The 64,996-nt window shown below is 40.8% G+C and overlaps 1 protein-coding gene across 1 annotated transcript; it reads left to right on the top strand.

Annotated features, from left to right (window-relative positions):
- The first annotated feature begins 26,445 nt into the window (after window positions 1-26,445).
- Window positions 26,446-54,961, top strand: LOC114032342 (sulfotransferase family cytosolic 2B member 1-like). The gene is made up of 7 exons (XM_027847587.1): window positions 26,446-26,637; window positions 33,575-33,726; window positions 44,110-44,324; window positions 50,700-50,826; window positions 52,805-52,899; window positions 54,172-54,352; window positions 54,486-54,961. The coding sequence occupies exons 2-7, from the start codon at window positions 33,588-33,590 to the stop codon at window positions 54,599-54,601; spliced, it is 873 nt and encodes a 290-aa protein (XP_027703388.1). The 5' UTR covers window positions 26,446-26,637; window positions 33,575-33,587; the 3' UTR covers window positions 54,602-54,961.
- The last annotated feature ends 10,035 nt before the right edge of the window (window positions 54,962-64,996 follow it).

Consider the following 64,996-nt stretch of genomic DNA (forward strand, 5'->3'; position numbering starts at 1 on the left):
TCAAGAACAGGTCATGCTGTGAAGCGTACTTTTTTTTACTCTCCTTATTATTCTTGGTTTTTTTTTTTTTATCTGTGCTTTCTTTTGCAACATGGCTAATATGGAAATGCTTTGTCTGACTGTGCATGTATAACCTATTCAGGGGTAGGGAATATGTGACCTTGAGGTCACAGGTTTCCCACCCCTGAATCAAATTGCTTGACTTCTCAAGAAGGGAAGAAGAGAGAGAAAGGGAGAGAATATAGAAGTCAAAGAATGTTAAAAAAAATTTTGTTTGCATGTAATTGAGGAAAAAATCAAATAAAAATACAGTTTAAACTTAAGAGTATTTTTGATCACATTATTTTTTTCCCAGAGAGCCAATTATTAATCACTTGCCAGTATACCCCTGGGTATACATACTCACACACAGGATGTGGGGCATGAATAGTTAACTTTCAAGGCCCACTGAGGATTAAACAGATCAGAGAAGAATCAGGAGAGAACAAAATTAAGTAACTGGAAAGTTACCGTGATCAACAGTGTCATATGGGATAGAGAAGTGATGCTGATGAGGTCTAGAGGTTTAGGGGTGCTAGGACCCCAAAATCACAACATGCAAGTCCTGTCCAAAAGAATTCTACCCAAGCCAAAGACAAGGTTTATTAGAACATTAGTTATATTGGGCAGACTCTTAAGGAATCTGAACATTAGTGAGCTATTGGCTAGATTGCAAGAATCTGAGCATTTGACTAGATTATAAGAATCTGAGCACCTTAATAGACACAAGATGGACCTTACATATAGAAAGACTGTGGGAGGGATCTAGGAGTGGCCAAGTAGTCTGTGGGGACTATGAGGTAATAAATGCCAGGGATCTAGACCACTGTGGCCTAGCCTAGCTAGGATTAAGGGTGGAAAGTGGCCAGGGACCATAGAGAGGTAAGACAATGGAGGGCTAGGGTAGGTTAAGGGCAACAGAATTGGGAGATTGGGCATAGCCACAGTGAAAGGCCAGTTGATGGGATTACAGCCTCAGGGGACTGCCAGAGATTTGGCCATGTGGGAAAGTCCAGGGTTTTTCCTTTTTGGTGTCCAGATTCCATCCTCATCAATGCCACTGTGACATTGGTGACCTTGGAAAGAGCAGTTTCACTGAGTAATGGGTTCAGAGGCCAGGGGTAGAGTTTTTGCAAAGGATGGAGAAGTATGTAGGGGGTAAGGGAACAGAGGAAAGTATCACAGCCTGTTCTTTTTAGGAATTTAGCTGTGAACATGAGAGAAATAGGAAGATAACTTTAGGGGATGGTATGGATGAGAGTGATCTGGGCACATTTGCAGGCAACAGGAAAAGAGCCAGTTGATAAGTAAGAAATTCTAAGAGTGAGAAAGAGAGAGAGAGAGAGAGAGAGAGAGAGAATGACTGAAAAGATAAGCTCCCAGAAGAGGTGAGAGGGGATCAAGGCACAAGCAGAGAGGGCCACTGTCACAGGGAAAGGACAAAAGAGCAAATTGGAGGATGCCATTGAAGGGATTTCAGGTCTAGAATTGGGATGAAGAGAGAACCAGAGACAGATTGTTAGCTTTACCACGAATTCCACAAAGTCCTTGTTGAACCAGGAAGAAGCTTTATTAATGGCCTGGGAAAGGCCGGGCATCCCACATGTGAGAGCACATGTGTCAACAGATACACACCTTTCATTCCTCAATTTCCAATTCGAATTTCCCTCCCCTGTTTCCCCATGGGCTGGGTACTATAGAGGTTACAGTCTACCTGAAGAGCCGAATTTCCCCACTTGAGTCTCTGCTCCTGTTTACATCTCCCACTCCCTTACAATTCAGGGACTCCTGCCCTTATTTACTTTTGCCCTTGTTTACCCTTTTGCTTGGGATGCGGATATGTTCATCTCTACCTAACCTCAGAACTGCTTTGTCTGTTCACCCACCAGTTCTACTTTATGGCTTTCTTTGTTCAACTTCTACCAGGCACCTCGATTGCATCCCCTAATCTCCATGTGACTTTTGTGGAAATGAAAAAAAAAGCTAGCTATTCCTGACATTCCCTCCTGGTTTAACCTGACTCCAATGTTGTCACATAGGTGTTGACCCCATGATGAGTGATACACAGAAGCGGCATCCCCAGTCACATTTTCCACAAGATGGTCTCAATTGTTTTTTAGTTAAGTATGAAATGAAGTCCTGAGATGAGAAAAAAGGCTTAAACAGGCCTTGAGGGAAGTTAGTTAACCAGAATTTGTTAAGCACTTACTATGGGTCAGGCCCTAAGCAAAGTGGGGGGAGAGGAGATACAAAGAAAGGCCAAAATAGGACTTTTGCCCTCAAGGGGCTCAGATTCTCCTGGAGGAGACAGCATGCCCCAATCTTCATACATCCAAGCCTCTGTACATACACATTTATGTTAATATAGGCCATTAATAAATGAGTATAAATATGTTAAGTGTAAATGGCAGACAATCTCAGAGGGAAGAGAGAAAGGAAGGAGAGGAAGGGGACTGAGAAAGGCTTCCTACAGAAGGTGAGATGTGAGCCGGAGTCTCCAAGGAAGGTCTAGAGGTGAGAAGGGAGAGCATTACATGCCTTGGGCACAGACAATGTAAAGGCCTGGAGCGGGAGATCACGAGAAGAATGGCAAGTGGGCCAATGTAGCTAAATTGGAATGTATGGGGAGGGAAATAAAGGGTCAGAAAGAAGAGAAGGTTTGGAAGAAAAGCTAGGAGAAATGTAATATTGTCAATTAGGCAGAAACAAAAGGGTTATAGTGGCAGAGGAGGAATTCTGGAGGAGAAACAGGCCCTATCAAAAGGAATGGGAATTCTCTGTTCACAGCCCTGCTGCACCATCCCCCCAGATTTTCAGCTGTGGCTCAAGGTTGCCAGTGTGTTATCGTGACCTGAACCAATGAATAAATTAATAATTCACTAGGTACCTGCCAAGCTACAATACTGCCCTTCATTCACATTATAAACCTCAACACTTCCTCCAGGCTTTTCTTTATTATCCCTCTTTATTATCCCGTTATTATCCCTCTAAAAGTAGCCTCTAGGCAATCTGGCAGGCCTTGATTTGCTTTAAACGCTGAATGGGCATTGCCCCAGTTAAACTGAGACCTGGGAAAAAACCTTAAGTTAAAAAGGCCAAGGTCTCCCACTGCATCCAGGGCCATTTCCAGGGGTCCTGGTCCATATCTGGCCACTAGACCCAGATGGCTCTGGAGGAGAAAGTGAGGTTGGTGACTTTGCACAGCCCTGCCTCGCTTAAATCCAATTCACGTGCAAGTCATGGTGTCACCTTCTTGATGACATGGTCCTCTTTGAGAATGAAAGATAAACAACTGGAGGAATGTAATAGAGTCAATCAGGCAGAAACACAAGGGTTAAAGCAGTGAGGGCATAGTTGAGATCAGTCAGCTTAAATTTATGGTGGATACAGTCAGCAAGGTTGTATGTGAGTTAATTCAGTACCATGTAAGGAGGAGAAAAGGCAGATGGGAAGAATAATCCGGGTTTGTGATTTGGAAAGGATAAACAAGGAAGAGCAAAGCTGGATGGCAATAAGGATGAACTGGTTAAATTGAAGTACAAGGGAGGAAAGTAAGGTCAGAGTAAGGGTGATGGTAGCCTGGAAAATAAAACAGGGAAGGATAGAAAAACCCCTGGAGGTTGCTGAGAGGAGAGAGAATAGATTTATTAGGAGTGAGGCAGAGAGAGAGATGGGAGGATGGAGCTTGAGCCCAGACGGGGACTGCCTACCCCCCCGGATTCACACAATCTCCTCCCCACCCCACCATCCCCAGCTTTTCCTCCTCTTCCCTCCAATGAGTTCTTAATTCTATCACCAAAGCCACTCTTCACCACAGCTACTTGTGCCCAGAGTAAGTGACTCTGTTTTAAACTTTGTTTAGATTTTGAGACTGCAGGACATGGCATATTTACTGTGCACGTTTACTAATCCCATCTCTTTATGATTGTTTTTGTTTATCCCTCCTTTGTCCAAGAAGACCAATGACATCACGATGTTGGGGTCAGAGTACGGTGTCCTTGGCTGCTGATCAGTCCAATGTGAGTCTGGAAGGCTCTACCACAGGTCAGGCACAAATGGTCCATGTGAACATTTGGAATGGAAATGTCTCTTGCCATTCTACTTTGCTCATGGAGTACAGCGCCTTCTTTGATGGGGGTATGCCACGATGGGCCAGCATCTCCCAAATCTCACAATCAATTCCAAATTTTTTCAGAGAGACCTTGAGAGTGTCCTTGTATTTCTTCTTCTGAGAGTCCCTGTGAGGGCTTGCCTTGTGTGAGTTCTCTGTAAAATAGTCTTTTAGGCAAATGTCCTTTGGCATTCAAACAATATGGCCAGTCAATGGGAGTTGCCATCTCTGCAAAAGAGTTTGAATGCTTGGCAGTTCAGGCTTCCCAAACCTAGCGTGGTTGAGTCTGAATCTGTCTGTTTGGAGACACAACTGCCAAATCACAGTGTATGTCCTGAACTAATCACTCTCTCTCTTTGGGTATCATTGAGTCTCCACTATGAATGTAAACTCAATGAGGGCAGTCCCAGTTTCCATTTGGGGCCCAGTACACAATGGCATTTTATAAATGCTTCCAAGTACTCCTTCCCCCCTCCCCACACACCTTTCTATTTCCAGACTCTTCCCAGTCTTCCCTGTATCTCCAGCACTTAGACCAATACACTGCACATAGTAGGAACTTAAATGCTTACTCATTCGTTTAGTCATTCCTTCATTCCCTGCTCTGGGGGGAGTAAGTTGAGAATGCTTAGCAGGAGAGCCCTGACATGCAAACTGCTGCTCCTTACCCAGTTCCCACTTTGGGTCAGTCAGTCTGACTAATGACTTCCCTGAAAGACCCGAAGGTTTGAACAGAAGCTATCCAGCTAGATAAGTCTTTCTGGGGCAGGATTCCTTCATTTACTCTCAAGCCTGGAACGTCCAGGGTCCTCCTTTCCAATTTATCTCCCATAGGTATTCACTCTATGGCTGGGGAATCAGTGTCCTGCTGTAAATAAAGGGTCTTCAGTGCCTCATTTTTCCTTTACCCCTCTCTCATTAAAGACAGGCAGCTAGGTGGCACAGAGTACCAGACCTGGAGTCAGGAACACTCATTTTCCTGAGTCCAAATTTAGCCTCAGGCATTTACTAGCTGTGTGACCCTGGGCCAATCACTTAATCCTGTTTGTCTCAGTTTTCCCATCTGTCAAATGAACTGGAGAAGGAAATGGCAAACCACTCCAGTATCTCTGCCAAAAAAAAACAAAACCAGACAACAAATGGGTTTTGAAGAGAAAAAAAAATGTAATTCTTTAGGTTTCAAACACTATGTAAAAAATATAATGCAAAAATAAAGACCTGTTGAAAAGTTGTTTTTTTTTTTTTTTAAGCACGTCACTTAGCCCTGTTTGCCTCAGTTTCCTCATCTCAGATGAGCTGGAGAAGGAAATGGAAAACCCCTCCAGTATCTTTGCCAAGAAAATCCCAAATGGGGTCATGAAGAGTACGACTTGACTGAATAACATTAGAGACAAATTACACGCTTCATTTAGTCTGATTTGGGTTCTTTTGTTCTCTGAGTTAGCCCTGGAGGCAAAGGAAATTTTACCCAAAGCAGCTGTATCTTACTTAGAGCCGATGTCCTCACCACCCCACATCTGCCCTACCTCACATAGCTTAACAAAAAGATACTTTCAGAATAGGAGTTTCTATTTTTTTTAATGTTTAAATTTAATTTTTTTTAATTTTCAGTTCCAAATTCTCTCCTTCCTCCACCCCTTCCCCACCCAATGAGAAGACAAGAAATACAATACCCATTATTCGTATGAAGTCTTACAAAACGTATTTCCACATTACTTGTTGCCAAAAAAAAAGCAAGAAAAATATAGAAAATGAAAAAAAATCTGAGTGCTTCAATCTGCACTCAGAGTTCATCAGTTCTCTCACTGGAACTGGATAGCATTTTGCATCATGAGTTTTTCGGAACTATGAAGAATCATTGTAATGAAATATCTAAGTTTTTTATGGACAGCTAGGTGGCAAAATGGATAGAGCACTGGGTCTGGAGTCGAGAAGACTCTAGTTCAAATTTGGCCTCAGAGAATTACTAGATGTGTGACCTTGGGCAAGTCACTTAACTCTATTTGCCTCGGTTTCCTCATCTGTCAAATGAGCTGGAGAAAGAAATGGCAAACCCTTCCAGTATCTTTGCCAAGAAAATCCCAAATAGGGTCACGACAAGTCAGAATTTCCACTGAATAACAAAGTTAAGTCTTTCAGTTGATAATTGTTACAATATTGCATTGTACTATGTACAGTGTTCTGGTTCTGAAGCTCATAAAAGTCTTCCCAGGTTGTTCTGAAACTATTCATTTCATTATTTTCCACAGCAGAATAGTATTCCTTCACTATCTTACACCACAACTTGTTCAGCCGTTCCGAGAGGGGTTACTACCCTCCAACACCTCTCTTTGCCAGTACCTCTTTCCTCTGCTTTTCCTAAGCAGTCGGCTTCAATGATCCCATAATCCTATGCCCACTTCAGGGGCTCTCGGTCCTCTGCCCCAGATCTGAGTATATCCCCCTCATCCTCTCCACATCAACCTCTCATTAAATTATTGATGGGGACATCCATCTATTGAGTGAGCAAGAAATCCCACATTCAGTTCCTACTGCCCATGTGTTCCTTACTTCCAGTTAACTAGTTCCTACACCAGACTCAACTGCTTCTGCTGCCACTGTTGACCCAGTAGGCAGGGCTGGAAGCCTTGGAATCAATATCCTTTTGGGTTTATCCTCTTGCTCTTCCTCTCCCAAACAAAGCAGACAGGCAAGTCTTCTTCATCAACACTTGATGTAATGCAGGGGTGAGGAACCTGTGGCCTCAGGGCCACATGTGACCCTCTAGGTCCTCAGGTGCGACCCCTTGAGGCCACAGGTTCCCCACTCCTGAGCAATTCAAACCAACAAAGCACTAATTGAGTGCCTAGAGTCAAGTCCTAAAATAAATCAAAGCCATGAGTTGAGGAGTAAAGCATCTTTAATTGAGATAGCAGGGTATCAAACCTGCCACCCAGGGGGATGTCCCATGAGTGCAGAGCACAATGGATTTCCCAACTCCAAGGGCCAAGCAAAAGCACCTTACACCTTTAGGAGGAGAGAGGGAGGAAACAGCACGAGGTAGCAAGGCCTGGTCATGAGACCCCAGTCACCCTTGGGCAATCCGGGCAAGGCAAACCACTTCATTTTGGCTATTTTGTCCTTCATGCCATGAATCCCAATGGAAGGGGGAAAGGACATTAGAAGTTGAGATCCAACTGAGAGAAATGATTATTAATAACCAATATCTTGGGGAGGTTCAGAGTTCTCCCCCCCAGACCCCCCAACCCTGCCCCCAGCTTCTTGCAAAGTCCTAACTTTAAGTTCAGTTCTTAAGAACGCTGGGGATTATGGGATTGGACTCACTTTCTTGTTTAAGGCTTTCCTGGTGGAAACTATTGTGTTCTGCTCAGGCTTGAGTGGGATAGACATTCTTTGAATTGATAGCCTAAAGCTAAGGGTAGTCTGGTACAGAGATACTTTTCCTAAGAAATACTCAGCCCTTCATTTTTTAAAATTCTTTTTCGAGGTAATTGGGGTTAAGTGACTTGCCCAGGGTCACACAGCTAGTGTCAAGTGTCTGAGGCTGGATTTGAACTCAGCTCCTCCTGACTCCAGGGCCAGTGCTCCTAGCTGCCCCTCAGCCCTTTGTTTTAATATAGCCTGCTTCTGACTGAGTTAACCAATTAGACTTGATTGCTGTTTGATGGACCACCTACTGTTTTGAAGGATATATAAACAGAGTCCACTGCCCTGATTGTCTTTGGTCTAAGAGAGATGGCCAAATGACCGTCTTTTTATTAATAACCTGCTGGCCTTATTAATAAAATGATTAAATTACCTAGAAACTATGTCTCTTGAACCTTTTTAAACATCATACGGCTTAAGTTAGATTCCTTTACAAGGTAAAATCTCTAGGTATGGTTAAAATCGTAGGGGGTGGTTCAGCTCAACCTAACAAAAAAGAAATATCTTAAGAGCAGGAATATAAAGACATTACTAAAATTCTAAAATTGCCAGGATCATTAAGGGACTGGCAAGTAACATTTGGGATTAACACATTTCTGTCATCATCTGAACAATTTTCTGTCACTAGCACATGCAAGTATATGAGGTAGTATATATGAGGTAGAGTTGGCCAAAGTGTGGGAGATAAGAGTTGTAGCTTCGGGTTTCAAGAGAGGATAGATTAGTTCCAGGCTCTCTTCAGGGAAAGGTTCAAAGATTTCAGGGAAGGAACAGACATGGAGAGCAGCCTATGCCTTGACTTGTTCCTGGTTTTTAACTTGCCTCCCTACGAATGTGGTGGAATTTTGCCTTTCCTCTCCAGAAACTTGGGGGAATTTCCCCTTGCCTCCCTAGGAATGTGGTGGAATTTCACCTTGCCTTTCTAGGAACTTGGGAGAATCTCCTCTTGCCTCCCTAGGAATGCAAGGGAATTTCGCCTTGCCTCTCTAGAAACTTGGGGGAATTTCACCCCTGAGAGATGGGGAAATGCTCTCAACTGAACTGAGCTACCCCAGTGGGAAAGTTCTTTCACGCTGTGTGTTGCTTGGTATATTCCAATTTGCATAACTTCTCTGATTTCTATTTGGATAAATGGGTTTATGTGCTATTCAACGTATGTGATGGTCTTTGTGTAACTAGCATTTGGTGGGAAGGGAGTCCAGTCTTCAGAAGTAGCTTGAAGAGGCAGCTAGGTGACACAGTGGATGGAGCATCAGCCCTGGCATCGGGGGAGACTGAGTTCAAATCCAGCCTCAGACAAATTACACTTACTAGTTGTGTGAGCTTGGGCAAGTCACTTAACCCCATTGCCTAGCAAAAGAAAACAAAACAAAAAAAAAAGTAGCTTGGATTGCTTCTTCCCCTTTATAGAGTAGCTAACCAAGTATTAGCAATACCGTATTTCACTGCATGATCATCACAGATTTATGACAAAATTTTTGCAAAAAAGAGGGGTGCAACCGTTATTTGAAGCTTTCATAAAATTGTGCTGGTATTACTTAAAAATTATTCATTACTAAACTGTCTTTGGTGCAAGATCCGCTAGTCTTACACCAACTTTTCTTTTACTGAAAACTGTCTTTTCATAGCTCTGTTTCCACGCTGTTCAGTGAACACAATCACTTTCAGCTTGAAGCCCATGGAATAGTTTTTATATGATTATGCAATGAAAGGCTATAAACCAATTTTTAGACTGAAAAAACAGGGTGCGATGATTATGCAGTGAAATATGGTATTTAGAGGACCAGTATTTCTTCTTTGAGGAGAGTACAGCAGAGTAACTTTATGATACCAACCTCTAGCTTCCTTCCAGGCAAAAATTAAAAAGTCTCTTAGAGAGGTATGGGGGAGAATTCAGAGATTTCTATCCCCACCTCCCTGCAAATTACATTTAAAAGACCCCATGGGGACACACATACAACCAACATGGGCAATACACACACACACACACACGCACGCGCGCGCACATGCATGCACCCATCCCTTACCAATAATAGATAACATTTATGGAGAACATTTAAGTTTTGCAACATGCCTTATAATGCATTATTTCATTATCTTAGTCAGTAAACATTTATTAAGCACTTGCCATGTACCAAGCACTGTGCTAAACAGCAGGGATACAAAAAGAGACAAAAGACAGTGTTCTCCTCTCAAGGACCTCACAACCTACCTAAAGCATGTATTTTCCTCATGTTACATATGAGGAAACTGAGGCTTTCTGAGGTTAAGTGACTTGCCTAGGGTCACCTAGCTAATGTTGGAGGCCAAATCTAGGGCCTATTCTGCCTGATTCTGAGTTCAATACTCTATCTACTACTCCACACTTTCCCCATCAGATTTTTCTAAACTCTGGGACATTCTTTGGCATAAACACTCTGGGAGTCTTGAAAGATTTAATTTGATCAGAAACCTAAGAGCGCTGAGTACAAGTCACTTAGCCTCAGTTTGCCTTAATTTCCTCATCTGCGAAATAGGGATAATAATAGCACCTGCTTCCCAGGATTGTTGTGAGGATCAAATAAGATAATACTTATAAAGCACTTAGCACAGTTACTGGCACATAGTAGATGCTATATAAATGCTAGTTATTGTTATTATTATTATTATTATTTGTGGCACAGCATATTCTTTAACAAGGTGATAAAATCCCTTCCCCACCCCCCATAGGACCAAAGTACAAATGGGTTTCCCTCTATTATATAAGTTAATGATGTGTGGGTGTGTGTCCCAGAGTTTCCAGCTGAGGCCTGGGCCTAGTAGGAGCACAGTCTTGATATAGTTATGGTCCTAAGGCTGATAAAGTTCCATCAGCCTTTGAACCCATTTTCTGATGGATGCTTCATCAGTGATGGATGGGGCATAGAATCTTTGGTCATAGAATTTCAGAGCTGGAATGAAGCCTGAAGATCCCCTAGTCCAACTTCCTCATTTTACAGGGGATAAAATCAAGGACTAGAGAGGGAGAGGGCCAGAGTCATGAGTAGAACCCAGATCTCCTGATTCTGGGTCCAGGATTCTTCCCAGCATCCCAAACGATGGAAGAGGAGGCCAGCAATCCAAGGATAATCAACAGTCATCCTTGCCTGCTCAATCTCCCTCGCTCTCCACATCCAATCATTTGCCAGATCCACTCATTCTAAGTCCCTGTACTTCTATTCTACTCCTTTTCCACACTCACATGACCTCTCTCCTAATTCTGACCTCATTACCTCTCACCTGGATTATTGAAATAGCTTCCTAATTTGTCTTTCTCATTCCTGTCTTTGTCCCTCTCCAGGCTGCCCATACCATAGAAGCCTTTTCACCCTGGAAACTCCCTCTGCTCCTAGACCTCTCGTTACATTGGAAGTCCCCAACCTCCTGTTTTCCCTCCTGAAAAGAATGAAAGTCTACTTTGGACAAGAGTCAGGGGAGAAGAGGCTGGAAGTGTCTACTCTTCCCACCTTCGAGACAAACACAACAACAACGGTTCTCCCTGCCCAAGAGGAGCCTCACCACATACATGGGACCCACTCTCACTTTCATCACTTCATTACAAATATTAAAAAAAATTTAATTATCACTTCCAAGCTTGGCCTGAAATAAGAGTTATGAAAATCTATCTTTCATACTTCTTTGTAGAGGTGGGGGACTATAGATGTGGGGCATTACATATGTCAGAGTTGTATAGCGTATTGGTTAATTTAGCTGAACTTTTTCCCCTCTTTTTTATGCTTTGTTATAGTGAATGACTCTGAGCTGTCAGAGGGATATATCAGAAATGCCGGTGATGCAACATGACTAATATGGAAATATGTTTTGCTTGACTGCACATGTATAACCGGTACCAAATTGTTTTCCTTCTCAATGAGGGGGAAGGGGGAAGAAGGAAGGAAAGGGGAGAATTTGGAATTCAAAAATTAAAAAAAAGCAAATGTTAAAAATGGTTTTCACATGTAATTGGAGAAAAATAAAATAAAAAAAAAGAAATGCAGATGATGTAAAAATAAAAGATACCAATCAAAAAATAAATTAAACCTTTAGCTTCCTTCAAGACTCAATTCAGGTGTTGTTGTTGATTTCTCACTTCTCTAGTGGTTGATGCCTTCTCCTTCCTCAAATTGTTGTGGTCATTGTTCGGTCACATCAGACTCTTTGTGACCCCATTTGGGGTTTTCTTGGCAGGATTGCTAGAGTGGTTTGCCTTCCCTTCTCCAGCTTATTTGACAGATGAGAAAACAGAGGCAAATAGAGTTAAATTACTTGCCAAGGGTCACGCAGCTGGTAAGTGTCTGAGGTCAGATTTGAACTCAAGAAGATGAGTCTTCCTAGCTCCAGGCCCTAGCTCTATTCACTATGGTGCCACCTTGCTGACATTTTTCTCTATTCCTGGAAACTAGTCAGGATCAGTTTGCTTTTACCTGAGAAAGAGAACAATATACTCTCACTATCCTTCCCAGGGCTACCAGGACTCTCTTCATACTACCACATCATGATGGGTATAGACCAGAAAGAGCACTCCTTTCCAAGGGCATTGATGTACCCTACTACACTGATGATGTTATGTTGACCAGGCCAGATGAGACCATGGTGCCAATGGTTCTAGATCAGAGGGCAGCACTATGAGGGACAAGCAGTGGGGAATTGACCCTAAGAGAACTCAGGGTCCAGCCTACTCAGTCAAGTTTGGGAGAATACAATTTGAGGGGATACCTCTGGATAAGGAAAACCCAGAGGATTCCAAGAATAGTCCAGAATAAGCTACTGATACTTCCTCGTGCTCTAAGAAGGAAGTCTAGAGACTTATGGAACTCTTCAGGTTTTGGAGAATCCCCATTCCCCACCTGGGTATCCTGATGTCTCCCATTTACCAATTCACCTGCAAGTCTACCCCTTCCAAGTGAAGTTAAAAACAGGCTAGAGCTCTGAAAAATGTAAAGGATGCCATCTAGAGGTTTCTCCCCTTGGGCCCTTAGGACCCTGCATGGTACATGTTTTTGTAATTCTCTGTCTATAAAGTGTGGACTGAATAAAGCCTTTGGTGGGCACTAGGAGGTAGCCTGAATCAGTGACTGTTAGCCTTCTGAAGATCCAATTTCCCCAGAGCAGTCACTCACTCGGCCTCCTTGAAAAAGGAGGCGCTTGAGGGGGACCCAAGATGGTGGAATGGTAGGAAATAAGATGATGAGCTCTCCTCCACAAACTTCTACAAAGAGATCTAGAAAATGCACCAGATCTAACCCTCATAGGGAAATCTAGAAAAAGTCACAATGAGCCATTTGTCCAGTACAGGTTGGCATAGAGAGAAAGTCAGAGAGGTCTGCAGTTACAGAGGATGGGGTCGGGCCAGAAGCACCCACATGGAGCACTCCAGTGACCAAGTAGAAAAGAGAAGGTCCCAGATCCATACCAGGGCTCTACTAGACCCATACTGGGACACTACAATGGGGAGAGGTGCTGACTGGCAGCTTTGTTCCCAGTTCCAGATCACAGGCCTGAGGTGGATTGAGAAGGGGACTTGTACACTGGGAGGGTAATACAGGGTAAGGAGGCTCTGGGTGGTGTACAGAGAAAGGAAAAAGTTTGGAAACCAGCAACAATAGCAATCTTGGAGTGACTCAGATCCCAGATACAGAGCAGGGTCTCATTTCTAGCATCTAGCCCAGCCTTCGGAGGAGTACCCAGAGCAGGAATTCCAGACCAAAGAAATGCCTTCAATTCGGTCCCTCACAAATTAGTTAAAAAAGGACATCTGCCAACACCATAGATGAGGGTCAGGCCAGTAGCATGCTGACCACAGAGCACTCCAGGTCAAGAGGGAGTCTCAGAGCCATACTGGGACACCCCCTAGACCTTCACCAAAGTGCTGTGACAGGGGCAGGCATCAACTGACAGCTTTGTTGCCTACTACCCAGTCCCACTATTCAGATCCAGGGCAGAGTGAGAAAGAAACCCATGCATGGCAGTTGTATTCCTGGATAAGGAAACCCTAGGTAGTGTGCAGAGAAAGATGGAAACTTATGTTATATTATAATTATATTATATTATTATATTATATTATATTATTTTAATGTTTTATTTCCAGTTCCAAATTCTCTCCCTCCCCCTCCCCCACCACCCGATGAGAAGGCAGAAAACATACTACCCATTATACAAATGTGTAATTGAAAGGATTATGGACTGCGCAGTACTTTCACTTTAGGTTCAGATCTCAAGATATAATGACACGTGCTCAGTATAAACTTAACGATCACATTTATTTTACAATGATTAATAATGATTAACACAACACAAGCATATAAAGGTAAGGATAACATTCATTGCAATATGTATTAATCAAAATCAAGAAAAGAAGGAATAAGAAAAGAAAGGATACACACTCACTGATCAGGTGAGCTCAAATACCTCCAAGACCTGGGAGACTGGAGACGATCAAGAGGTCTGATCAGGAGGCCAAAAGAGCAGTGTCCTGCTCTTAAACAACAAGGGCCATGAACGCAGTCCGCCCTCAAACAGCAGAGAATGGCATCTCTATCTCTGACATCAAAGTACACCAAAGAATCCCCTTTCAGATGCCCCTTTTATATCTGTGTAAATCAGGGAAAAACAATCTTAATATTTTTTTTTGTGTACATATCCTTAGTGACCTCAGGTCCTGGATACGTACACATTCTAACAAAGGTGGGAGCTTGATCAGAGCTCCAAATACCTGTTTGTTGGGTAAGTCTCCAAGGAGTGATCACACACCTCTCTCAAGAAAAATGTTCCTTGAGATAAGAATTGCTTTCCCAGGTAACATAGTTTGTTGGTTACTTAATATTCTGTCTCCATGGCACCCTCAGCCAAGCATAACTCCAATTTACTTTCTCTATGTCAGGTCATGAGGCAGTTTCACGAGGGGCTGGGGAAGATCTTCCTCAGTTTCCCTCACAATATGATGCCATGCAAAACAGATTTCCACATAAGCCATGTTGAAAAAATGAACAAACAAACAAGGAACCTGAAGAGAGAAAACCTACTTCAATCTGCACTCAATGTTGATTGGTTCTCTACATGAAGGTGAATTGCATTTTCATCATGAGTCCTTTGGAATTGCTGCGAATCATTGTATTGATCGGAGTTGCTAAGTCTTTCACAGCTGATTATCGTTAGGAGAGGAGGCTGTTCAGAAGGCTGCAGCTGCAGTGGTATGGCTCAGACCTCAGATGTAAGGCAGGGTCTCACTTTCAACATTGGCCCAGCCTGTAAAAGAATACATATGGTGGCAATCCCAGACTGAAAGGGAGCCTATAAGCTGATTGGGTCAGAGTTCTGTAACATCTATTGCTGCTCAGACCCAAACCCAGGTCAGGACCTTGCGGCGCTCATCAGTAATCAGACTTTGCCCTGCATCAGATAATTTCAGGAGCGCTGAAAGCTTTCAGGTCATCATCTTGTTCCTGAAATACTGGAATAACACAACACTCAGTACTCCACAAAAGCAGGAACACGACCTGCCCAGACATTTCCTCCAGAAGTACACAGAGCCTGGACCTGACATCAAGTCTAACCTCAGGACAGGCTGGAAGAATGGAAAAACAAACAAAAAAAAGAATCCATCATAAAGAATGATTATGGTGACACAGGAGTTCAAGACGCCATCCCAGAAAAAGGGAATGATTCCAAAACAAAACAAGCAAAATGAACAAAGCATCAGAGAAAAACACAGCATCAGTACAAACTCAACTTGACTTCTTGGAAGAGATACAGTTTTTAAAAAGAGCCAAAATATTTTTATAGATGATTTTGACATAAAGGGGGATATCATAAGTAGATTAGGGGAGCATAGAAAAATGTGCATGTCAGATCAATGGATAAGGGAAGAGTTTATAACCAAACCAACGATAGGATCATGGGAAGTAAAATAGACAAATGTGATTACATGACATTAAAATGCTTTTGCACAAACAAAACTAATGCAGCCGAAATTAGAAGGAAAATAGGAAACTGGCGGGGAGGGGATTTACATCAAATTTCTCTGAAAAAGGCCTCATTTCTCAAATACATAGGAAATTGAGCCAAATTTATAAAAATAAGAGCCATTCCCTAGTTGATAAATGGGAATTTTCAGAAGAAATCAAAGCTATCAATAGCCATATGAAAAAAAAATGTTCCAAAGTATTCCACAGAGCCTGCTTCAGCTGCCTTTCTGGCCATTGAAACAAATTGTTTTCATTCACCCATTCAGCCAGAAGAAGTCTTCACATGCTTGGAGTAAACATCCCCCTAACTCCTTGATGTGTTTGAGGTGTGTCAATTACCTTCAACCTGAGTTAGTCCACGTGATGAGATAGTTTTACTGGCATGCATAATATAAGTTCTCAGAGCCACCAGTGAGAGTTGGGAGAAAGGTGGACATCAAAGGTGGATGAGCAGCTCTGAAAAGGGTTCGGCAAGCCTTCACACCAGAGGTGCTGGTCCTCCCTGAACACCCATATGCCCCACCCACGTAGTAGGAAAAGGCAGGATGCAGACTGTCTCCACATTAGGAAATCTGGGCAAGTCCAGGTCAAGACTCCTTACACATCTGTACAAACAAGGAGGAGGAGATGTAGGGAATTGATTGATGCTTGACCCTCATTCCTATCTGAACTGGTCAAAAGGAAGAATACACACATACACACACAGAGTTGGGTACAGAAACATATTTCACTCAACAGAGAAATAGGAGAAAAAGGGGAAAGGAGGGAGGATTAGAAGGAGGATTAGATTAAAGGGGTAGGTAGGTGGCACAGTGGATAGAGCACTGGATTTGGAATCAGGAAGACTTATCTTCCTGAGTTCAAATCTGGCCTCGAATACTTATTAGCTGTGCGACCCGGCGCAAGTCACTTAAACCTGTCCTCAATTCCTCACCTATTAAAATGGGCCGGAAAAGAAAATGACAAATCCCTCCAGTACCCTTGTCAAGAAAATCCCAAAATGGGTCATGAAGAGTCAGACACAACTAAAATGATGCAACAGCAAAGATTAAGAGAGGGATAAGTCCTAAGCCAAACAAAATCTAAGGATGTATAAAAATATTTGTAGCTTTTTTTTTTTGAGGTGGCAAAGAAGAGGAATCTGAGATGTTCATAAATTAGGGAAAGGATAAACAAATTATGAACCTTATGAATTTCATAACAAGTTGTTCAGAACACAAATATGGCACAGTACTGAAATCTTTTCAGCATAATGACAAATCAGGATTCCAGAAACATGGTACCAACCTCCTGACAGAGCTCCAGACTCCAGAGTGAGATAAAAAAGCATTTTTTTTACAAGGTTAATTGTTTTGATTGACTCTACATGTATGTAATGGGTTTTGTTTTTCTTGTGTTCTCAGTTGGGGTGGAAAGATGAAAAGGTATATTTGGGCTGATTTTTTTTAAATTGAAAAAAAAGAAAAACAGTTGTTTATTGGTTACTGGGCCCCAGCTGCAACTATACAGATGACACAGGGTCATAAAATCACCTTTTTCTAGACTTGCCAGTTTGGGTTGGATCAATACATGAGTTGGAAAATAATGAGGTAGGTAAGGTAAAAAAAAAAAAAAAGCTTCTATTGCTAAATGGAAATGTTTCACTAAGATAATTCTTACCTGTTAGAGCCCTTCACACACAAGTGGTGACTACGCCAGACTGAGGCCTCCAGTCCACTGGCTAGAACCTCCATTCATTGGCCCAAATAATTGCCTGGCTCCCAAGGAACGCCATTTTGCTTGGTTGATTGATGGCTCCATCTGCTACCAGAGAAGCATATGCAACTTCAGCAGTCACTAATACGGTAACAGGGGATTTCTAGGGAATGGAGGCCTGGCAGGTCCTATCGGGGGCTGCATTTCAGGACGCATGACTGGTATGTGAGACAGCCTTGAGGGATAGAGAGCTGGCACAATGGATAGGGTGCTTGACTTGGAGTCAAGAAGACCTGAGTTCAAATCTAGCCTCAGATACTAGCTATGTAACCCTGTCACTTAAGTCACTTAACTTCTATTTGCTTCATTTCCTCATCTTTAAGATGAGGACAATAATAGCACCTACCTCCCAGAGTTACTGTTTGTTTTTTTGTTTTTATTTATTTATTTTTTATTTTTAGGCAATTGAGGTTAAGTGACTTACCCAGAGTCACACAGCTAGTAAGTGTCAAGTGTTTGGTCTGAGGCCGGATTTGAATTCTGATCCTCTTGACTTCAGGGTCGGTGCTCTATTTATTGCACCACCTAGTTGCCCCCCCCCAGGGTTGTTGCGAGGATCATATGAGATCTTAGTGGTAAAGCGCTTTGTATGGTGCCTGGCACCAAGCAAGCACTATGGAAACGTAGCTCTCATTATTATTAGAAAAGATCTTCATCTACACTAATCCCTGGGTGCTGGCCTTGAGACTGGCCAAGTAGAGAAGGGCCCAGAGAGCGAAAGACTAGACAATCAAAAGATCTCCTATTTAGAGTGAGGACAAACAGAAGAATTTTGCTGACATCTCAAACTACCTACAGTTGTTTATGGAACATGTCAACACCCAACAGAGATGTAAATGACCAGGTTAGGTCTCTTATAAGAATGGCATGAGTTGAGGAATGGATTCAGTGACAATATGCACGTTGAGGTGTTGATGCTGTGAGCTGAGCATAGGACCATATGATCCCCTAAACTAAGAACGAGGCATCTATTCCTGACAAACTGGGTTCCTTATTCCAGTTGGAGCACCCACCTAACTCAAGTGGTCCTCATCTTGTCCCCAACCAACAAAATGGTACTTTCCCATCTCAGGGCAAGAAGTTTGCTCCAACTTACCAACAGCTCATTAGATATCTGACTTCCCAGGTCAAAGGTTTAACTTCTCTGAAGCAATGTCTGAGACAACTCAACGCCAACCTGGGAAGGGGAAGGGGCTAGAAAGGGTGCCCTAAAAATTATCTGCTTACCCAACCCTGACCTGACTACCACAGCAGATGGGGATCCTGCCCTGTGGTCGAAACACTAAAAACAAAAATGTACAAAAACTTCTGCAAAGCTGATTCCACTCACCATCAGCTCTTGGAATGTGTACACACTTCTAGACAACACAAAATCCAGTAGACCTGAAAGACAAACAGCTCTTGTTGGGAGAAAACTCAGCAGATATCACATCCAAATAGCAGCCTTGAGTGAAACAAAGCTGGCAGATGAAGGCCAACTTACTGAAGTCAGAGCTGGACACACATTTTTCTGGAGTGGCTGCAGTGAAGGAGAGTGCCATGAAGCTGGTGTAGGTTTTGCAATCAAAACTAATCTAGTCAATAAGCTTGTGTGCCTACCAAAAGGAGTGAACAACACGCTCATGGCAATATGATTACCGCAGGCAAGAAAACACCATGCCCCCATCATCAGTTGAAGTCTGCCAGTGGACTCCTTTCATGTGGCAAAGCACCTGTTGCTGATTCTATTCCAATTAAGTTCTACAAGGTGGGGGCCCATTGCTCATACAAAAGCCGACTGAAATTTTCCAGGTTATGTAGCAAGAGAAGATTATCCCCTAGGAGTTCAAGGACACCTCCATTGTCTATCTATAAAGGCAAAGGAAATAGATTGTCCTGTGACAATCATGGGGTTGGGGGTGGGATCTCTCTCTTAGTCACTGCTGGCAAGATTCTTACCAGAGTCCTCCTCAATAGGCTGATCCTTCACCTGGAAAATGGTCATCTACCTGAGAGCCAATATGGCTTAAGAAAGGGCCAAGAAATGGTTAATACAGTGTTTGCTGCTCAACAACTCCAGGCGAAATGCCAGGAGCAGAACAGAGGTCTGTACACAACTTTTGTAGATCTGACCAAGGTCTTTGATGCTGTCAGTCACGAAGGCTTATGGAAAATTATGTCAAAATTTGGTTGCCCAGAGGAGTTCGTCAATATCATACATCAATTTCACCACAGCATACTTGCCTGGATTCTGGATAATGTATAATGCTCTTGTGCTTTCCCAGTCACCAATGGAGTGAAAGAAGGTTGTGTGCTTACTCCCATGCTTTTTAGCATGATGTTTTCAGCCATCCTTCAGTGAGGATGAATATGGCATCAAAGTCAGTTACCTACTGATGGTAAATTCTTCAACTTGAAAAGGCTACAAGCCAAGAACAAAGTGGAGGAAGTGTTGATGCACAAATTTTGGTTTGCAGATGATTGTGAACTCAATGCAGACTGAAGCTGAGATGCAACAAAGTATGGGTCAATTCTCTGCTATTTGTGCTACTTATGGCCTAATAATTAACACCACAAAAACACAGGTGATCCATCAGGCTGGTGGAGCAGCCAGCACCATACCATCCATATGTGGAACCATTGGTTACAACAAATGGAGAAGTTCTGAACACTGTGGATAACTTCATTTATCTTAGCAGTACACTTTCCAGGGATGTAAACATTGATAACGAGGTTGACACACACATTGCAAAAGCTAGCTCAGTGTTTGGGAGGCTCCGAAGGGAAGTGTGAGAGAGAAGAGATATTAGACTGACTACCAAACTGAAGGTCTACAGAGCTGTTGTGCAGACATCATTGTTGTATGCCTGTGAAACCCGGACAGTATACCAGTATCATGCCAGGAAACTGAATTGCTTCCATTTGAATTGTCTTAGGAAGATTCTAAAGATCACCTGGCAGGATAAGATACCAGACACTGAGGTCCTTTCTCAAACTAAACTGCCAAGCATTCAAACTCCTTGCAGATAGAGCAACTCTGATAGCCTGGCCACGTTGCTCAAATGCCAATGTACACTTGCCAAAAAGACTACTTTATGGAGAACTCACACAAGGCCAAGTGCTCACTTGGTGGTCAGAAAAAGCAATACAAGGACACTCTCAAGGTCTGTCTTAAAAATTTTGGAATAGATTGTAAGAAATGGGAGACACTGGCACAAGTCTACCCAGCAAAGCATGCCCTCACCAGAGAAGGTGCTTTATGAGTAAAATAGAATTGAAGTAGCTCAAAAGAAATGTGAGATGCACAAATTTAGAGAATCCACCCTGGATGTTCACTTGGACTATTGGTGTCTGATCTGTGGTATAGCACTCAGAGCTCATATTGGTTTGATCAACCACAGTCGGACACACTGTGACTTGACCCCAACATAGTGATGTCATTTTGGTCCTCTTTGAGAATGAAGGACAATAACCATTCCACAGCTTATTCAGCCATTCCCCAATTGATGGGCATCCCTTCAATTTCCATTATTTTGTCACTACAAAAAGGGCTGCTATAAATATTTTTGCACATGTAGGTCCTTTTCCCTTTTTTATGGTCTCTCTACTAAATCTACAAATCTAATAGTAGTATTGCTGGATCAAAGGCTATGCGCAGTTTGGTTGCCCTTTGGGCATAGTTCCAAATTGCTCTCCAGAATGATTGGATCTGTTTACAACTTCACCAACAGTGCATTAGTGTCCCAATTTTTCCACATCCTCTCCAACACTTATCATTTTCCTTTTTTGTCATATTAGCCAATCTGATAGGTGTGAGTTGGTACCTCAGAATTATTTTAATTTGCAATTCTCTAATCAAAAGTGATTTAGAGCACTTCTTCACATGCCTCTACATAGCTTTGATTTCTTCATCTGAAAACTGTCTGTTCATATCCTTTTTGATTTCTTCATCTGAAAACTGCCTGTTCATATCCTTTGACTATTTATCAATTCAGGAATGGCTTGTATTTTTATAAATTTGACTCAGTTCTCTATATATTTGAGAAATGAGGCCTTTATTAGAGACACTGGCTGTAAAGATTGTTTCCCAGCTTTCTGCTTCCCTTCTAATCTTGGTTGCATTGGTTTTGTTTGTGGAAAAGCTTTTAAATTTAATATAATCAAAATTATCTATTTTACATTTCATAATGCTCTCTATCTCTTCTTTGGTCATGAACTTGGATTTGGAATTGGATGCTATACCATTTGGCATATTTTATATGTGTGTGTGTGTGTTTTAGTGTGTTTTTAGTATTGATATTACTTCATTGTGTATGGTACCTTTTAGCAAGATGTAGTTTCCTTCCTTATCTCTTTTAATTAGCTCTATTTTTGCTTTTGTTTTGTCTGAGATCGGGGTTGCCACCCCTGCTTTTTTTTTTTTTTTGGACTTCAGCTGATAGATTCTGCTCCAGCCCCTTACCTTTACTCTGTGTCTTTCTCTGCTTCAAGTGTGTTTCTTATAAACAACATATTGCAGGATTCTGGTTTTTTTTTATCCACTCTGCTATCCACTTCTGTTTTAGGGGAGAGTTCATCCCATTCACATTCACAGTTATGATTACTCACTGTGTATTTCCCTCCATCCTATTTTCCCTCCTGTTTGTCCTCTCTTTCACCCTTTCACCCTTTCCCTCCTCACTGAAGTTTTGCTTCTGTCTACCACTTCCCCTGATCTGCCCTCCTTATGTCAGTTTCCTCCCTCCATTTAATCTCCCCCCCTTCCTACTTTCCTGTCAGGTGAGATAGATTTCAATATTCAATTGATTGTGTATATTATTCCCTCTTTGAGCCAATACTAATGAGAGTAAAGTTCAAGCGATGTCCATCACCCACTCCTCCATTTTTTCCTCCATTATAACAGGGTTTTTTGTGCCTCTTCATGGAAATAATTTGCCCCATTCTACCTCTCCCTTCCTTCTGCACCCAGTATTCTCCTCTTTCTCATCCTTTAATTTTTTGTCATATCCTCAAATTCCCCTTATACCTATACCCTTTTCTATGTATATTCCTTCCAGCTGTACTATTAGTGGTACAATTTTTAAGAACTACAAGTATCATCTTGTAAACAGTTCAGCTCCATTGAATCCTTTACGTTTTCTTTTCCCTTTTTACCCTTTTAGGCTTCTCTTGGGTCTTGATATTGGAGATCAAATTTTTTTGTTCAATTCTGGTCTTCTCCTTATGAAAGCTTGCAATCTTTCTATTTCATTGAATGACCAATTTTTTCTCTTGAAGTATGATGCTTAATTTCCCCAGGTAGGTGATTCTTGGCTGTAGTCTTAGCTCCTTTGCCTTCCAGAACGTTCCTTGAAGTTTTTATTTCAGGATTTCTTTTCCAAGGTGATAGGTGGATTCTTTCAATGGCTGTTTATTTTGTCTCTGGTTCCAGGATATGAGTGCAGTCTTCCTCGATAATTTCTTGAAAGATGCTGTCTAGGTCCTTCTTTTGATTATAGCTTTCAGGTAGTCCAATGATTCTTACATTATCTCTCCTGGATCTATTTTCCAGCAGTTGTTTTTCCAATAAGGTATTTTACATTTTCTTCTATTTTTTCATTCTTCTGAATTTGTTTAATTGATTCTTGATGTCTCATGGAGTCATTCGCTTCCATTTGCCCATTGCTAACTTTTAAGTAGTTGTTTTCCTCAATTAGCTTTTGTACTTCCTTTTCCATTTGGCCAAGTTTACTTTTTAAGGAGTTTTTTTTCAGTGGATTTTTATATCTCCTTTTCCATTTGGCCAATTCTACTTTTTAAGCAGTTGTCTTCTTTTCCCAAGCTGTTGACTCTTTTTTTTTTTCATAATTCTCTTGCATGAATCTTATTTCTTTCCCCAATTTTCCTTCTACCTCTCTTATATGATTTTTAAGCTCCTTTTTGAGCTCTTCCATGAGTTCTTTCTGGGCTTGAGACCATTTTCCACTTTAATTTGGGGTTTTGCCCGTAGGTGTTTTGACATTATTGTCCTCTTCTGAGTTTGTGTGTTCATAAAATGTTTTTTTGACCTCATCAACGATTCATTATGGTAGGAGCATATACACCGATGATGGTGGTATGGTGTTTTCCTGCAAGTGGCAATTGTGTTGTCATAAGCCTGCTATTCACTCCCTTTGGGAGGCATATAAGCAAGATTAGATTTGATTGCAAAACCTTTACCAGCTTCATGGTGCTTCTCAGCACTGCAGCCACTCCAGAAAAATGTAGAAAGTGTTCTAAATTTGGTAAGCTGGGCTTCATTTGTCAGCCTTGTTTTACTCAGGGCTGTTACTTGGATGTAATACCTACTAAGTTCTCTCGCAACGAGAGCTGTTTGTTATTCAAGTCTACTAGATCTCATGGTGATGTGAATAATATTTTCATTGTAGTGATATGCTCAGAGATGGCAACACATGTGGATTTACGTTCTAAACAAACCTAAACCCCTTTACAAATTGTCTCAAAACATTCCAGATTAAAGGGTTAGTTAATTGCAGCTAACCTTCTAGTGAACCCCTTTTTTTGGCTTTTAGGGAAGAGTAACTAGAGATAACAAGTCACACACATGTTGTTCTTCATGTGTGAAAAGATGTACATGGAGAAAGAGCAGCTGTTAAAGGTTGGGTCAGTGAGACACTCTCAAAAACCGTGTCTGGGTATTTAGGTGGAGAGATTGTTCATGGTTATATATAAAATTTCCTTATGAAAAATAACCAGTGTATTCACAAGATGAAACTAGTTCAAAAAGCTACTATCCTCTTCATCTCAGTCACCAAATGTAACTGACTGCAGCATGTTCATTATAACACATGCAATTTTCCACATTATTCCACAGGAAATTATTTCCGCACTGTCACTTTAGCTAATCTGATAGGTGTAAAATGATATCTCAAGGTATAAGAAATGATGAACTTGCTGATCTTAGAAAATAGACTTACATGAAATAATGAAGAGTGAAATGAGCAGAACCAAGAGAACATTGTATACAATAGCAGCAATATTGTTTTAAGAACAACTTTGAGCAACTGAGTCATTTTGACTATTTATTAATTAACTACAAAGGATCTATGAAGATGTTATCTGCACCCAGAGAAATAACTGATAAATAGAAGTATATATAGAATGGTTTTACATATGTGTGTGTGTGTGTGTGTGTATTTCTGTCTAATGGTAGCCATCTCTAGGGCAGGGGAGAGGGGAAAAAGAGTTACTTGATAACTTTATTATATATTTAAAAGGAATAGCAAGTTGTACATAACAGATTTGCAGTTTTTACGTGCAATCATCTGTTTTTCTATTCCACTATGGTATGGAAATGCTTGTTTTATTCCCTGAGTTTGGAATAAAAAAAGAACTGATGGAATCTGAATGCAGATCAAAGCATATTTTCACTTTCTTTTTTGTGTTTTCTTCTTTTAGTCTGTGTCTTCTTCAACAACATGACTAATACAGAAATATGTTTTGCATGATTGCACATATATAACCTATATCATTTTGCTTATTGTCTCAGAGAGGGAGGGAAGGAAAAAATTTGGAACTCAAAATTTCTTTAAATGACTGTTAAAAAATTGTTTTTGTGTGTAATAGGGAAAAAATAAAATATTTCTTAAAAAAGAAATTATTTCTCTGCCTTAGATCACCTCATAGACAATTAGGAAATGGCTGAACAAAGCAGGAATATGAATGTAATGAACTCTCGTTGTGCTACAAGAATTGATGACAACTTTGGAGAAACCTGGAAAAGTATGAACTGATGCAGGGTGGCCCAGAGCAGAACCAGGAGAACAATTTTTACAAAAACAACAACATAAAAAGAAAAACAATTTTGAAAGACTTAGAAATCTGATTGGAGCAACGACCAGCCATGTCTCCAGAGAACCAATAATGAAGCATGTTACTTTCTCCTGGGAGATGAGAGACACAAGATGTAGAGAGAGAGACATTCTTGGACATGTCTATGGTGTAGATTCATTTTGCTTGACTGTGTTTATTTGTTACAGGGGGGTTCTCTTTCTATCTTTTTGTTTCTGTCTCTTTCTCTGTCTCTGTGTCTCTCCTTCCCTCCCTCTTCCCACCCCTCCCTCCTTTTCTCTCTCTCTGTTTCTCTGTCTCTGTCTTTCTCCCTCCCTCCCTCTCCCTCTTCCTCCCTTCTTCCGTCTCTCTGTGTCTGTTCCTGTCTCTGTGTTTCTTTCTCTCTGTCTCTGTCTCTGTCTCTGTCCCTCTTTCTCTCTATCTCTCTATCTGTCTCTCCCTCCCTCCTTCTTCTCTCTCTCTCTCTTTCTCTCTCTCTCTCAGTGTCTCTCCCCCCTTCCCCCTTCCCCCTTCCTTCCTCCGTCCCTCTGTTTCTGTCTCTTTCTAGTTTGTTTTTGTTTTTTTTTAATGGGGCTAGGGATAGGGAGAGAAAGGGTTAACAACAGTGATTAAAAAAAAAGCCATTGTAACATTCTCCTAAATTCACTGGAGAGAACAGAAGTTCAGAAACCAACACATACAATGGGACCATCTTGAGAGCAATGTATAGAATTTACTAGATGATTTTCTTTAAAAAACAAAAAAAACCAGTTGCCATAAATAGAGATTTATGGTTTTATATAGAATTTTCTTTTTCTGTTCTAATATGTGTATGGAAATATTCTTTTTTTGTGTTTAAGTTCAAAATAAAAAAAAAACAATTAGAGTGGAGGTGAGGACACTCAGATTTCACTCCCATCTGTGGAAACTGAAGCACAGAGAAGTGACTGGCTTGCTCAGAATTCTGTTGTTGATCAGTGCGCTTTAAGAGTTGCACTTCTATCTATTTCAATTCCATGTCTTCCTTTTTTAGCCCCTGGGCTCTTACTTTCTTTTTCTGGGCTCTTACTACTTACTTTTTACAAGGTTCTTACTTTCTGTCTTGAGTAGCCTGCCAGGACACGTCTTAAAGTTATGGAACAAGTTGCACAGTGATATGGTTTGAGGTAGCTCTGACATAGTTTTGTAGGAATGAGCTCAAGACCATAGTTTACATTCTGATGTGGAGGGAAAGAGCCTTAAGTTTTGGTATTTTTCAGAAGGGTGTGACCGAAAAGAGAGTGTAGGAATTCAGACCGCCCCCGTTCCACGTCCCCCGCCCTCGGCCAATTGCTTAGCCTGGAAAACTGAGGGAGGCAGGGAATTCCTCCAGCAACTTTGTCTCTTATCTATTGAAACGTACCTATTCGGCAGATCAACCCAAGTCAAGCCTGCTCTCTTCTCCAAGAAGCAACTTTGGATTTCTTGAATTAAGACACGGAGTTCGGACAGGAACTGCTGAAAGTGGAGGAAAGTCCTTTCTGTCTGCTTGGCCAAGTGAGTTTAAGACACCCTGTTCCTCTCCTTACCTCCCCTTGCCTCTGATGCTTAGGAGGACAGAATTGAGTCCTAACTGGTTCTGGGAAGAGCCATTAGCCGTCCCCAGTCCCCAAGCAGGACTCCTCCATCCAACAGGGAAGGTAGAAAAGGCAAGGGTAGGGGGAAGAGAAGTGGGGTGAAGACTTAAGCACATCTTGCATGGAGAGGACAGACGAAGGAGGCGGTGAGTCAGGAGGAGAGGGAAGGAGGCAGCTACGAGGCAGAGTTCAGGGAGTCTACTAGCTGAAGAAGAGAGCCAGAGGTGCGGAGGCTGAGGCGAGTTGGGGGTTTAGAAGGAAAGGAAAAGAGGAAGAACAGAAGTCTGGGGTTGTGTCCAAGAATATCTTACCCAGCAAAGTGGAGTATAATCCTGAATGAAAAAAAAATGGACATTTGACACACTGAAAAACTTCCAGGTATTTGTAACAAAAAGACCAGAACTCAATGGCAAATTTGATATAAAAGATCCAGAAGAAACATAAGGAAAACACTAAAGATTAATTATAAGTCACTCATTAAGGTCAAACTGTTTACTTATTTTATATGTATATAAAAATGTCATCAATATTCTTAAAACTGTCACCATTATTAAGGTAGTTTGAAAGAAATATTGGGGCTGAGTTGTGTATGGTGGGGTGATTCTAAAAAGCAAAATTGGGTAGGTAAAGGTAAAAGGGAGCAATTATATTCTAAAAATGGGAGATGAAAGGAAGATTTGCAAGAGGATTCTGAGAAGATGGCAGAGTAGGTCAGAAAATTCCAAGCTCTCCAGATTTCCCCCACAAATAAGACAAAACAGCAAACACAGGGCTGTAAAAATAAACAAGAGTTGGAGTAGAACAGTAGTCCTCCCAGACAACTGGAGAATAGATTGCTCCCTATGAAGTGTAAACACCTCCAGGATAGTTCTGCTGAAACAGCAAACAGCCAGCCCTCGAGTGAGCTGAGTTGGGAGGTAACCTCAAGCCCAGTCACAGGAATTTTCACCTCCCAAACAATATGAGGAGTCGGGCATTTGAGTGGGGGAAGATTGAGGAAACCTTTGCTAATAAAGGACACCAGACCCAGCTGTGCTGCCAAGCTGTGGCCCTGGGTGAGAAAGGACCGGCACATGCCCAGTGAGTGCACCAGCAGTGGCCACTAGTTGTGGACACTTACAGGAGGGTGGAGTTCTTGATTTTGGTTCCAGGCCAAGGGGACAACTGAAGGACAACCTGTCAGAGACACCATCCCCCATACCTAGGACTAGAGGTGATTACAATAGGTTGCCATAAATTTAAAAAAAAAAAAAAATGAGCAGGCAAATGAGAAAGAACCCAACCATAGAAAGTTACTATGGGAAAAGAGAAGTTTGTCTTCAGAGGAGGATACTGAAGCAAAAAAAGCCTCTTCTACCCCAAAGAGTAATGTCAAATGGTTACCTGCCCAAAAAGAATTCATAGAAGAACTTAAAAAAGACTTTAAAAATCAAATGAGAGAGATTGAGGAAAATTTTTTTAAAAAAATAAGAACAATCCAAGAAAAATAAGACGATTATGAAAAAAAGTTAACCCATTAGAAAAGGGGATCCAGAATCTGAAGGAAGAAAATGACTCCTTGAAAATTAGAATTGGGCAAGGAGAAGCCAGCAAAGTTACAAGAGACCAAGAAAAAATAAAACAAAACATAAAGAACGAAAAAATAGAAGAGAATGTGAAACATCTCATAAGAAAAACAACTGATCTGGAAAACAAATCAAGAAGAGAAAACATAAGAATAATCATATTACCTGAAAGCTACCATAAAAAACAAAAAAGAGGAGCAGTTGGTGGTGCAGCAGATAAAGCTCTGACCTTGGAGTCCGGAGGACCTGAGTTCAAATCCGGCCTCAGACACATGACACTTACTAGCTGTGTGACCCTGGGCAAGTCACTTAACCCCCATTGCCTCACAAAAAAAAAAAAGAATCTTCTTACAATCATAAAAGAAATGATGAAAGAAAATTGCCCTGAAGTGTCAGAACAAGAGGGGAAAGTAGAAATAGAAAAAATACACCTCTTCTCCTAATCTGCCCTCCCTTTTATCTCTCCCCCCACTTCTCTTATCCCCTTCCCTTTCTATTTTCGTGCAGGACAGGATAGATTTCTATACCTCATTTCCTGTATTTCTTATCTCCCAGTTGCATGTGAAAACAATTTTTTTAACATGTGTTTTTAAAACTTTGGGTTCCAAATTTTCTCCCTCCCTCCCTCCCTCCCTCCCTCACCACCTGAAAAAGATCTTACAAGAAAAACCTTCAAGAATATCGTAGCTAAATTCTGAAACCCCCAGCTCAAGGAGAAAATATTATGAGAAACAAGAAAAAAAATTCAAATATGGCAGTGCCACAATTATAATCACACAAGACTTAGCAGTGGCAACACTAAAAGACCACAGGTCTTAGAACACTTTCTATTGAAGAGCAAAAGAACTGGGGTTGCAGCTGAAAATATCATACCCAGCAAAGTTACACCTAATCCTGAATGAAAAAAAAAAATGGAATTTCAATGAATTGCCAGACTTTCTGGATTTTATTGGAAAAATACCTGAACTTAATAGAAAATTTGATAACAAGATCCAAGAGAAATGTGAGGTAAACATCAATGACTAATTACGAGGGACTCAATAAGGACAAACTGTAATTTTTATGCAAGGAAATGTAAACTGTATGTCTAAAGTTGTAATTAGTAATTGGGTAGTTCAAAAGAAAAGATAGAATTGAGTATGATATGATTCTAAAAAATAACACCATCTAGGAAAAGGTAAAAAAGAGTAATTATCTTATGCAAATGAGATGTGAGAGGGAGAAGTGACACAAAGGAATTAGATGGGGGAGGAGAGCTGGTAGTTCTGGAACCCTACTCTCATTGGGAAAGGGTTAAAGAGGGAACAATACATATATATCTAGAAGGGTCTAAAAGTCTTCTAAATTCGGAAAGAAATAAAAAACTAAGGGGATAGGGACAGGGGGAGGGATTTTTAGAGGAACCCTACTCACATCGGATCTGGGTTAAAGAGAAAACAATATATTTATGAGGGAATAAAAGTCTTCTAAATTTATAAAGAAATAAGGGAGTCAGGGAATAGGATAAGGGGGGATTATAGAAAGGTGTCCAGATCAATGGGATAAAGAAGGAACAACATATATACACATATATATACATATATTTAGAAGGCTATAAAAGTCTCCTAAATTCAGATAGAAACAAGAGAGCAAGCAGAAGGGGTGGGAGGTAGGATGAGGGAGGGATGTTGGTGGTGGTGGGATATAGGTTAAGTAATAAGAAGGGCAAGGTAGCAAGTAGAAGTAAAATAGAGGAGTCATGAGGGATAGGAAATAAGAGATACATACAAACATAAAATAAGATCAGGAGTAGAATTTATCAAGGAAGAAGAAGCAGGGGTAGTAATCATGATCTTAGACAAAGTTAAAGCTAAGAGATTTAATCAAAAGAGAAAAATAGGGAAACTACACTATATGTCAGCCATATTAATCAGTATTCTTTTTTTAAATTTTTGTTTATTTATTTTGGGGGGAGCTCAAATTTTTAAATTAATTTATTTTTTTAAATGCAAAACTTTTAATTAAAAAATATGTAAGCCAAGGAAGGATACACATATTGAGGAGAGACAGTGACCTAGAAGCCCATCAATGCCAGCAACAAGGATTTGGACAAGACAGAGTAAACTTCATTGTTACTCATCAGCCTTCTCCCCTCAATTCTCCCATTCATTTCTACATTTCTTTTTTCTTTCCATGGATGTTTTTTTTTTACATTTGAATTTATTTATTTTTAGTTTTCAATATTCACTTCCACAAGATTTTGAGTTCCAAATTTTCTCCCCATCTGGTCCCTTCCCCCATCCCAAGATGGCATGCATTCTGAATACCTCTTTCCCTAGTCTACCTTCCCTTCTATCTCTCCCCCCCTTCTCTTATCCCTTCCCCTTCAATTTTCCTGTAGGTCAGGATGGATTTCTGTACCCCATTTCCTGTATTTCTTATCTCCCAGTTGCATGTGAAAACAATTTCTTTAACATGTATTTTTAAAACTTTGGGTTCCAAATTTTCTCCCTTCCTCCCTCCCCAAATCAATATTCTTGTACACTATTTAAAATAACTAGACAATATAAAGTGAGAATATTACTGTGGTGGAGAAAATAAGTTGGTGGATTTAGAAAAATATGAAAAGACTGGGACTTAAGATGGAAGATGTTATCCACCTTCAGAGAAACAGAGGATAAATAAATGTAGTGCAGTCTTACATAGATGCATATGAATGTATATGTGCATATATGTGTGTGATTATAGATATCTACGTGTATGTACATATATGTAAATGTATGTATTTATGTATATATGTTTGTATATATGTCCATATGAGTGAGTGTGTGTGTGTGTGTGTGTGTGTGTGTGTGTGTGTGTGTACATATATCCAGCCTTCTTGGGGAGATGGGGAGGAAGTGGGGGAAAAGAACAAAGTAGAAAGTGTATAGCAGAGGACAAAATAAAACCTACAAGGAAGTAACGAAAAGATGGACAGGTCTGAACACAATGTGTAACATATATTATATAAGCTTTCTTGAAATGAAAATTTATTGCTTTATATAATCCTCTCTTATATTCTGTAGTGTACATGGCAATGTTTTATTTTTCTTTTCTTATTTTGTCTTTAAGTTTGTTTCTTTTTTCTTATCTTATTTTGTATTTAAGTTTAAAATTTTTAAATTTACCAAAAATATTTATGATATAGGCTTTCTTGAAATGAAAATTTATTGCTTTATATTTTTAATCATATCTTATGTTTTGTGGTGCACATGGCAATTTTTTTTTCTTTTCTTATTTTGTATTTAAGTTTGTTTCTTTTTTCTTTTCTTATTTTGTACTTAAGTTTGAAATTTTTAAATTTACCAAAAATATTTATGATATAGGCTTTCTTGAAATGGAAATTTATTCCAAATTATTCTTCAGAAAGATTTTTTGGAGAGTAGAATGCAGGCCTATACCTAATTTCTTCCTGATTCCTTTCTAGTTTTCCCAACAGTTTTTGTAGAATAGTAAATTCTTGCCCCAGTAGCTAGGATCTTTGGGTTTATCAAACGCTAGGTGACTTTGTTAATTTGTTTCTGTATATGGTGTACCTAATCTATTCCACTGATCAGCCTCTCTAATTCTTTTCCAGTACCAAATTGTCTTGATGATTATGGTTTTGTAGTATAGTTTGAGATCCAGTACTGCTAGGATTCCTTCCATCGCTTTTTCTCCCATTGATTCCCTTCATATGTATGATCTTTTGTTGCTCCAGATGATTTTTGTTATTTTTTTTCTAGCTCTACAAAGTAATTCTTTGGTAGTTTGATATGGCACTGAATAAGTAAATTAATTTAGGTAGTATTGTCATTTTTTAATATTGGATCAGCCTACCTATGAGCAATTAAAATTTCTCCAGTTATTTAGATGTCTTTACTTGTATGAAGAATTTCTTATAATTGTGTTCATGTGGTTCCTGTGTCTTGGCAGGTAGGATCCCAAGTATTGTGTACTGTCTGCAGTTATTTTAAATGGAATTTCTCTTTCTATCGCTTCTTGCTGGAGACAGACATATCATTATGTATGTCATCTATAGATATATAGATGTATATATAAGAATACTGATGATTTGTGTGGGTTTATTTTATATCCTGGAACTTTATTAAAGTTGTTAATTGTTCGACTAATTTTTTAGTTGACTCTCTAAGATTCTCCAACCAAGTAAACCATCATATATCTGCAAAAAGTGATCATTTTGTTTCCTTGTTGCATATGTTTATTCCTTCAATTTCTTGTCTTATTGCTCTAACTAGCATTTCTAGTACAATATTGAATAATAATGTTGAGAATGAACATCCTTGCTTCAACCTTGAGCTTCCTAGAAAGGCTTCTAGTTTATCCCTATTACATAAAATGTTTGTTCTTGATTTTAGATAGATATTACTTATCATTTTAAGAAAAGCTTAATTTATCCCTATGCTTTCTAATGTTTGGGGTTTTTTTGTCTTAAATTGGAATGAGTATTGCATTTTGTCAAAAGCTTTTTTGTCATTTTTGGAGATAATAATATGATTTTTGTTATTTTTCATATTGAAATGGTCAGTTATGCTTATAGTTTTCCTAATATTGATTCAGCCCAGCATTCTTGGTATACATTCAGTCTGGTTATAGTGTATGGGCTTTGTGATGTATTGTCACAGATCATTGTATTGATCAGAAATAGCCAAATCTTTCACAGTTGATTATTGTTACAATATTGCTGCTACTGTGTATAATATTCTCCTAGTTCTGCTCACTTCACTTCGCATCAGTTCATATAAGTCTTCCCAGGATTTTCTGAAACCACTCTTTTCATCATCTCTTACAACACGATAGTATTCCATCACAATCCTATACCACAATTTGTTCAGCCATTTCCTTATTTGATAGGCATTTCCTTGGTTTCTAATTCTTTGCTACCCCAAAAAAGCTGCTATAAATATTTTTGTACATATGAGTCTTTTTCCTTTTCCTTTGATCTCTTTGGGGTATAGACCTAGTAGCAGTATTGCTGCGTCAAAAGGTATGCAAAGTTTTATAGCCAAGTTCTTGAAGAAAAAGTTAAATGAGTTATAGGAGCAAATAGATAATAAAACTATACTGGACAAGCTAAGTAATGCATTGGCAGCATAGAACAACCTTCTACACCCAGAGCTGGAATCTGTTGAAGACTGGATCCTCTGGACTCCCATCTTCTTCCTAGGGACTTGGAGAACTAGATTTGCCAGTCTTAGAGACCTTCCCCAAGCAGTAGATCTTTTCAGATAATTTCTCTAACACTTATGTTGGGCTTGCCTTTCCCTGCAGAGGAGCTACTCTCATGGCTAAGTTTAAGGTGACTGAAGTCTTTGAGGGCATCTCCATGCCAGGATATCTGCACACCCAGGAGAGTCTGCGCGCTGCCACCAACTTCCAGTTTCAAGACACAGACGTCCTCTTGGTCACCTTCCCAAAGTCAGGTAACAGATGCAGCCGGCAGAATTGCCTCCCCGAAAAACTGTAAAACAGTTCTTGGCTTTGGCCAACCTTCCCACCTCCCTTTCAGTGCTCCTATTTCAACCTCTTGGTGCCCCTCCCATCCCAAATACCTTAATCATATACCTGGTCAATGCTCGCTCCTTGTTTTCTGGCCCTCTGAAATTTCCGTCTTGTGTTTGGTGGGAGATTATTCTTACTAGGTCTGCTGGGTCTAAATTCATATATGGTAACCCTAAGAGTCATTCCATGAAGGTACTCCATAGTAAGCAAAGAAGTGCGTCAGTTAGCTTGGATTTTTTCTATTTGGGTAAGTCAGAGTTGAGTTGAATTCCAGACCACCTCCCTACAGATTAGTCCCCTCCATCTGCCAAACTGTAAGCTTTGGGAGGAGTTAACCAAAGGCCAAGACTTTTAGTTATTACCTATTCCCAGAGATCTCTGACTGCTCTGAATGTAGTGCCTTTTGTTCTCCCAACCTCATTCTCTCCTTTCTTTTGGTACTCTTACGATTTTAGTGCCTCTTTTTGGGGCTTGGCATGCTGCTGAGAGTGCCATCTTCATTGTGCCGGAGTTTGATGGGGCAGGGTGGTGGGAAAGGAAAGAGAAGAATCTTCTGCATGCATGTGGGGTAGATGTATAGTGAGAGAGATGTGAAGAATCCCAGTGTTCTGAGGTTTTCAGAAGATGTCATGCAAACAAAATATAGATAGGCCTAGAGGGAGTTTTAGCATGAAGAGGGATTGGGAAAGGCTTCTTGCAGAAGGTGAGATTTTAGGTGGGATCCAATGGAATTCAGGGAAGCTACCAGATGAAGATCAGGCATGAGAGCATTCCAGGCATAAGGGACAGTCAGGGAAAACAACACCTGGAGTCAGGAGATGGAACGTCTTGTGTGAGGAATAAGGAGGCCAGTGCCATTGGATTGCACAGTAGTGGAGGAAAGGGAAGTATGGGTGTCTTCAATCCTATAGTTAATAGGGAGCCACTGGTGAGTTTACTGAGTGGAAGATGTGGGTGACAAGAAGACTCAAAGGTGGGGGGAGGGAGAAAGTAGGTTATGAGAGTCTATCAAAGTCAAACTGTGATGTCTTTGTCACCTCTCCTTTAACACTTGCTAAGGATAAAAAATATCCTGATTGTTTTACAGCCCCTGGGTCTATCTTATGGAGGACCAAGTTGGCTTTTCCTAAATATCTATAAAATTTTTTCAAATCTAATGATATGATATGAGCTTAGCTTCGTGTCATTGCTGGACTATTACAACAGCCTTCTAAATGGTTTCCTTTATTCAAGCCTTTCCCCACACCAATCCATTCTCTACTCAACTGTCAAATTTATTTGCCTGAAGTTCAGGTCTAAGCATGTCATCTACATCCCCCACTCAGTAAACTTACCAGTGGTTCCTTATGAGGGATTGAAGGGATTGAAGACATAACTCTATTGGGCATTTAAAGCCCCCTTCCTCCAATCTTCTTATCCATTTCTTCTCTCCACAAACTCTGCCATCCAGACAAATTAATCTACTGACTGTTCCTCACACACAGTGCACAGTCTCTGATTTCTGTGCCTTTGCATTTATTCTTCTGCATTTTGAGAATGTGCCCTTCACTTCCACGTCATGTAATCTCTGGTTTCCATGACAATAGAGGGCAGGATTTGGACTTTCCAGATCAAATTCCACTTTCTATCTGCAGCTCTGCTTGGTTTGAACTCTCCTTGGTATCACCATGTCCCACCCCCAATAATTTTATTTTATTTATTTTTGTCACATTTTAAGTTCCAAACTATCTCTCTCCCTCCATCTCTCCCTCCCTCCCCACTCCGCACTGGAAAATGCCACTATTTGATGAAGATTTATAAACGTATGTACCCAGGTTGATAAATGGTCAAAGGATATGAAGAGGCAATTTTCAGATGAAGAAATTAAAGCTATCTATAGTCATATAAAAATGCCTTAAATCACTATTGATAAGAGAAATGCAAATTAAAACAACTCTGAGATACCACCTCACACATATCTGATTGGCTAATGACAAAAAGGGAAAATGATAAATGATGGAGAAGATGTGGGAAAATTGGAACACTAAAGCATTGTTGGTGGAGTTGTGAACTTAACCAACCATTCTAGAGGGCTATTTGGAACTATGTCCAAAGGGCTATAAAACTGTGCATAATTTTTGATCCAGTGATACCACTACTAGGTCTGTATCCCAAAGAGATCATTAAAAATGGAAAATGACCCACATGTACAAAATTTGTGGTGGCAAAGAATTGGAAATTAAAGGGATTGGCTCATCGATTGGGGAATGGCTGAACAAGTTGTGGGATATGCATGTAATGGAATACTATTGTTCTATAAGAAGTGATGAGCAGGCAAATTTCAGAAAAACCTGGAAAGATTTACATGAACTGATGCTGAGTGAAGTGAGCAGAATCAAGAGAACACCGTACACAGTAACAGCAACATTGTGCAATTACCAATTTTGATACACCTGCCTCTTCTCAGCAATATAATGATCTAAGATAATTCCAAAAGACTTATGATGTAAAATACTATCCACATCCAGAAAAAGAACTATGGAGTCTGAATGCAGATTGAAGCATCCTATTTCCTCTTTTTTTTTTCCTTTCTCATGGTTTTTCCCTTTTGTTCTGATTCTTCCTTCACAACATGACTAATGAGGAAATATGTCTAATAGGATTGTACATATATAACCTATATCAGGTTGCATGCTGTCTTGGGGAGGGAGGAAGGAAGGGAGAGAGAAAAAAATTTGGAACTCAAAATCTTATAAAAGTGAATGTTGAAAACTATCTTTACATGTAATTGGAAAAACCAAAATACTATTAAGTGGGAAAAATATGTAAACCATACTATGCATATTTCTATTTATCAGTTCTTTCTCTGGAGGTGGATAGCATGTTCCTTCATAGGTCCTTTATAGTTGATTTGAGTCTTTATAATACTCAGAATTACTTGAGGGTTCACAATTATTCTTTGAACAATTTTGCTGTAATAGTATACAACATTCTCTTAGTTCTGCTCACTTCACTTCATTATTTCATGCAAGTTTTTTCATGTTTTTCTAAAATCAGCCACCACTTTCCAGCTTCCTTTTACATGCTATCTTCTCCCATTAGATTGTAAGCTTCTTGAGGTCGAGGACTGTCTTTCTTTTCCTTATTTGTATTGCCAGAACTTAGCACAGTGCTTGTGGCACATAATAAGTGCTTTATCAATGTTTATTGAATCGACTTGACAATCTACCTTTTTTCCTCCTTGTATGTGTCTTGTATATACCTATATATGTACATGTTGGTCTCACTAATTAGAATGTAATCTCCTTAAGGGCAAGGAGTATTTTCTCTGTTATTTTTATATCCCTAATTCATGGAACAGTGCCTGGTACATAATGGATGCTTATTAGATGCATGTTGACTAATTGAAAGGGAGGGCAAATGCAGAGCAGAAGCAGTTTGCCCTAATTGACCCCCTCTGGATCTCAGACAGGTTCCCTCTCCTCTCCATCATCTCTCCACAAAGGTATTTTGAATTAGCATAGCATGGAATGAATTGGAGGTCAGAATGAAAGGAGCCTCAACTCTTTTATCTTCCTTGAACAACTCAAGTTTGGCTACTTCCATAGTCATGAAACCTCAGATCAGTAGGACCTATTTCTTTTTTTAAAAAGCTTTTTTTTTTTTCAGTTATCAGGCATTTATTTTTCTCCTTCCACTTCCCCCTCCACCAGAAAAAGAAGTAAAACCCATTTGTTACGCACATAGTAAATGTACATAGTCAAGCATTCTCACATTGACAATATCCAAAAAGGTACATCTCATTCTGCATATTTAGTCTATCACCTCTTCATTAGGTGGGATGCATTTTTCATCATTGGTCCTCTGGAATCACGATTGATCATTGAGGTGATAAGAGTTCTTAAGTCTCACAAAATAGTTAATTTTTATAGTATTGTTGTTATCGTATACATTGTTCTCAAGGTTCTACTTATTTCACTCTGCATCAGTGCATACTAATCTTCCCAGGTTTCTCTGGAACCATTTCCTTCATCAATTCTTATAGTACAATAGTACAAAAAGCCCTATTTCAAAAGTCAACAGGCAAATTAAGTGTAAAGATGAGTACTTCTGAAGAAATGGCATAGGATGAGAAGGTCGAATGATTGAATCAGATGAGCGGCCCTCGAACAGGCTTCTTTTTATACAACATCCTATAGTGTTGGGCTACCTTAGAAGACTAAGATGGATGTTGATGCAGGAAGCAAATCAGACTCCATTTTTCCTACGCAGTATGATCCTAGATGGTGTCCCTATAGTTGTGTTCTGAGTGACAAGTGGCTCCCATCACCCAGCCCAGACTGCTCTCGATCATTCAGCTGTAACTCTGATTTGATGAAGGAAAGGCCATGGACTTCTAGTTTTCCAGAGGGGCCATTACTAAATTCTAGAAAGTCAATGGCAGCAGAACCCTGGAAAAGCCAAAGAGAAGACCAGGGGTAAAAAAAGATCTGGAAGACATTTATGCCCAAAGGCTAATAATACAAGATCATAGATTTAAAACTGGAAGGGACCTTAGAGATCATCAAATCCAATCCCTCCATTTGAAATGAAGAGACTTGACCACAGTCACACAGGAAATAAGTAGCTAAAGCTGGCTTTGAACTCAAGTTTTACTAGCTCCAAGCTCAGTACTCTATCTACTAAGCCACCTAGCTTCCTTTGAGTTGAGCTCACATTTTCCGAGCTAATAATAATATAATAAATTATTATTAATTGTTGAAATTGATAACAACATGTATTTGTGCAACACCTTTAACCTCTTTTTTTGAGACAATTGGGGTTCGGTGACTGGCCCAGAGTCACATAGCTAGTAAGTGCTTAAGGCTGGATTTAAACTCAAGTCCTCCTAACTCAAGGGCCGGTGTTCTATCCACTGTGCTGCCTAGCTGCCCCAACCTTTACCTTTTCAAAGCGCTTTCGTATTTGTTATTATTGTTGTTGTTATTAATTAATAATCTTTGTATAGTTCTTTAAGGTTTTCAAAATGTTTTACATTTTGATCTCACTTGATGTTATCTCATTTGATCCTCAAGATAATACTTTGAGGTATTATTAGCCCTACTTTACAGATGAGAAAACTGAGGCTGAAAGTGATTAAATGACTTGCCCAGAGTCACATAGTTAGCAAATATCTGAGGCAGGATTTGAACTCAGGTCTTCCTGTCTCCAAGTCCAACACTCAATCCACTCTATGAGCTTCAGAACCATTCTACCAGGTAGACTCAATAGAATTTATTATCTCTATCGGACAGCTTGAGAGGAAATGGAGAGACCCCAAGAAGTTTAGCTCAATTAATTGCAGAATTAGAATTAGAAACTAGAGCTCTGGTATACAAACCAAAGGCCTGTTCTACTAGTCCATGAATACGAAGAGTTTTAAGAATCCCCTTTAAACCAATGAATCAATAAGCATTTATTGAGTACCTACTATGTGAATAAATAAATATTTATTAAACACCTACTATATGCCAGACCCCATAGACACAAATAAACTAAAAACATTTTTACTGATGTGAGACATCTTGGCAAAATAAAAGTGATAAGATTTGATGATTGGACATGTTGTGTTGGGGCAAGTGAAAGGGAAGAGTCTAGAATGACAATTTCAGCAATTACTTCAAAGAAGCAGGCTTGATGGGTTGGCCCAGCCCAGACATGGCCAGTGCCAGATTTTGATCACTCTGCTATTTCCCTCTCTCCTTCTGATTTCCGGCTCCCCAGCACACAGGGCACCTGCTCCTTTAATAGCTAGGCCCCTAATTCTTGGAGACCCTGTAATCTGTTCACTGCAAGAAAGCCAAGGCAACAGGACCCAAAAACTCAGACACTGCCATAGAAAGAGTATTGGCCCTGGAATCAGAGGACCTGGGTTTGTTTCATAGATAGACATGGACCTGGAAAGAATTTCAGAGGCTAGAGACTCCAACACCCTCATCTCAAAGATGAACTGGAGGGAAGTCAAGTTCACAGAGGCGAGAAGCATCAAAGGGTAAGATTTGAATCCAACCCTGTTCTTCTCAATAGACTGGGAGATCTTCTAAGTGTAAATGGGGCATGGAGCCGGGAAGCACCTGATCTACCACATCTCCTTCTGCCATAAAGTTTCTTCCAGCTTAAAATCTCCAATGCAGAGTTCCTTTGGGGCATGGTGGTGTGGTGGATAGAGCCCTGGGCCTAGAGTTAGGAAGATGGGTTCAGATTCAACCTCGGATGCTTCTAAGCTGTGTGACCCTGGGCAAGTGTCTCAATCTCAGTTTCTGCAACTGTAAAATAGAAATAATAACAGTACCTACCTCCCAGGCTTGTTTTGATGATGAAGTGAGATAGTATGTGTAAAGTACTTAGCCCAGTGCCTAGTACATAGAAGGCGCATAATAAATGCTTATTCCCTTCCCTTCCCTCTCCCCACCTTTGTATCTCTAGAACTTAGCACAGGGTCTGCCACCTACTGAAATACTCTATAATACTCAGATGAATCTACACTCTCATTGATTTGGGCATCCTTTCCAATGTTGCAGACCCCTACCCAACCCATCCATACCTACTGATCCCATACAAATCTTGTCCATGCTGTCTCTCAAACTTGCCACAAGGAGTGCTCCCGAAAGCCTTCCTCAATTTCTCCTGACATTGGGATGGCACCAGGAGAGCACTTTGGCTGTCCACCCATCATCCCTCATTCATACCAGCTCATTCTCTCTTCCTATTACACAATCCTTGATGTCATCTTAAACTCCTGTTGACTCCTTCAGGGATTCCTCATTGGTTCGATGTGGCAGCCTGTTCATACCCGTTATGCTCCTCTCTATTTGGGTTCATATTCTCTATATATTGGGTGCTAATTTTTAATTCTTCATAGACAGTTGTATTCTACACCATTTACAGCAACACTAGTAGAATACTAGTATTAAAAAAAGATATACCTTTGTCTTCATGGGAAAATTGGGATCAATAACAGAACTTTGCAATTTTCTAAAGGCAATCTAATTTACTTTCCTCTTCATCAATGCTGGTCTCCCAGTTCATTGTTTATCTGTCCCATCTGTCCCAAATATACATAATGATGGACGAGATCTATAGAGTGTTACGTTTAAATATATGTTGAAATCTGGGCAAAAGACCTTCCTTGTCTACTTGGACTTTTTGGTGGGATAGACAGGCCAAATTCCCTTGATCTCAGCAATCTTCTAAGGCTTAATACAACTAGTAGAATATTATCTGCAAACAAGCATCTGGAGGACTTCAAGCTCCACAAGAAAATCTCTCCTTGATCTGGACTCTGCTCTGATCTCCTCTGTCACAGTAGCAAAAATCTCTGGCAAGCTTACATCTCCCTCTTTCATGCCTCAGCCAATGTTTGTTTGTTTATTTATTTGTTTGCTTTTAAAACAAATTTTTAAAATGTTTTAAATATTTTATTTTTTTCCAATTACATGTAAAAATTAACCTTCCCTTGAAAAAATTTTTGAGTTCCAAATTCTTTCCCTCCTTCTCCTCCTCCCTCATTGAGAAGGCAAGAAAATTGATATAGGTTATATATGTGCAGAAATGCAATACATATTTCCATATTAGTCATATTGTGAAAGAAAACACAGGCAAAACAAAAATAAAGAAAAATAAAGAAAGTAAAAAAGCCAATGTTTATTAATAGAGCATAATTGAGTAGGGTTATTTTGGTTGTTATTTGTTCCTAGGAATCTTGAGTGAATTTGATATGTGGATGCAAATCATTGTGTGGAAAAGGGGCCTTCAGGTCAGGGTAATGTTCTACTAAACCAAATGCTTTTTCATAATCAAACAAGAAACACAATAGGATCTCATGTTCTCTCCCTCATTCGGTTAATTGTGAGATCTTAAAGATGTGGTCCATTGTTGAATGTGAATTGCAAAAGCCTGCTTGCTCCTTGCTAATAGGCTAGGACAGCCCAGATTCACATATAGATGATTCTCAGAAAGATTTTGTACAGATGAGAGAGTAGGCATATAGGTTGGTAATTAATGATGTTTTTTTCTGTCATCTTGTTTCAGGTATTAAGCGGATAGAGTGCTGGGCTTGGAGTCAGGAGGATCTCGGTCCAAATCCAGCCTCAGACACGTATTAGTTAAGTGATTCTGGGCAAGTCACTTAACCTCTTTTTGCCTCAGTTTCCTCAACTGTAAAGTGGGGATAATAACAGCACCTCTCAGGGTTGTTGTGAGGATCAAATGAGATAATATTTGTAAAGCACTTAGCACAGTGCCTGGCACATGGTAGGTGTTATATAAATATTTATTTCCTTCCCCTTCACTATTAATAAGACCTGAGATTTTTTTTTGGCTTTTTGGTGAGGCCATTGGGGTTAAGTGACTTGCCCAGTGTCACACAGCTAGTAAGTATTAAGTGTCTGAGGCTGGATTTCAACTCAGGTCCTCCTGACTCCAAGGTCAGAGCCCTATTCACTGTGCCACCTAGCTGCCCCCTAAGACCTGAGATTTTTCCCGTGTGTTTGGTGTCCTTCTTTCCATGAGACACTTTGTATGTCAGTCTCTCAATGCCCTCACAATTGTGGCCTCTCTAGTATAAATCACTGCATACACTTGGCCTAATCCAATTATTTTGCTCATATTTATTCCTTTTAATGTCATTTCTACCTCTCCATAGGTACATATGGAACTCTGATGTTAAGGTTTATGTGTGCTAGTTCCACTATCCTTAGTAGAGGATAGATTTTGCTAGGTAGAGCAGTGGATAGAATGTCAGGCCTGAAGTCAGGAAGACTTTTCCTGAGTTCAAATCTGGACTCAGACATTTACGAGACATGTGACCCTGGGTAAGTCTCTTAACCCTGTTTGCCTCAGTTTCCTCATCTGTAAAATGAGCCGGAGAAGGAAATGGCAAACCACTCCAGTATCTTTGCCAAGAAAACCCCAAATGGGGTCAAGAAGAGTCAGACACGACTGAACAACAACAAAATAGTGAATTTTTGCAAATCTCCATTTTCCTTCTGTTCATAGTTATCCTTCCATTCTCATTCTTGAATGCCTATGGGACCACTCGCTGCCTATCTTGCCAAACTTTTCTTTCAAGTGGTTTTACTCTTCTGCTTCTCTCTGTTTTATGAGATGATACTGCTTATAATCATGCAGCATCCTTCTTTATCCTGTTAAAGAAAAAAACTAATACTGTACTCTATGTTTAGTTACCAGGTTGCCAGAAACAATTTTAATGTAAGATTAATCTTATTAGATTATTTAATTTAAGATTAATCGAATTCCAAGTCATTTCTGATTTAGAGAAGGAGATGTTCAAATGGCAATGTTATCTCATGCCTTCAAATTGTCTCTGCTCCAAGAAAATTTTAGGTAACATTTATAGAAATCCAAGAAAGAAAATTAAGATATTTAACTACCCTGTTTTAGATTAGCATTCCTAATAGTTGATCAACCATATCTCTATCCATTTCCTCCTAGACCACTCATCTCCAGAAATCAATGCTGTTCTTCCCACAGGCACATCACAGAGAATCTTGTTTAAGTGATTTGTTGAATGGAAAAGGATATTTTAAATGGAGAAGACCCTAGTTTAATCCTTCTGGGAACAAAGGGAAGAATTTGCCCCTTGATGGAACCTGTCCTATCAGGTGGAAGTAGGGAATTACCAAGTGGGCCTTTATTTACATCAAAAGTGTTAAATTAAGTTGTTTTTCAGTCCTATCAACTCTTCATGACCCTATTTGGGGTGTTTTTTGGCAAAGATACTGGGGTGAATTGCCGTTTTCTTTTCCAGATCACTTTACAGATGAGAAAATTGAGGCAAAAAAAGTTAAGTGACTTGCCCAGGATCACACAGCCTAGTAAGTGTCAGAGGCCAGATTTGAACTCATGAACATGAGTCTTCCTGACTCCAGGCCCAGTACTCTATCCACTATGGCTGCACCCAGCTGCCCCACACCAAAGGTGCTCTTTGTTAAATTTCTGACCTTCACCTAAAGAAAAGCCTGTTTTCTTTTGTCTTGACCTGAAACACCAGTAGTATTTGTAGAGCACAGTTCTAAATGGAACACCGAGGACCATGGGCAGTCAGGGGACAGCAAACACCTTGGGGAAAAGACCCTGAAGAGGGAAGAAATAGAAATGTGTTGACGGACAATTTTGCCTCCATTAGAATTGTGCTTGAGGGGCAAGCTATGGATTCAGTGGTTTCTAACTCTTGGGGAATGAAAAATGGGGGGAGCTGTGATATCTACCCTCATTGCCCCTCTAACCTCAGCCTTCAAAACCACTCCCCTTTCCTTCTCTGCCAGGTACAACCTGGATGCAGCAAATCCTGAGTCTCATCTTCAACAAAGAGGACTTCCAGAACATCCAGAGCATACCTACCTGGGCTCGGGTCCCCTGGATTGAGCAGATATATTTATCGAACTATTTGCCCCAGATGGAGGCATCCAAACCACGCCTCTTCACCACTCACTTAACTGCCAACTTACTGATCAATAATCTAAAGACCTCCAAGACTCGAGTAAGTAAAGTTGGTCCCAGAGGCTTTCTTTGTCTTTTTTTTTTCCTTTTTTAAAAAATGTATTTATTTATTTTTAATTTTCAACATTCACTTCCATAAGATTTTGAGTTCTAAATTTTCTCCCCCTCCCCCCTCCTCAAGATGGAGTGCAATCTGATATAGGCTATACATATACATTCATATTCAGTAATCTTTTGGACTTCCTTTTCCATTTGTCCAATTTTGCTCTTTAGGGCATTCTTCTCTTCATTGGCTTTTTGGACCTCTTTTGCCATTTGGGTTAGGCTATTTTTTAAGGTGTTATTTTCTTCAGTATTTTTTTGGGTCTCCTTTAGCAAACTGTTGACTTGTTTTTCATGATTTTCTTGCATCACTCTCATTTCTCTTCACAGTTTTTCCTCTACTTCTCTTACTTGCTTCTCAAAATCCCTTTTGAGCTCTTCCAAGGCCTGGGACTGATTCACATTTTTTTTGGAAGTTTTGGATGTAGGAGCTTTGACTTTGTTTTCTTCTTCTGGTTGTATGTTTTGATCTTCTTTGTCACCAAAGTAAGATTCTATGGTCTGACTCTTTTTGCGCTGCTTGCTCATGATCCCAACCAATGACTTGAGTTTTAAACTTTTTGTTAAGGTAAAAGTCTGCTTCCAATGTGAAGAGTGTAGTGTCCCAAGCTTCGGGGGTTTGTACAGCTGTTTTCAGAGGTACTTCTAGGGACCTGAGAAGTGTCAGTTCTTCCAAGGTGCTGTGATAGGGCGCAAGGTGTTTCCTTTCCACCGCCACAACAAGCTCCACCACGCCAGTGCTCTTCCTTGCCCCAGGACCGCCCCTCAGAACTGTGACCCAGATCCAAGCACGGGCAAAGCAAGAGATTTCTGCCTCAGCCCCGGCAAAGAGATCCCTGTAATCCCCCTCTGATCAGCCACTCGATTCCCCCTCAGTACGTGGGCAGGAAGCTCAGGAGGCAGCCATTGCCCTGAGGGCATGCTCTGGATTTGTGGCTGAGACCTAGCTCCTCTCTCACCACAGTCACAGACTTTTCCCACTGACCTTCTAAGTTGTCTTTGGTGTTCATGGGTTGGGAAGTCTGGAAACCGCCACAGCTGCCCACGATTCAGCCCTCTGAGGCCTGCTCCAGGGTTGCTGCGGTCTGTGTGCCCATGCTGAATTGTGCTCCTCTTCCCGCCAGGCGCGATATACCTTTCAGATCAGCCATCTAGGTTGTCTTGGGCTGGAAATTTGTTTTACTCTGTTTTTTTTTGTGGGTTCTGCTGCTTTAGAACTTGTTTAGAGCCATTTTTTATAGGTCTTTGGAGGGGTTTAAGGGAGAGCTCTAGCAAGTCACTGCTTTCCCTCCGCCATCTTGGCTCCACCGACAGTGACTCCATATACATTCATATTAAACATATTTTCACATTAGTCATATTGTAAAGAATTAGAACCAATGGGAGAAACCATGAGAAAGAACAAATTAAAAAAAAAGAGCAAATAGTATGCTTCAATATGCATTCAAATGTCATAGTTCTTTTTCTGAATGTGGATAGCATTTTCCCTCATAGGTCTTTTGGAGTTGTCTTAGATCCTTGCATTGCTGAGAATAGCTAAGTCTATCAAAGTTAGTCATAGCACAATGTTGTTGTTATTGTGTACAATATTCTCCTGGTTCTGCTCACTTCACTTAGCATCAGTTCATGTAAGTCTTTCCAGGTTTTTCTGAAGTCCACCTACTCATCATTTTTTTTGGTGAAGCAATCACGGTTAAGTGACTTGCTTACTCATCATTTCTTATGGAATAATAGTATTCCATCACATTCATACCACAACTTGTTCAGCCATTTCCCAATTGATGGGCATCCCCTCTATTTCCAATTCTTGACCACCACAAAAAGAGTTGCTATAAATATTTTTGTACATGTGGGTGCTTTTCTTTTTATTTTTATGATCTCTTTGGGATAAAGACCTAGAAGTGGTATTGCTGGGTCAAAGGGTGTACTCAGTTTTATAGCTCTTTGGGCACAGTTACAAATTGCTTTCCAGAATGGTTGGTGAAGTTCACAACTCCACCAACAATGCATTAGTGTTCTAATTTTCCAACATCTTTTCCAGCATTTATCATTTTCCTGTTTTGTCATGTTAGCCAATCTGATAGGTGTGATGTGGTACCTCAGAGTTGTTCTGATTTGCATTTCTCTAATCAATAGTGATTTAGAGCATTTTTCCATAGGATTGTAGATAGACTTAATTTCTTCATCTGAAAACTGCCTGTTCATATCTTTTGACCATTTATCAAGTGAGGAATGACTTGTATTCTTAAATTTGACTCAGTTCTCTATATATTTTAGAAATAAGGCCTTTATCAGAGACATTGATGGTAAAAATTGTTTCCTAGCTTTCTGCTTCCTTTCTAATCTTGGTTGAATTGGCTCATGCAAAAACTTTTCAATTCATTGTAATCAAAATTAGCCATTTTGTATTTCATAATGTTCTTTATCTCTTGTTTGGTCATAAATTCTTCTGTTCTCTATAAATCTTACAAGTAACTATTCCTTGCTCTCCTAATTTGCTTATAGTTTCAGCCTTTATATCTAAATTGTGTTCCTATTTTGACTTTATCTTAGTATATGGTATAAAATGTTGGTCTATGCCTAGTTTCTGCCATATTATTTTCCAGTTTTTCCAGCAGTTTTCGTTAAATAATGAGTTCTTATCCCAGAAGCTGGAATATTTGGGTCTATCAAACAGTAGATTATTATACTCATTGACTACTGTGTCTTGTGTATCTAACTTATTCACAGATCCACCACTCTATTTCTTAGCCAGTACCAAGTAGTTTTTATGATTACTGCTTTATAATACAACTTAAGATCTGGTATGGCTAGGCCACCTTCCCTTGCATTTCTTTTCATTAATTGCCTTGATATTCTTGACCTTTTGTTCTTCCAGATGAATTTTGTTATTATTTTTTCTAGCTTTATAAAATAATTTTTGGTAGTTTGATTGGTATGACACTGAATAAGTAAATTAATTTAGGTAGAATTGTTGTTTTCCAATTATTTAGATCTGACTTTATTTGTGTGAAAAGTATTTTGTAATTGTGTTTTATATAGTGTCTGGGTCTGTCTTGGCAGGTAGACTCCCAAATATTTTATATTGTCAACAATAACTTTAAATGGAATTTCTCCTTCTATCTCTTGCTGTTGGACTTTGTTAGTAATATATAGAAATGCTGATGGTTTATGTGGGTTTATTTTATATTTTGCAACTTTGCTAAAATTTATTATTGTATTTTTTTAGTTGATTCTCTAGGATTCTTTAAGTATACCATTATATCATCTGCGAAGAGTGATAATTTTGTTTCCTCATTGCCTATTCTAATTCTTTCCATTTCTTTTTCTTCTCTTATTGCTAAAGCTAACATTTCTTGAACAACATTGAATAACAGTGGTGATAATGGACATCCTTGTTTCACCCCTGATCTTATTGGAAATGCTTCTAGCTTATCCCCATTACATATAATGCTTTCTGATGGTTTTAGATAGATGCTACTTATCATTTTAAGGAAGACTCCATTTATTCCTATGCTCTCTAGTGTTTTTAATAGGAATGGGTGCTGTATTTTGTCAAAAGCATCTATTGAAATAATCTTTTTTTTTCTAAGAAAAAAACACAGCAAAACAGGTGGGTAGGAAGGTGAGAGGGGATAGAGATAAAGCAGGAAAAAGAAAAACAAAAGAAAGAAAAGAGGCCTATTAAAACTTCTTTTTTAAAAAAAAAGGCAAAGAAAAGAAGAGAAGGAAAGCCAAAAGGAAGCATAGAGAAGCTGGACAGCTTTGAAAGCTACTCATTGAGTTTATTGTACTCTTAGAAAGAAAAACAAACAAGTTCTACGCAATAGAGACCTGCAGTTTCATGGACAATCCACTTTTTCTGTGCTGCTCTGTATGAGGAAACACCCATTTATTTAGTGTTTATTAAGTTCAGAATAAAATATGTACATAATACTCATACATGTACATACATATACACACTCAAAATATACACATATACATATATGTATATAATTTATGCATATATGTATATGAATAATATGTAAATGTGTGAATATAATGTGTATAAATAATATGTGTATATATATGTATGTGAGATATATATATATATATATATATATATATAAAAATTTTTTAAGTGGTTGGTCCTGGAGCAGGCAGAGAGCCAATGCAGCATCCTCAGGTCCAGGATGCCAGGGGTCTGAGTTCAATTCAGGAGCCAAATCCATGGGCTTTGTTATATGTATGTGAGGAATGAGAGCTTTCAGTCAGGGTGGAGGAAACCAAACATATAAGTGGAATATGATAAGCTGGTTGACAGGCAGCAGCATGGTATGATGGATGACCCACTAGACTTGGAATCAGGAAGACCTAAGTTCAGATGGCATCTTTGACACTTATTGTGTGACCTTGGACAAGTCACTTAACTTTTCTGTCCCTCTATTTCTCCACCTCTAAAAAGAGAGGTTGGTACCTAGTGGCCCCGGTGATCCCCTTCTGGCTCTGAAACTGTGATTCTTTGGTAGGCGGAAGAGAGGCATGAGGTGATTTTCAGGACCAAAGCCAGCACCAGCAGAAGGGAGAGAATGACTTAGTGGTATACCTTCCAGGAGTACAGCATTCCCCATGCCAAAAAGAACCATTAGTACCCAGCCTCCTGTTTAGTGTTCTAGCCTTTGGTGTGAATCGTCTCCCCTGCCTGCAGAAGTCAGCAGCAACAAAATAATTCAAAATGGAGGAACGCCGCATGCTGGCTTAAGATCCTGATCGCTTATTAAGCCCTCATTGTCTCACTCAGGTAGTCTAGGCGCGAGATCTTGGTTCACCTATTGTTTGTCCTTTGTGCTCCAAGAGTGCCAGCCTTGGAGTCAGGCCTCAGATACTTACTAGCTGTGTGACCCTGGACAAGTCACTTACCCCTGTTTACCTCAGTTTCCTCATCTGTAATATGAGCTGGAGAAGGAAATGACAAACCACTCCAGTATCTTTGCCATGAAAACCCCGAATGGGGTCACAACAAGTCAGACCCAACTGAAAAATGACTGAACAACAAACAGCTACTCAATAACAAGAAAAAGAATGCCATTTTTAATTCATTGGCATTAATGTTATTAATACTAACTCTGATTCTTATGTGGACACTAGCCGTGTGATCTTGTGAAAGTATTTTTAGCATCTCCAGGTCCTAATCTCCCTTACTTCAAAATGAAGAGTTTAAGAGCTCCAGCCTTGGAATCAGGAGGACCTGAGTTCAAATCCAGGCTCAGACACTTGATGCTTACTAGCTGTGTGACCCTGGGCAAGTCACTTAACCCCAATTGCCTCACAAAAAAAACGAAGAGTTTGAGAAAAGAGCTCTAGGTTTGGTGTCAGAAGACCTGAGTTCGAATATAAGCTCTACCACTTATTTCCAATGTGGTCTTGGATAAGTCACTTCCCAAGACTGTCGCCTGGGGCACCAGTCATAAGGTAAACAGCAGGAAGAGGGCTAAATTTAGTTGTGAGATAAAGGAGTGGAAAGACCTCAGACTTCAGAACACAAAAATAAACTCCAATGAGGTGGAGACAGAGACCCTAGGACACAGTCTCCATGGATAGAGGACCCAGGACTCCCTCAGGCTGTTGCTAGTGATGCATGCCACTGGTGATGCATGGGGGGAGGGAGAAGATTGAGGCCAGGCCAAAGGGGAGTTCATCTTGGTACTGCCACCGTTGGAAGGAGTTGGGGGCACAGAGCGCATCCAGTAGTTTCCTATTTTATGAATTTTTTTTTTGGCTAGGCAAGTGACTTGCCCAGGGTCACACAGCTAGTAAGTGTCAAGTGTCTGAGGCCAGATTTGAACTCAGGTCCTCCTAACTGCAGGGCCAGTGCTCTGTCCACTGCACTACCTAGCTGCCCCTAGAAGAATTATTCTTGCTAAGTGCTAGACTCAATGCATGCCAAAGTAGTACTGGTGCTGTTGGCACCCTTTATAGTTCAGTGCCCTGAAACAAAGCCTCAGCTGACCCACCTTAGTTACGGCTCTATCACCTCCTTCTCTAGAATTCAGTTCCTATAAAATAAAGAAGTTGGTCTACACTATTCCTAAGGTGTCTTCTAATCTTTCCTTATCCTTCGATCCTATGAATGGATGATCTATGAAGTTCACTCAGCTTAAATCATCTTGAATTCCATGATTCTGCATAAGCATAGGAAGTGGGATAGAGATGGGAGAAAAGTAAGTGGGGCCGAAGAGGACTCCCTAAGGAACTTGGTTAGGCAACAATCCCTGGAACTTACCCCAGAAGCTCAGTGTTGTTCCTGTCCTTTCTTCACTTGGTTTCTTCTCAGGTGGTGTACGTGGCACGGAACCCAAAGGATGTCCTGGTCTCCTACTATCATTTCCACAAGTTGGCAAAGTTTCTGCCAGAAATCGGCTCCTTTGATGACTTCTTTGACCAGTTCCTGGAGGGCAAAGGTTATTATATGGGGACCCAAGGTGGTACAGACAGAATTGATAGGGAGGAAAACCTGGCCAGCTCCCTTTTGAGGGCAGTCCCATTTCTTATGTCTGCTTAATCTTTTTAATTTTAATTTCCAGTTCCAAATTCTCTCCCTCCCTCTATCCCCTCCCCAGAAGGCAAGAAATATGATACCCATTAGGCAAGAAATATGATACCCATTATACATATGAAGCCATGCAAAAAATATTTCTAATGTCTGATCTAATGTCTAATCTCACTAATCAGAGCTATCCAAATATAGAAAGGGTTCATTCTGGTGTTAAGGACTTCACCTTCCCAGTGGAAGCAAATTCTCCATCCCTGGAAAACTTCAAGCAGAATCTGAATTGAGAAGGGATTCCTCATTCTATTCTAGGGCCTTTTGAGATCCCATCCCACTCTGAGATTCTACGATTTCATCAGTGGCAAGGTTAACCTTCTGGTTGGGAGGGGTGTTCAAGACCCTGCATAGGGGGATAAAGTTGTCTTGGGGTATATCCCATGGTCAAGGGATTCCTGCCCCACCAATGACATTGATGGGATGGGACCAGGAGAATGGCTGGGGGCTAGGGGTGGAGGAGGGAGGAGCCACAAGCTTCTTCCAAACCTGTCCTTCCCTGTCTGCTCTGTTTGAAGTAGGGGAAGATGGTAGACTTACATCTAAGATAATGGTGTCCAACCCAGACAGAGAGGGGGGGAGTTACTAAAACCACACTGAAGGATCCCTCTGGGCTACATATTGATATAGTTTTTAAAATGTCATATTATCTGTGAGTTTGTTTTTGTTTCTGTTTTTTGTTAAAAATTTTCACTTTAATCTAGGTCAGGCTGCACCTGGGAGTGTTACTACCACGTGGCAGACCTCTGGTGTAAGAGGCCATTACTGGGCCAGCCAAATGAGATGGGATAAGATTGCCGTGGAACACGAGCAGAGTCACAGATAAAAACACCAAAGGGAATGAGGAAATTGGCCTTGTCCACTGGCCCTTCTAGAGATCATAATTTAGAGCTGGGAGGGACCTTAGAAGTTCTCTAAATCAGGGCCTCTTAAACTTTTCCCATTCTCGACCCCTTTTCACTTTTTAGCAGTGTTCATTGGTGTTGCATGGCCTGAGGGCATGCACAGTGTGAAGTGCACATGCTTTGTGTTCAGAACCAAGGCTGCAGTGAAGTTGAGCCATGCAGCTCTGGGGCAAGTGCTGCTCTAAACACCTCACATTCATTTCGTGTTTGATTTTTAATTAATTTTTGGTCATGGAGCATTCAGAAACCTTTTACTGTTGCCAAGTTTTTTGTGACCTAATATGGGGTAGCAACTGATAGTTTAAGAAGTGCTGCAATCTAAATGATATGTTTCAGAGAAGGTGGGTGGCTGTGTGACCCTGGGCAAGTCACTTAACTTCTGTTTGCCACAGTTTCCTCATCTGTAAAATGGGAATAATAATAGCATTTACCTTGAAGGGTTGTTGTAAGGATCTGATAAGATCATTTTTGTAAAGCAGTTGGCATGGTTCTTGGTACATAGTAGGTGCCATATAAATGCTTCCTCTCCTCTCTGCTGTTCATTTTACAGATGAGGAAAATGAGGCCCAGACTTTCGCCAGGTCACACTCGTGGTTAGTGGCAAACCATGAAATTCTGCCCTAGGTCCTCCTGGTGTCAGGGTCAGAGCTATTTTCTACCCAGCTCTCTCTGTCTCATCAACAACTCAGGCAAATTCTGATGGTGCCAAGCCACTGGGAAGTTTTCTAAGGCCTGAGGCCTCTTCTGCTAATTTCAGAAAGATCAAATAACATGTGTTCTTCCTCTGGGCCCAAGACAGAAGCCGCCCTGCCTTCTGGGAGAGCTCTCCCTAGGCTGTGGGTTGGGCAGCTCCCCTGGTCAGAGCTGAGGGGCTGCTAGCCTTGGATTGGGTACATGCTCTTGATCCACTCTCTGTCTTCTCTCCCCCAGTGAATTTTGGTTCCTGGTTTAACCACATAAAGGACTGGCTAGGTGTCCAGCAAGATCTGAATTTCTTTCTGATCACTTACGAAGACCTCTCCCAGGTAGACCAACATTTCTCCACCGCATTTTCCTATGCTCAGTCCTCAGTGCTCGATCCCAAAGCCCCTTCATATAATATTCTCAGGGGTGTCCTCCTCCCCAGCCAAGGCTCATCCTGGCTTTGATGATGCCAGGGTTAGAGATAAGAGGTGCAGCAGGGTCCCCGACTTTGGCCTTCAGCTTTTTCCCCAAGCAAGAGCTTCCATGCTGTCTCCCCAGCTCCCCTGGGATCTTCCCAAATACTCCAAACTCCCAGAGAAACCAGCAAGTGGGCTGGGATGCTGGAAAATAAAGTTAACTCACAAACACACACTTGCACATTGACAAATACACACACGTAATCACATACATGCACTGTTACAAACACAGACACATATTATACACACACATTACATATAATCACACAGCTCTTAAATACACATATATACTCACAGGCATAAGCATTATACACACACATCATATACTCATAAACACATACACAAACACACACACATCTCTGTATACATTCACACAAATACACATACACAGTGTGCTCACATATAATCACAGAAGTATATACATTGTCACAGAGACACATATGCACACATACTTCACAAACACATATAATTACACATGCCCACATACACATGCATTATGCACATATCATATAATCATAAACACATACACACATCTCTATACACATTCACACAAACACACATTCATAAACACACATACACAATGTACTCACAATCACAAAAGCATACACATTGTCACAGAGACACATATACACATATACTTCACAAACACATATAATTACACACATGTACACATGCATTATAGAGATGTCATATAATCATAAACATACATACGCACACATTCACAAATACACACATACATCTTTATACACATTCACACAAACACACATTCATAAACTCACATAAAATCACAAAAGCACACACATTGTCACAGAGATACACATACACTTCACAAACACATATAATCGCACATACTCTCATGAACACACTCACATACACATGCAGCATACACGTATTCGTATACTCATAAACACAGGCACGCACACATGCACACTAGTTGTTGGAATAGGTGGGGAGCACCGCTCCCCTGTCTCCAGCCCTGGTGCCTGTTCTCCAAGCCTGCCCCCAGCTTCCCCCAGCCTGGTCTCTCCCCACTCCTTGCTCAGGAGCAGCAGAAATTCTGGAGCTGTGTCTCTGGGGGTGGAGGGGAGGTTAGGGTGCAGTGACGCCTCAGCCTCATCCCAGGGCCTTGTTTCCAAGGACCCTCGTGGGGCTATCCAGAGACTATCCAACTTCCTGGGCCAGCAGCTAGAATCCAAAGAACTTGAGAACATCCTACATTACTGCAGTTTTTCCTTCATGAGTCAAAATGAGCAGCTCAACTATTCCCTTGTCCCTCCAGAGGCATTTGACCACAGCGTGGAAAAGTTTATGAGGAAAGGTAAGGAGGGGTGCGCCGGGAGATGTGCCCAGGTTGGTGCACCCTCCTCAGGAGTTCCCACAGGGCTTCCCCAGGGAGAAGAGGAGGCTATACCTATCCCCGCATTTCACTCAGTGTCCTTTTCTCCCTTTAGGTGTAACAGGAAACTGGAAGGAACACTTCTCACCTGAGCAGAATGCCAGATTCAATAATGTCTACCAGGCAGAGATGGGAGATCTTGCTGTTAAACTGCCCTGGTCCCTGGACTGACCAGGAAAACAAAAACCAGCCCCTTTCATTGGCAGGCTGATTACTACAGTGATGCTTCACCTCTACTTGGCCCCACACCCTCACACCCCTACATTGATAAGCTATGGGCTGTCCAGAAGGGGGCAAAAGTCTGGCTGAGGATAGACCACTGGTAGTTCAGGACTCATATTGGAACAAAATAAGACACTCATAGGTTATTGAATAGTTAACAGAAGGAAGGTTACTTATCCATAGAAGGCAATTCACTTCCTTCTGAGAAGAGTAGGTTTACTTCTGCATAGAGTGGCTGGACCTGGAGTCAGAAAGACCTGAGTTCAGATCCAGCCTCAGACACCTCCTAGCTATGTGACCCTGGACAAGTCAGTTAACCTTTGTCTGCCTCAGTTTCCTCATTTATAAAATGGGGACAATAATATCACCTCCAGGGGTTCTTATGAGGATCAAATGAGATATTTGTAAAGAGTTTACCACATAGTAGGTGCTTAATAAATGCATGTTTTCTTCCAGCTATACTGGCCTATTTGCTGTTCCTCACACACAACACTTCTTGACTTTACACTGACTTTCCCTAGTGAGGATGACACTTAGGTTACCAGCCTGAGGGACTGGAAGGATGAAGTTGGAGGTTAGAGAAAGGCTTAGGGGAAAAGATAACTAAGTTTTGTTTTGGACATGTTGAGTTTAAGATGTCTATTGGATATCCAAGTCAAGATTCTAGATTGAAGACCTGTAGTGAGGCTGGAGCTAGATAGATAGATTTGAGAATCCTCAACATAGAGACAGTAATTAAATCCAAGAGAGCTGATAAGAACCCCAAGTGAAGTACTAGGAGGGAGGGAGAAGAGAAGAGGGCCCAGGACAGAATCATGTGGGACACTTTCTGGTTAGGAGACAAAGGAGAGGTCAGATAGGTAGGAGGAGAACCAGGAGAGAGGGGTGTCCAGAAAACCCAGACAAAAGACAGTATCAGGGAGAAGAGAATGATCAATAGTGTTAAAGACAGCAAAGGGATCAAGAAGAATGAATGTTGAGAAAAGGCCATTGGATTTGACAACTAACGCATCATTGGTAAATTTGGAGAGGGCAGTTTCAGCGGCATGACAAGGTCAGGAGCCAGATTGTAAGAGGTTAAGAAGAAAGTGAGAGGAGAGAAAGTGGGGGCACCTATTGTAGATGAAGTAGAGGACTTTAGCTTTAAAGGGCAAAAGAAAAATAGAACATAGCAGAATGGAAAGATCAAGTAAGGATTTTCTTTGTCCTCTTAAGGAACTGGCAGTGGCCACATCCATATTCATCAAAATGAACTCCTTGATCAAGATCCCTTATATACATCTTTATCTCTGTATCTCTAGCTCTTATCACAGAACCTCACATAACAGATGCTCATGAAATGCTTGTTAAATTAAATTGAACTAGCCAAGCATACACTCATGACGCAAGCTCCTGGTTTGGAATTTAATAGTGGGCTGAACAATCCAGGTCCAGCTTTCTGGGTCTCAGTGTAGGCCACATTATATTTCTGGGTTCCAGGCCACTACTGACCTCCCTCCCCTTTCCAGAAGAGTATTGACTGGCAGGTACATTGCAGATAAGATGAGGGCTTATCACTTACATGGGCTGAAATCTCTACTAATTCTCATTAACCCTGGACCCTTATGACACCTTCTTTCCTATATCAACCCCCCAAATATCACCTACACCTAGATGCTGTAATGAGGAACATCTAACCATGTTCTGGGTTAACAGGGAATGTCACGAAAACACTAAGTGTCGATCACAATAAAGAAATGTGTACCTGAAGCTAACCCATATGTGGATCTGTAGAAGCCAGGATGAGTGACGAAATACATACATGATAAGAGCCCTGTTTCCACATGCATTTTCCCCCCAAGCCCTTTTGCTTGGCTGAGAATCCTTTCTCTCTTGTTTTAATGATCAAATGTTGCACCCAGGCCCATTAAATGCCTGTCTGTTAAGAACCAAAATGCATTTAGTATGGGGGGGAAAAAAAGAAAGAAAACTCCCTTATACCACTGCTGTGTGGATGCTGTAAGTGGCTGGTTATGTTGGCATGAGAACCCTGTTCATTATCCATTTTCTCTGAATTGTACTTAGAGTTCAGTGGGAGCAGAACAGTGGGAGATGCTGGTGATGGCACAGTGGTTCAGCTCTGATGAGTTTCATTTGCCACTGGCCCATTTTGGGGACAGGATGGTTGAGAAAGCTTAGCAGCATGAGCGGCCATGGAGAGAAGGACAGCTGGTGTGAGTGAGGGAGGGAATCCAGAAGCTGAATTCCAGTACTGCTTTAAGCTAGTGACGCTAATGGAGCCCCTGGGTGGAAGCCTGATGCTGGGAAGGCAGTTGTAACTGCAGATTTGCATATGGAAACTCAAGCCGGTCTCTCACCTTTGTTATTTCTAAGCTGATGCTTTCTACCAAAATAGAATAATAGCAGTGACTCAGAATTTGCTTTATACCGCCTCCTAGGTGGGGCAGTTCCACTTTTCCATAGTCATCCTTTCTTAGGGGCCCTCTCCTGATTTATAACTTGCCACTGGACCCAGATGGCTCCAGAGGAGAAAGTGAGGCTGGTGACTTCGCACTGCCCCGCCTCATTTAAATCCAATTCACTTGCAAGTCATGGCATCATCTTCCTGATGTCATGGTCCTCTTCTGAAGGCAGACAACAACAAACAACATACCATCCTTTCTTGTAGGCTTGTCAATCAATTTGAGCGCATTTAGTAACTGAGAAAGGACAGGAGACTTTTTAGGCTGTGCCCTTGGGGAGTTTAGGTACAAGGTCAGGAGTAATAGAAAGGACACCCAGAAAAATGGGTCAGAAGCTAAACAGGCACAAATGATTTATGGAGAACTCCCAGTATGGGAACTCCCTTCACTAACCTCAGATCATAATCTTATATCTTACTAGATTGGGGATCCGCCTGAGACTCTGAGGGAGGAGTTAAGTAATAATAATAACAACAACAATAACTTTTATATAGAGCCTACTATGTGCCAGGCATAACAATTAACTCATTTGATCTTCACAACAACCTGGGAGGTAGATGCTATTATTATCTCCATTTTACAGATGAGGAAATTGAGGCAAACAGAGGTTAACTGACTTGCCAGGAGTCACACAGCTAGGATGGATCTGAGGATGGATTTGAACTTGGGTCTTCCTGACTCCAAGGCCAGTGTTCTATGTACTAGGTCATAAAGCCTCTCCCAAATTTAAACATGGATTAATGAAATAACTCCCATCTACTCTACAAGGTACATATTGTTCACCTTGCTGGGTGGTTGAAGGTCATAAGAAATGAGAAGCTATGGAAAATTCAGGCACTGCAACTACTTTGAACCTGATCCCAACTTTCAAAGCAGGGTAATGCCCACATTTCCCTCTCACCCCACGGTGAAAAGCCAGCTTCTCATCACCACTCCTTTGTTCACTAGGAGAGTTCAGAATCTCTTATTCTAAGGTCCTGCAGCCTTTTCAATGAATCCTTAGCTTTGCAGGTGGGATTCTAGAGCAATTAGGAGCAAGGCTTGTTCTATGATTTGGGTTAACCACCATGATGAAAGAGATGAACTTTTTTGAATACTGGGAACAGATTTAGCTATGGGGTTGAGTTATTTTTCTGAGAGATAGGAAAAGCTACTGTTACCCTTCAATCAGCCAGTAGTACCCCCATGCACACACAGACTTAAGAGTCACATTTGTGGGAGTATTTTATGGTAAGTGTATATATAGCTTGAGCCCCCAACTCAGTGTGAAACTAGGGCCCTCCACAATGAAGATTTTTAACCTTTTTGTGGATTCTGGCACCTTCTGGCAATCTGGCGAAACCTATGGACCCTTTCTAAGAATACTGTTTTTAAATGCATAAATAAAATACACAGGATTACAAAAGGAAATGCAGCTATCAAAATATATTTTTTAAACATTGCTGAACCCCAGGTTAAGAATCCCTGTTTAAATTCGTTAAGGCACAGCTACTTTATTATAACCATGCTAACAGAAACCTAGGCAAACCCCAGCATAGGATTAGTGAACGCATTTAACTGGATCAGAAAAGAAAGCTGGGGGGTAGAGGGGGAGAGGAGGAGGGAGGAAGGGAGAGTGAGAGGAACATTCTTAGCAACCATTCCCCAAGCTACTGTATTCCTAATCTCTTCTCCAGCAAAGTCCAGAGAGGACGCTTCCTCCCTCTAGGCAAACCGGGTAAAATCTCTGTAGTCTTAAGCATCTTCCATCTCCATAGTCTTAAGCATCTTCGATGTTAGCTCTTTGGTAGCATGTGGGTAAATATTCAATTGGCTCTCTGAAAAAAAAACAACAAAAAACTTCAGGACATACTTTTAAATTTAATCTGCATTTTAATCATTTTCTCCACACTTTCTTAAATCTAGAAATCAACAAAACACTAAATCTAGCCCTGATTTATAGCATTTGCCATTTCTGAAGTATAAATGCTCACAGTGAAAATTTCACAATTGGCTCCCCATCATCAACACCCTCCTGGACAACTACCAGGCAGACCTTGGAAGTCTTTTTGGTTTTGTTAGCCAATTCCTCCTAACTTGACCAGAAACCTGATGTTTTAGCCCAGTTGTTGTTTGACCTTTATTTTCAGAAGACCAGTGATGTCAGGAGGGTGATTTGCCAGTGAATTGGATTTAAGTGAGGCAGATTTGCCAGTAAATTGGATTTAAGTGAGGCAGAGCTTCAAAAAATCATCAGCCTCACTGTTTCCTCCAGAGCCATCAGAATCCGGTAGCCAGACAAAAATCAAGACAACTGGCAATGACTCAGAAGTGGTGAGTGACCTTGGCCTCTCTGTCTGAGCCAAGGCTCATTTGATGACTAAGGGCTGGGGAAGAATTGTGACAAAAGATTGCCAAACTTACCATCACAAAAATATCAGCCTGGGAGGGAAAGATCCTCAGAGTTTCTGGCCAGAACAGAAAACAATGCTATTTACACTCATTCTAAGCCATCAGTGAGCTAAACCATGAAGAAGTTGGGTTGGGATTATTTTTGGCCATTCAATAAAAGCCAGAGTGATTGGGTTTAAAAGTTTAGTCAGGTAGCTCCATTTAAAACACCATGAGCTTTTTTAAAGCCTGTTTTTCCAAACTCAAATAGGACAATCTACATGTTTACTTAGAAAACCACAAATTAACATTATTTATTTCATATTTTTATTTATTTTGTTAAACATTTTCCCAATTACATTTTAATTTCTGGAGTTTTGTCAACCCATGCACCTTGAGTCTGACACACTTCTGTTTTACCTTTCCCCTGTTTTGTTCTGTCCTCCACTCCATGATTTAGGACTTCTTGCCATGGCCTTTATATAGACTGGCTAGAATTCTACTTCCTCCTCCTACCTGTCTCTCCCCTGTGAGCATGTGTCTTTGGGAAAGAATTTGACATCTCAAGTCCATCAGTCCCTGCTTCCTGAGCCCTGGGGCCTCATAAAATATAATTCCTAATTGACAGCCAGTCGTGTATTTTGCAAAGAGTGCAGGAAAATGCAATCTTCCTCTCATCGAGCCTTTGTGATCTATATCTGGCCGCTGGAACCAGATGGCTCCAGGGGAGAGAGTGAGGCTGGTAACTTTGTACAGCCTTCCCTCACTCAAATCCAATTCACTTGCAAGTCATGGCATCACTTTCCTGATGTCATGGCCTTCTTTGAGAATGAAAGACAAACAGCAACAATTATAACAACGTTATGTATTATGTGTCTTTTCCCCTCCATTTGAATGACTTCTAGGGAAGGGCAGTGTTTAATGAGTTATTAAATTACATAGATGTAAAAGGTGGATTGGCTCGCTCCACAGGAGCACCTCTAGAGGTGAGACCAGGCACGGAAGATGTAATTTCTGCACAAGCCACCCAATAATGGTCTGTCTAAATCACTCCAGTTTCTTTCCCTCTGCACAGAAGTGATGTGGCCTCACAGGTTTAGGTCTCACCTGAATCCTCTTCAGTCCCTCTGCACATGCATTGACATGACTTGAATTTTCTCCTGTCAGCCCAGGTTTGGGCTAGTCTAAGGGGTATGAATATTCCTGACAACAATTCATAATTTATTTGGCTCACATTCACCACTAATCCATTGAGATTCTGATCTCCTTCCAACTTTGGGTGAACTTGAAAGGATTACTCACTCATAAATAGATTATTTTTATTATTCATTCATAAATAGATTATTTGGAAGCAGCAGAGACCCTTCCCAGTAAATTCTGAAATTTTAACTTCCTTTATTCTTTACTACAATGAAAAAGAAATCATCAGTGTTAGCTTTAAAAACTTCCAAATGGTAACATCCTACCTCTCCTGGTAAGGACTAATACCTCAACTTTCTCCATTGAGTCTGCTAACCTGGCATTTCCTAAGTACACTGAATGCTTTATTATTATTATTATTATTATTATTATTATTATTATCATTATTTTAGCCAGTTGAGGTTAAGTGACTTGCCCAGGGTCACACAGCTAGTAAGTGTCAAGTGTTTGATCTGAGGCCGGATTTGAACTCAGGTCCTCCTGACTCTAGGGCCGGTGCTCTATCCATTGTGCTACCTCGCTGCCCACTATATGCTTTATTATTATTACTATTATTATTATTATTATTATTTTTACTGAATGCTTTTTTAGGAGAGCTAAAGACTGGTGTCTGAGACTGAATTTGAACTCAAGTCTTCCTGACTCCAGTCCAGCACTCTATCCACTATACCATCTATGGAAAGGCAAATGGGGGCAGAACGGGTGTGCGCCTCCAAACCTTAAAGCTAGCTGGCATTGGGGCAGCTAGGTGGTGCAGTAGATAGCACACTGGTCCTGAAGTCAGGATGGCCTGAGTTTAAATCCGGCCTCAGACCAAACACTTGACACTTACCAGCTGTGTGACCCTGGGCAAGTCACTTAACCCCAATTGCCTAAAAATAAAAAAAAAAAAGACTAGCTGGCATTGACATAGAGCGCTGTGATCTGCAAAGCATTTACATCTATGTTCCCATTTGGTGAATGCTTTTATATTAAATTCCCTGGGAAATTCAAACCCATAATTCCTACCATTCTCTGGTATCTAGAGATAAGTGGAAAATGCAGATGAAAAGAAGAACTCCCCTAAAGATGAAAGTTACACAGATGTCAGTGGGCAGCGAAAGGCCCTTCACATCCGGGGTGGCGAGGCCTGATTTTATCCACCTCTCCTTGGCAACTCCTTGGCAACTTTTATCAATGGTCTGTTTGTATGTCATTTCAGTATTTGGATACCAGGCTGATATATTGACTGGTTAAATCAGCTGAAATGAAATGTTCTAAAATCCTTAATGCCTTCATTTCCCGAAATAAGTCAGTAAGACAAAATTCATTGGCACTGCACGATGAAGTTCTGGCCCCGACAGAATTAACATTTGCAGTAAGTACTGTGAGGTTTTTAACTGCCACCCCCATGCTTCTTCAGTCTGGTCATTGCCTATATGGAAGAGAGCTGCAGCCACGAAATAGTTTTAACTGGTTTCCTAATTTGATCTTTACTTCTCACTTCCCAGTTCCTCCAAGTTTTCCTTCCATCTAATCTTATGTGTATCTCTCTTCTATGTCCCTATTTATAGACATGTTGTCTCCACCAGTTAACAATGAGCTCCTTGATAGCAGGGACAGTTTTTGCCTTTCTTTATATTTCCACTGCTTAGCAAAGTGCCCGGTATTCAGTAAGTACTTAATAAATGCTTGATGATTGATTGGCTGAGTAACTGACTGGAATAGCATAGCTTGCCAGTAGGATAACAGTAGGCAAACAGAAATTGGGAAGAGCCAGTTATAGATAAGGTGGATTCTAGGAGAAGAGGAGAGTTGGGGGTTGAATGTCTTTAGCCAGAAGGACCCAGATCCATCCTAGAGGGCAGGGACTCCCAGGATGGGGTAATTCTGCCAAAAGTACCAAAGTCTCAGGTGGGAATGGGGAAACTAATCAGAGAGGCCAGGGAAAAAGGAAAGAACAGAAAGGCACCTAGAACCATGGGACAAATGGGACACAAATCTCCCTCAGGGCTGGACCCAGCCAGGCAGTGAGACACTCTGCCTAGTTTTCCTCCCTTTCAGAGGTCTTTCACAAACAGAGTTGAAGGGATAATTAAATAATAATGGTATCATTATTATCATTAGGATTGTCAATCTCCCAAGTTTGGTCTAAGAAAGACAAACAGATTACGTTGTATGCATGTTTATTTTCTCTCCAATAGGAGGCAGGCATGCATGCATGTGGAGCTCACTTTGGGTTTAGGCTGCATAGATTATAATGACAAAGTGAAACCACAAAGCTGGGTGAGAATGGCCCAATCAGGTACTGCCACAGTCCCAGGCAGGGGCATTTCACAGAGACCATGAGATACCTACAAGGAACAAGGAAGAGGGTCAGGCTGAAAAAGTCCCCAAGGTCCCAGAAATAGAATGCTTATGCTAGTTCTGTCCATCAGAGCTGGTATGAATCAGCTTAAATCATTTCTGTGGTTGGCACAGAAGAGGGAGTTCCAGGTTCAGCAAGTGAACGATCATCTCAGTTCTGTCAAGTTTGAGGGATGCTCAGTCAGCCTCCTAGTTGGATGATTCTGATTCCTAGGTCAGTCCAGCCTCCTTTGGAGGGAGTTCAAGCAGATCAAGGTGATTAGTAAAGTCATTTCCCACATACCAATGCATCCTTCCTTTCCTTCATCCTTCCTTTCAAAGAGGATCAATGACATCATGGGGTGATGTCTTGACTTGTGCATGAATTGGATTTAGGTGAGGCAGAGTTGCCCCAAGTCATCAGCCTTGCTCTTTCTTCCAGAGTCATTAAGGTCCAGTAGCAGGACAAAAGTCAGAAGGACTGGCGATGGCCCGGGATTGCAGTGGATGACCTTGGGTTTTTAGAACAACCATAGTAACTACTGCTTATGAAGTACTTTGAGGTCTGCAAAGTACTTTACAAATATTATCTCATTTGATCCTCACAACAACCCGGGGAGGTAAACTATGGTCATTTTATGGATGGGGAAACCAAAGTAGATAGAGGTTTAATGATTTGGATGGAAGGTCACATAACTGTGTCGAGAGGCTGAATTTGAACTTAAGTCTTCCTGACTCCAGGTCCAGCATTTTATGGAAAGGCAAATGGGGGTAGAATGGGTATGCTCCTCCAAACCCTAAAACTCTAGGAGATGCCAGTGGAAGTGAGAGACTAGGCATTGGGGAGGAAGTAGGCTCTGTGGAAAACAGAGCTCTTTGAAGGATACTGAAGAAAGTGTCCTCCTTCTATCCCCCTCCTTCCCCACAACCACTCAAGAGTCCCTTCAATCAATCAACCAATGAGCATTAATTAAGCACCTACCAAACACAATGTCAAGCATAGGATGGGTACTCTAATCCATAGGACCCTAGACCTCTTCTGATGTGCCGTGTGTGTGTGTGTGTGTGTGTGTGTGTGTGTTGTTCCTATATTAGGAAATAGAGGAGGGTCAAAGAAAGAGCAGGAAAAAGATAGGATTTTCTCAACTGCAATTTTGTCCCTTGTTTCTCTGACAAGGAGAGCAGCTTTTAAGAAGGGATCAAACACAAATGGCTAATAGACCCTTGAAAACCAGATGAGGAGTGAAATAGTCACAGAGCACTGACTCATCTCTAACAGGTTCAAAAAACTGGGAGGATATCATGGGGGTTACTGTCAATCAGTCAGTCAAATTGCCAATAAACACCTATTAAGCACTGGCTACGGGCTAGCTATGGTGGTGCTGGGCCTGGAGTCAGGAAGACCTGAGTTTAAATCCTCCCTCATACACTTACTAGCTGTGTGACCTTGGGTTTTTAGAACAACAAGTCATTTCACCCTGTTTGCCTCAGTTTCCTCATCTGTCAAATGAGCCAGAGAAGGAAATGGCAAACCGCTCCAGTATCTCTGCCAAGAAAACCCCAAATGGGTTCACAGATAGTCACACACATCTAAACAACACCATGGGCTAGACACTGTGTTAAGTGCTAGGATTACAAAGGAAGGCAAAAACACAGTCCCCACTCTATCTACTATACCACCTAGAAAAGAGAGACATCAGACAATAACCAGTGGGGGATGGTGAGAGCAAGAGTTTTAGCCACCACAAAAAGAACTGCTGTAAATACCCTTGCACAAATAGGTCCTTTTCCCTTTTTTTGGTCTCTTTGGGTTACAGACCTAGTAATGGTATTGCTGAATCAAAGAGTATGCACAGTTGTATAGCCCTTTGATACTTTAAATATATTTTCTTAATATTTCTAAAAGAGTAATGGGGGTAGGGGTGTATGCTCTAATACAAATTAGGAATTTGTGAGGGACTGTCTGATGTTGGCAACTGCCAGGTGG

The sequence above is a fragment of the Vombatus ursinus genome, unplaced genomic scaffold (genome assembly GCF_900497805.2).
Source record: "Vombatus ursinus unplaced genomic scaffold, bare-nosed wombat genome assembly UNPS02005286.1, whole genome shotgun sequence".
NCBI classification, from domain to species: domain Eukaryota; kingdom Metazoa; phylum Chordata; class Mammalia; order Diprotodontia; family Vombatidae; genus Vombatus; species Vombatus ursinus.

Coding starts and splice junctions, on each gene's coding strand:
- LOC114032342 (XM_027847587.1), top strand. CDS start 33,588: ATGGCTAAGTTTAAGGTGACTGAAGTCTTTGAGGGCATCTCCATGCCA. Junction 50,827..52,804: donor CCAGTTCCTGGAGGGCAAAG/GTTATTATATGG, acceptor TCTCTCCCCCAG/TGAATTTTGGTTCCTGGTTT. Junction 52,900..54,171: donor CTTACGAAGACCTCTCCCAG/GTAGACCAACAT, acceptor CTTGTTTCCAAG/GACCCTCGTGGGGCTATCCA.